The sequence below is a fragment of the Bufo gargarizans genome, chromosome 1 (genome assembly GCF_014858855.1).
Source record: "Bufo gargarizans isolate SCDJY-AF-19 chromosome 1, ASM1485885v1, whole genome shotgun sequence".
Classification (NCBI taxonomy): Eukaryota; Metazoa; Chordata; class Amphibia; order Anura; family Bufonidae; genus Bufo; species Bufo gargarizans.
In genome coordinates this window covers 646,101,400-646,173,488 of record NC_058080.1, presented here as the reverse complement: position 1 = coordinate 646,173,488, position 72,089 = coordinate 646,101,400, and positions in this window count along the sequence as shown.

Genomic DNA, 72,089 nt, shown 5'->3' with positions numbered 1-72,089 from the left:
TCTACGGGTCACACCAGTCTTCCTCTGTGTTAAGTGCTGGCCAATCCACTGTCCAAGCTAGCACATCCACTTCTGTGTCCCAGCGCAGCGTACAGATGTTTATACCCCAGGCCTTTGAACAAAAGCGCAAATACCAAGCCACCCAACCACAGACTATAGCACTAAATGCACACCTTTCCAAAATGCTGGCCCTGGAAATGTTGCCATTTAGGCTTGTGGACGCCTGATGGCGGTGGCTGTCCCACGGTACTCTGTGCCCAGCAGCCAATATTTCTCACGGTGTGCAGTCCCAGCCTTACACCAGCATGTGTCCCGTAACATCACCCGTGCCCTGACCAACGCAGTCCACTTAATGACTGACACAGGGACAAGTGCTTTTGGCCAGGGACACTACATTTCCCTGACGGCAAACTGGGTTAACGTTGTGGAGGCCGGGAGCGAGTCATACCCTGGAATGGCACAGGTGTTACCGACACCAAGGATTGAGGGCCCTACTTGCATCAGGGTTTCCGTGGCCACCTACATTAGTGGCTGCAACCTTCTCCTCCTCCGCCTCCTCCTCCACTTCCACCTCTGAATTATCATTTTGAAGCACCAGTCAGCCATCAGTCAGTAGCTAGAAGCAGTGTAGCACTAAAGTGGGGAAGTAGCAACAGGCCGTGCTTAAACTGATCTGCTCAGGTGACAAACTGTACACCGCCGCAGAGCTGTAGCTCTCGCCAAGCTGCAGTGTCACAAATTTGACTAAGTTGACTATAGTGCTATATTCGTCAATTCTAGCAATACAACCATTAGGAACTCAGATCTAAGTTGTAATCGCAATGCGATTAATACAGGTTATATTAATCACATTGCGAATTCAACTTACCACACTCTGCGTCAACTAGGTAATTTTCCATGGGAGTTTTGCCATGGATCCCCCTCCGGCATGCCACAGTCCAAGTGTTAGTCCCCTTGAAACAACTTTTCCATCACTATTGTGGCCAGAAAGAGTCCCTGTGGGTTTTAAAATTCGCCTCCCTATTGAAGTCTATGGCGGTTCGCCCGGTTCGCCCGTTTGCGAACCGCCATAGACTGCCACTGGGAGCTCACATCCAAGGGAGGTTAATTGTTTGAAATTAAATGTGATCAAGCGGAAAAGTAGGAGATTATTCATGCGCAAATGTGGGACAAGATGTTAAAGTTTAAGCATTGAATGAAAGCAGGTGGCGCGTGTCAATTAAAGAAGAATTTTAGAAATTTAGTTCCCTGTCATCTATGCAGAGCAGGGGTTTGTATACGGCAAAATTGGTAAAATGTCACCTGACAATGTGACAGACGATTTTTTTGAAATTTATGTCCCTATCACCTATGCAGAGCAGGGGTTTAATCACTGCAAAAATGGTCAAATGTCACCCAAGAATGTAACAGACAAATTAGTGAAATTTGTTTACCTGTCTACTAGGTATAGCAGGGGTATATCACAGCCAAACATTGGTGAATTTCATCCGAATATGTAACAGACAAATTTGTGATTTTTTTTACCTGTCTAATGAATTTCACCTGAATATGTAACAGTCAAATTAGTGACATTTTTTAACCTGTCTACTAGGTATAGCAGTGGTATATCACACCCAAAAATTGGTAAATTTCACCCGAACATGTAACAGACAAATTAGTGAAATAACATAAAATAAAATACGTACAAATAAAAAAAAAAAAAAATCTTGATTTATGAGGTGGAGGTCCATATGGAGTAGGAGTTTGAGGAGGCAGTGGACGTAGTGGTGTAGGTGGAAGCGGCGGTGGAGAAGGACGAGGTAGACAACACTGGGCACAGTCTGACGGTGGTGTGGTAAATATTTGGGTCAGTATGCTATGCTTTATGCTAACTATATTGATGTATGGCGGTGTGCTTTGTAATGTCCGTGATATTTAGGGTCGGAAGTTTGACTCTGTGACCTCCGCATACTGTGGACAGGACAGCACTTTTTGCATGCACTGATTATACTATTCTATATGTATTTTTTGCACTAGCACTTTATATGTATGAATTGTAATTACCATACACCCTAAGGCCTCCTGCACACGACAGTATTTTTTAACGTCCCGCAAAACGTGGTTCCGTTGTACCGTGATCCGTGCCCGTTTTTTCTTCCGTGGGTCTTCCGTGATTTTTGGAGGATCCACGGACATGAAAAATGAAAAAAAAAAGTCAAGTTTGCCATTGAAATGATAGGAAAAAACGGACATGGATCACGGACACAGATCACGGACGCGGATGACAATCTTGTGTGCATCCGTGATTTTTCACCGACCCATTGACTTGAATGGGTCCGTGAACCGTTGGCCGTGAAAAAAATAGGACAGGTCATATTTTTTTCACGGCCAGGAAACACGGATCACGGATGCGGCTGCCAAACGGTGCAGTTTCCGATTTTTCCACGGACCCATTGAAAGTCAATGGGTCCGCGGAAAAAAACGGAACAACGGTCGTGTGCATGAAGCCTAAGTCTGAGAAAGATTTTAAATGTTCTTAACTTATGTGAGGCCAGATTTTTGTAACTCCAGAAGTACCTAATAAAATTGATGAATATTTAAATATATTTAGTGGTGGAGTTATGATTTGTGATTGTTTTTTATCTATATATAAAAAAAAATTGGTTCTAACAATGGTGATATCAGGTCATTGATATAGTTAGTAAAAGGGAAATATTTATTGGTTGTTTATGAACACAGTTTTTTGGTTTTAATTTTTTTTTATTAATTTTTTTATTAGGGTACACTCCAAAAGAGTGGGAAATATCCAAAATACAACAATGAGCAATAGCGCTGCAGTATAACAATGGTTGGGTAAGGCCGGTATACATGTCTATTCTGCACAAGGTACGGACAAGTCCTGTGTGATCCATGCCTGGTTCATTTTAATGAACGTGAGCTTGTCCACATTGGCTGTGGACAGGCAGCTGCACTTGTCTGTGATAACGCCCCCTTATGTGGTAAGCACACGTTCAGACAATACACTGGCTGCAGGGCAGGCCAGCACCTCCAAGGCGTAAAGGGCAAGCTCAGGCCATGTGCCCAATTTGGGGACCCAGAAGTTGAAGGGGGCAGACCCGTCATTCAGTATGTGTAGGCGTGTGCACACATACTGCTCCACCATGTTGCTGAAATGCTGCCTCCTGCTAAGACGTTCCATATCAGCTGGTGGTTGACAAAACTTTTCCACATTTCGGCCATGCTAACCCTGCCTTCTGAGGGGCTGGTGGTGCCCCAGCTGCATTGGCGACCTCTTCCTCCTCCTCTGCCTTTGCTTTGTGCTTCCATTGTGTCCCCGCTGTCAGGTGGGAATGCCACCAGCAGCGCGTCTACCAGTGTGCGCTTGTATTCATGCATCTTACGATCACGCTCCAGTGATGGAAGTAAGGACGGTACGTTGTCCTTGTAACGGGGATCCGGTAGCTTGGCCACCCAGTAATCAGCACAAGTTAGAATGTGGGCAACTCGGTGGTCGTTTCGGAGACACTGCAACATGTAATCGCTCATGTGTGCCAGGCTGCCCAGAGGCAATGACAAGCTGTCCTCTGTGGGAGGTGTATCATCTGTGTCCTCAGTGATGGCCATGAGCTGGTTTGGGTGCCACCCTGTTGTAAACATGGTTCCTCCTCATACTCCACCTCGTCATCCTCCAGAACTGTGCCCTGGCTGGGCAATTTGTACCTGCCGTTTGTGGGTGCAGGAACCCACCCTCGGAGCCACTTGTGAATGACTGGCCGGAAACCCTATGAAATGATCCCTCTTCCTCCTCCTCCTCCTGTGCGACATCCTCTTCCATCATCGCCAGAAGCATTTTTTCAAGGAGGCATAGAAGTGGTATAGTAACACTGAGAACGGCGTTATCGGCACTGGCCATGTTGGTGGAGTACTCTAAACAGCACAACAAGGAACACAGGACTTGCATGGAGGCCCAGTCATTGGTGGTGAAGTGGTGCTGTTCAGCAGAGTGACTCACCCGTGTGTGCTGCAGCTGAAACTCCACTATCACCTGCTGCTGCTCGCACAGTCTGGGCACATCGCATATGAGGCGGCGAGCTGGAAGGCTGAAGTTACGCAGCAGCGCTGACAGGGTAGCAGCAGCAGGGTGGGAAAGTCGAAAGCGCGCACCGATGGTGCACACTTTATGCAGCAGCTCTGACATATCGGGGTAATTTTTAAGGTACATCTGCACCACCAAATTTAGCACATGAGCCAGGAAAGAGATGTGCATCAAACCGGATAGTCCCAGAGCTGCTACGAGATTTTGCCCATTATCGCTCACCACCAGGCGGGGCTGGAGTCTCACTGGCACCAACCACTCATCGGTCTGTTGTTCAAGGCCCGTCCACAGCTCCTGCGCGGTGTGGGGTTTGTCCCCCAAACAGCTAAGTTTTAAAACTGCCTGCTGTCGTTTACCCCTGGCTGTGCTGAAGTTGGTGGTGAAGGTGTTAATGGACAGTAATTTTGAAATGCTGGCATTCAGCGCCAGGGATTGTGGGTGGGTAGGGGGGTACTTCCTCCTCCACTCCAGTGTTTGGGAGATGGAGAGCTGAACGCTTCTGTGGGACATTGTGGAGATGCTTGGTGACCCAGGTGGTGGTGTTGCTGGCAGATCCTCTGTTTGCAGGGTGGCAGGTGGCACTGCCACTCCAGAGGTGGATGAAGAGGCCAAAACTGCATCAGAAGAGGAAGCATTAGGAGCCAGAGACCTTTCTTGGTTTTTGAGGTGTCTACTCCCCTGCAGCTCGTACTTTGCACTTAGATGCCTGGTCATGCAGGTTGTGCTCAGGTTTAGAACGTTTATACCTCGCTTCAGGCTCAGATTGCACAGTGTGCAAACCACTCGTATCTTGTCATCAGCACATTGTCTGAAGAACTGCCACGCCAGGGAACTTCTTGGAGCTGGCTTTGGTGGGCTCGGTCCCTTGCTGCGGTGGGCAGTAGCAGGCGTACTGTCTAGAGGATGGCTGCTCCGCTTTTGCACCCTGCTCCCTCTTCTGCTGTGCTGGTGGCTCTGTGTGACCACCGCCTCTTCCTCTGAACTACACAGATCACTCGCATGACCTTGATTCCATGTGAGGTCGAGGACCTCATTGTCCTCCACATCATCCTCCAACCAGTCCTCACCCCTGCCCTCCTTGTCGGTCTTCACACTTTCGAAAGCCACAGCAGTTGGCACCTGTGTTTCGTCATCATCCGAGACATGCTGCAGTGGGCCTCCCATGTACTCATCTTGAAACATAAGTGGTTGGGCATCTGTGCACTCAATATCTTCCACTTCTTGGGCAGGGCTAGGTGGATGGCCCTGGGAAACTCTGCCATTGACTTGGGACTCAGACTGTTTGGCTGATTTGCAAGGGGCTGAGGTGAAAGACTAATAAATATCGGCTGCAGGTGCCAATTCTGTTCTTTCAGCATTAGACTGGGTGGGAGACAATGTGAAGGAACTGGAGGCACTGTCAGCAACCCAATCTATTATCGCCTGTACTTTTTCTGGCCTCACCATTCGTAGAGCCGCATTTGGCCCGAACACATAACGCTGAAGATTCTGTCGCCTACTCGCACCTGAGGAAGGTGTTTCACTTGTGCGTGTAGCTGGCAAAGATCGACCACATCCTCTCCCTGCAACAGGAGCTCCACTAGCAGCACCACGACCGGGGCCACATCCCTTACTTGACGCTCTCCTCATATTTCTCAAATTTGGGATCTTGCCCAAAATGGGTGTTTTTTAAATAACCAAATAGAACACCAGTATCTAACGCGTGTATCTCACACTGACAGATGCAGCAAAGGCCGCAAATTTAGTTTTTTGACCAAAATGGGTGTTTTTTTTAATAACAGAATGGAACACCAGTATCTAATGCGTGTATTTCACACTGACAGATGCAGCATATGCCACAGATTTATTATTTTGCACTTAATTGGGTGTTTTTTAATAACAGAATAGACTACAAATTACATTTTTTGTCCAAAATAGTTTTTTTTTTAAACCCAGAAAATTATTGATGTATTTCAAGCTTGTCTTTGACAATGACAAATGCTGCAAATACACCAGATGTAGGGTATTGCCAAAAATGGGTGTTTTTTTAAACCGGAAAAATTATTGAAGTATTTCAAGCTTGTCTTACACATTTATAAATGCTACAAAGGCACCAGATGTAGGATATTGCCAAAAACGTGTTGTCTTTTTAAACCCAGATTATTATTGCAGTATTTCTAGCTTGTATGTCACACTAACAAATGCAGCATAGGCTGCAAAATTAAGTATTTTGCCCAAAATGGGTGTTTTTTTTAATAACAGAATAGAACACCAGTATCTAATGCCTGTATCTAACACTGACAGATGCAGCAAAGGCTGCAAAATTCGTTTTTTGCCCAAAATGGGTGATTTTTTTAATAACAGAATAGAACACCAGTATCAAATGCATGTATCTCACACTGACATATGCAGCAAAGGCTGCAAAATTAGTTTTTTGCTCAAACTGTGTGATTTTTTAATAACAGAATAGAACACCAGTATCTAATACATGTATCTCACACTGACAGATGCAGCAAAGGCTGCAAAATTAGTTTTTTGCCCAAAATGGGTGATTTTTTAATAACAGAATAGAACACCAGTATCTAATGCATGTATCTCACACTGAAAGATGCAGCAAAGCCTGCAAAATTAGTTTGTTTTTTTTGCCCAAAATGGGTGTTTTTTTTTTATAACAGAATAGAACACCAGTATCTAATGCGTGTATTTCACAATGACAGATGCAGCAAAGGCCGCAGATTTATTATTTTGCCCAAAATGGGTGTTTTTTTTAATAACAGAATAGAACATCAGTATCTAATGGGTGTTTCTCACACTGACAGAAGAAGCATAGCCCCTGATGTAGGGTATTGCAAAAAATGGGTGTTTTATTAAACCCAGAATATTATTGTACTATTTCAAGCTTGTATGTCACACTAACAAATGCAGCATAGGCCCCAGATGTAGGGGATTGCCAAAAAATTGTGTTTTTTTAAACCCAGAATATTATTGCAGTATTTAAAGCTTGTATCTCACACTGACAGATGCAGCATAGGCTGCAAAATTAAGTATTTTGCCCAAAATGGATGTTTTCTTAATAACCAAATATAACACCATTATCTAACGCGTGTATCTCACACTGACAGATGCAGCAAAGGCTGCAAATTTAGTTTTTTGTCTAAAATGTGTGTTTTTTTAAACCCAGAAAATTATTGAAGTATTTCAAGCTTGTCTTTCACACTGACAAATGCTGCAAAGTCACCAGATGTATGGTATTGCCAAAAATTGGTGTTTTTTTAAACCCAGAATATTATTGCAGTATTTCAAGCTTGTTTTTCACACTAAAAAATGCAGCATAGGCCCCAGATGTAGGGTATTGCCAAAAATAGTTTTTTTTTAAACCCAGAAAATTATTGCAGTATTTCAAGCTTGGATTTGAATGTCATAAAAGCACAGATGCAGTGCTGGTGCATTGAGCTTGCATAAAATGGCCACCGCCGCCCACCTAACTAACAGACGGATAAAAGTTATTTTTCTGTGTCACTAGGCTCAGGGCAGGGTAAAAAGATTGTGCACTGCACCCACAAAACTAAATCTATGTCGATCACTGAGTTAACAAGCACTTCAGATTAAAGATTCTATCCTATTCTCTCCCTCACAGCAGCAGCATCCTATCCCTACACTAAGCACAGCAGAGTGACGTCCAGAGCTACATGACTCCAGGTTATATAGAGGCTGGGTTACATGCTGCACTGGCCAATCACAGCCATTCAATTAGTAGGCATGGCTTTGATGGCTTTTAAGGGCACAAGAGTAAAATGCTTGTTGATTGGCTGCTCTGTTATTTAGGTGATATATTAATAGAAATTATTTTTTAAGTTCAGGTCTTTCGGGTGACGACTATCGTATGTCATGCTTTTCTCCTAAGAAGTAATCTCCTGCAGTCTCACTGCCTTTAAAATTATGAACTAATTCAATCCATTTACCTTTCAGGTGTTCAATGCTACTGTGGTCTTCCTGAACAACGTGTTGCACTGCTCCAGAAATGTTCTTACCTCCTTGATTCGAAATTTGCTGATTCTGTTTTTAATTTTCTCAATGTGCAGCCTACATACTGTAGGATGCCCTTTGAACACTCAAGGGGATACACCCCATACAATTAAAGGGCTATTCCAGTTATATAAAGTTAACCCCTATCCATAGGAGAATGGGGGCCCGTACCCAATTAAGCCCCTAAAAAATGGAGTGGTCAAAATGTGTAAAAAAATTAACAGAAAATTTCCTAAAGTCTCCTCTTTTGGCCGGAAACCAACATTTCTTTTTAATACCTTTTTTGACTGAATCCTGATGTAGGATAGGTAAGTATTGTTGATAATATTTAATTATACCTACAATTTTGGAAAACTCCAAAGAATACTAAGTGGTAAATATCATATCAGATGTTCAATTTTCTATTTATTCTGATATTTATTTTTGGAGGAATGTAGAAGTTGATTAATGTTTTTTTTTGAGTGAATGATATATTGTTCGTCATCTATTATCCAGGGTCAGTAGACAGTTAAGTGGCCATACATAGTCAATAGTTGTTGTTCAGCAGATGACTATCTTTTCCAACTCCCTCCCTACTCCCCCATACACAATTAGGTTGGTTTTCCGAATTTTCCGAAAAGATTTAATTCGATCGATTCAGCTATTTCCTGGCATCAGAGAGCCTGTATAGCGGTGTAGTACACTGTGTCTTGCAGTAACATGCATAGGGAGTCTGCTGTGGTAGTGAAACAATACTGTGAGTCAGTATGACATGCAGATGACAGGAATCATTCTAAGAATCAATGCACGCTTCACTTATTTGGGCACTTACGGGGCCAAAACTGACCAAGTAACTCAAGTGTGAACTCAGCCTTATAGGTCGATATTAGGGTCAAGAAGAAGCGCACTCCTTTAACACAGTCGTCAGCTGATTCCACATAGATGTCTACAGAACTTGTTCTATTAAATCCTTTTACAAGTAGAGCCACCCTGACAGAGTGGGAAGGGTGACGTCACTTATTATTTTGCCCTTCCTCTGATCCGTCAGAACAATAACCCCCAAAAAACGAATTCTGTCTGTTGAGCAACCGCCTTCACTCGGTCAGCATTTGGTCAGTAATCCATTAGCATTGCTAAAGCCAGAGATGTGGATCTAAAACAGAGATGACACGTAAATTGAATATTTGCATGTCTTCTGTGTTTTGTACCCACTCCTGCTTTTGGATACCAAACCATAAGCCAATTCTGATGGGATCATACAGCTGCTACATAGACAGGATCCATTTTGCGTCTCATTTTTCCTTCCTTCTGACAGATCAGAAGAAGGGTCAAATAAAAGAAGATGTCAAACAGGCCAAAAATGCAAAATAGTTGCCCAGTTTCTTTAGTGGGGAGGGTTGGAACAGCATGAGAAGTCCACAGAGTGGCCCAATGACATCATGGTGAGGTGGAAGCAGCATGGCGAGGCCACAGAGTGGCACAGTGACATAGTGTTGAGGTAGCAGCAGCATGAGGAGACCACAGACTCGCCCAGTGACAAAGCTTTGAAGTAGCAGCAGCATGAGGAAACCACAGAGCGGCCCAGATGCAGAGTTTTGAGTTGGCAGCAGCATGAGGAGAACACAGAGTGGTAAGGTGACATAGTGTGGAGGTGGCAGCACCAGCAGCATGAGGAGGAAACAGAGTAGCACAATGACAGAGTGTGGAGGTGGTAGCAGCATGAGGAGGTCACAGAGTGGCCCAGAAATAGAGTTGGGAGTTGGCAGCAGCATGAAAAGACCACAGAATGGCACAATGACAGAGCATGGAGTTGGCAGCAACAGCATGAGGAGGCCACAGAGTGGCCCAGAGATAGAGTTGTGAGTTGGCAGAAGCATGAGGAGACCACAGAATGGCACAATGACAGAGTTGTGAGTTGGCAGCAGCATGAGGAGACCACAGAATGGCACAATGACAGAGTGTGAAAGTGACAGCAGCAGCATGAGGAGACCACAAAGTGGCCCAGAGACAGAGTTGTGAGTTGGCAGCAGCATGAGGAGGCCACAGAGTGGCACAGTGAGAGAGTGTGGAGGTGGCAGCAGCAGCAACATAAGGAGGCCACAGAGTGGCACAATTAAATAGTGTAGAGGTGGTAGCAGCAGCATGAGGAGACCGCAGAGTGGCCCAGAGACAGACTTGTGATCTGGCAGCAGCATGAGGAGACCACAGAATGGCACAATGACAGAGCATGGAGTTGGCAGCATGCCCAGAGATAGAGTTGTGAGTTGGCAGCAGCATGAGGAGACCACAGAGTGGCCCAGAGACAAAGTTGTGACTTAGCAGCAGCATGAGGAGGCCACAGAGTGGCACATTGACAGAGTGTGGAGTTGGCAGCAGCAGCAGCATGAGGAGACCACAGAGTGGCAAGGTGACATTAGCATGAGGAGACCACAGAGTGGAAAGTTACATCAGAATGAGGAGGCCACAGAGTGGCACAATGAAAGAGTGTGGAGGTGGCAGCAGCATCAGGAGACCACAGAGTGACGGAGTGGGGAGGTAAGGGGCAATAACAGTACCCGCTGACGATGGTGGGTGTAAGAAGGAGCACTTGGCATCAGATGTGTGGCATCAGGCAGGTGGCATCATCAGAATAGTAGCTGAGGCAGGTAGCCAGAAGAAACCGGTCTCTTTTGTCAAAGTGTTGGTGGGGCACCATGGATAATCAAGTCCGATGCATCGGGCATTGGTGTTTGAAAATCCTTGCTGATCCACACCTGATTCATCTTGCCAAAAGTCAGTCTCTCCACATTTTGGGTGGACAGGCGAGTTCTCCTTGAGGTAATTATGACCCCCACCACACTAAACACCCGCTCTGATGACATAATACTGACCGGACAGGACAGCTTTTTCAGGGCAAATTCGGCCAGTTGCGGCCACAAATCCAGTTTGGCTGCCCAGTAGTCCAGCGGATCTTCAATGATGGCTGGCAGGGAGCACTCCAAGTAAGTCACCACCTGCTGGTTCAGGTTCTGCTTTATGTCTATCTGCTGGTGAGTAGTTTCTTTACTATGCGGGTGAAGAAAGCTGCTCATCAGCGACTCTAGATTTAAGTTGCTGCTGATGGAGCTGGTATTGCTCCTACCCCCCACCCTGCCTCAGCAGCCGTGGCAGTGGAACGTGTGCGCAGAGGCCCCTCCTGGTCAGACCTGCGAGACGATAGAAGATGGCACAAATAGGCAGTGGCCAACTGACTACATAGGATGTCTCTATAGTAGTTCAGTTTTTCATCCCTCTCATCTGGTGTAAAAAAGGCCCCCATTTTGAAATAATAGCGAGGATCCAACAAGGTGGAGAGCCAGAAGTCATCCCTGTGCTGAATGGTGACAATTCGGCTGTCACTACCCAAGAATGTGAGCATGCAGTGGGCCATTTGTGCAGGTGACTCGGAGGGACCGCCTGTGCCTATCTGCACTGCATACTGCCACGGTGTGCCTGGGTCATCTGCCTCGTCTTCCTCCTCTACTATCACCTGTGTAGAAAAAACACCCATTTCGCTATACATTGCTTGTGCTGCAATGTCCTCCTCTTTCTCCAGTTCAGTCCCCACAGAGCTCATGTGGCCGTGAGATATAGGCACCAAGTCTCCAGTCCCCTGACCAGCCACATTTTCCAGCATCTGTTCCAGAATATAAAGCAGTGGAATGACGTTGTTAATCCCATAGTCCTGTTGACAAATAACGTGGCATCCTTAAAGGGCCTGAGCAAATGGCAGGTGTCACGCATAAGCTGCCAGTGGCTAACATTGAAGTTACACAGGGGAGTATTCCTGTCCGCCTGTATCATCAAGAAATCGTTTATTGCCTTTCTCTGTTGGTATAGTCGGTCCAACATATGGAGTGTGAAATTCAGGTGGAAACAGGTGGAAACGTCGCATATCAGCCTATGTTGGTGGATGCTGTTCTGCCACTGCAGCTCAAGGAGGGTGTGCTTGGTGGTGTATGAGTGGCTGAAGTGCATGCAAAGTTTCCTGGCCATTTATAGGATGGCTCAGCCTTCCTTGATGCAGCACTGACACCATGTTCTTACCATAGTCGGTTACCATGGTTTTGATTCTGAGTTGTCACAGAGAAAGCCAGGATTCGATTTCTTGATTAAGGACGCAGAGAATCTCCTTCCCTGTGTGACTCAGTTTACCCGGCAATTGTGAATTGTCCCTGAGGTGGAGGCTGAGAACACGGTGGAGGATGAGGAGGTGGACATTGTCGTTGGACCAATAGCGAGAGAACTTGGAGGCTGAAGCGGCGGCACCTGGCCAAGTTGCTGGTGTGGCTGGGCAGGAACCACATTTACCCAGTGAGCCGTAAAAGACATATATTTTCATTGACCGTAGTTACAGCTCCACAGATCAGCGCTGCTGTGCACTTTGACAGACACCAACAGGCTCAAGGACTAACCCACCCTCTGTTCTACATATGTGTGCAGGGCGGATAATGCCTTTTTGGCAAAGAAATGACGGCTTGGGACTCTTTACCTCGGCTCAGCACAAGCCATAAGTTCTCTGAAAGGTGCAGAGTCCACCACTTGGAAAGGGAGGAACTGCAGACCAAGCAACTTGGCCAGGAGCACGTTCTGCTTGTGCGCCGTAGGATGACCACACGAGGATTGCTGTCTCTTGTCAATCGCTTTGGTGATCAATGCTGATGAAATGCGTAATGAGGAGTAGGAGGACGAGGAGCAGGAGCATCCAGTAGATAATGGAAAGGACAGACAGTTCACTTCAGATGAGGCGGTGGAGCCTTGACTGCCTGAAATCGGGTGCGTGCCACAGGGTGATGCAGCGGTTGCTGAGGCAGGCTGGACCACCACATCGGATCCAAGGTTCTCCCAGGCCACTTTATGGTGATGCTGCATATGTTGACGCAGGGCCGTGGTGCTAACATTGGTACCCTTGCCATGCTACACCTTCTGAACACAGATTCCGCAAATGACCATGTTCACCTCCTCCGGGGGCTTAACAAAAAATATCCACAACGCTGAGTATGTGATTTTACCCCCCCGCTGCCTCATGCGCAAGCTGCCACCCTCTTCTCCTGCTAATGATAAAGCTCTTTCGTCACTCGGCTCTGAATTGTGATTGGCTACATCTATAACTGCACCGCTGAACAGCTAATACCACTTTTTTCCCCCAGTAATACACCCCAAAAAAGGCTGCAATTTTGCTAACAAGGCTTTCTTTTTCCCCCACTAATACATACCAAAAAAGGCTTTAGAACATATAACTGAACCGCTGAACAGCAAATAAGCCCCTTTTTCCACAAATACACCCCAAAAAAGGCTTTAGAAAATATAACTTCAAAACTGAACGGCTAATAAGCCCTTTTTTTCCCACTAATACACCTGAATGGCAAATATTACTTTTTTTCCACTAATACACTCCAAAAAAGGCTTTAATTTTGTCACTTCACTGCACAAAGGCTAATAAGCCCTTTTTTCCACTAATACACCCCACAAAAGGCTTCAAAACATATAACTGCACCGCTGAATGGCTAATAACACATTTTTTCCCACTAATACACTCCAAAAAAAGGCTGTAATTTTGTCACTTCTTCACACAATGGCTAACAAGCCTTTTTTTTCCCACTAATACACCACCAAAAAGGCTTTAGAACATATAACTGCACCACTGAACGGCAAATAATACTATGTTTCCCACTAATACACCCCCCAAAAAGGCTGTAATTTTTTCACTTCACCGCAAAAGGGCTAATAACCTTTTTTTTCCACTAATACACCTTAAAAAGTGCTTTAGAACATATAACTGCACTGCACAAGGGCTAATAAGACATACAAATATTTCCTAGTAATACACCCTGTATCACACATCACTTGCACGCCAATAATAAGCAAGGTTTGCTGGTATCATCTATTGCAAACATAAAAGCAGCAGAATAATTCCTCCCTATCCTTTCCCTACACCTAGACTAATGTTTCCCTGAACTTGTAAATCGTTTTTTCAGCACAATGAAGTCTTTCCTAGCACTGTGTCTAGCACCTGCTGACGTCTCCCCCTGCACTAAGCACACTGGAAAACGGCAGAATCCAAAGTGGCTGAGGCTATTTATAAGGCTGTGACAGACTGTCTGGCTACTGATTGGCTGCATGCATGGTATTGTGGGTGATCCCTTGTTCCCAGAGTTCTTTGCTCCATGTCCTAACATGTGCAGCAGCCATTTTAGGAAAAAATGCTATTCGTTAACATGAAGCGTGAGGAAATTCGGATTCGGTGTAAATCAAATTTCTCCTGAAATTCCGATCAAATTCCACTTCATTAACTTTGAAAACGCTCATCTCTAACTAACTTAAGTCTGGAATCAATGTTTAAAATGTCTTTGTTATAATATCAGCCATTGTATGCTTGCTTCAGGAATTTTGTCCAACTCATCCTTGCAGGATGCTTCTAGTTAAGAAATATTGCCTGTCTTCCATGTGTATCATGGCTGAAATCTATGCAAAGATAGATATTCAGCTTTGTAGGCCATTTTAACTATATTAATAGAAATTTGAGGGAACTGTATCAAAGGCAGTATGCCAGTATTCTGGAATACAAAACCTACACATTTTGATCAAGAGGCATTTTTATGCCATTCTCAACAGTACAGTAGTTTAAAAAAAGTGAGCAGAACGTATCTGCTGAACCTGATGTAAATTATGGCACCAATCTTGGCGGGCATATATTTCCTCTTCTGTTGTACAGACCAACAGAAAATGGACCAATTTTCTGAAGATACCTCTTTAAAAAATATGTGAATCTTACTTCAACTTACCTCTTATTAACACTGGAACATGAAACACCATTCTTAATAAATTCACCCCAATTTCTTTTATTATCCAAAGTCTTTTTCGCCTCAGTTACTTCACTGCCTGTGGAACATCCTGACTTCCAGGATTTTATTATTATTAAGCGCCAATCATTCCATGGCGCTGTACATATGAAAACAGATGCACATACATATGTTTAGTAGAATCTATTTTTGTTTCTATCCCCACAGTAATTCCAATGCCACTGGCTGCCAAAACCCTCTGATGAGTAGCAGAACTACTCCAATGCTTAAGCAAGCAGACAAGGTGTTCTTTTTATTAAAATTCATGTACTTCTTTTCTCCAAACAATTGGTGATAGTTGCCAGAGTTCAGTTGCTTCATTAAACCACAGCACATAATTCCAAAGTACTGAGCCTCTGCCTTATATAATTGTGGTTTGGCATACCAGAGGTATTGACGTTTATGATTTCTTCCAATGATTTGTATTTGTGCAGGAGAAGATTTACTGCTAAAGTCCTAAAACAACAAAATTAATGTAAAAAAGTTGTACAGTTGTCAGTACAATAGAGTTAAATTGTAATCATAAAGAACCCTGGGGCTGCCTGACCATATTACTTTTTGTTAGGGCAATACATAGAGAAATGTATTGGCAGATGCCAGTACAATTCAGTTTGCAATAATAAAGGTTGTCAATTAAAAAAGAAAAAAACACTTAATGTATAAAAATAATATGAGTGTTATTTATCAAAGGCCAGTGTTTTATGGCATTCTTTAATAGCCCCTGCTTTGCTGGATGGTGCACCTAATTTATGACTGGAGTAGTTTTCAATTGTCAATTAAGCTTGTTTCCAGGCGTAAATGTTAGTGAATTTGCCCCAACATGCCCATGTCACTTCCCAGAGGTGAGAATGGCATAAAAATATCCATGTGGCAAAATTATTCAGTGTGGCCACAGATGCTGCATCTCTCACCCTTCGGCTGATCCTAGGGTCCTGAGGCTCCTAACCTGCCAGTCCTCTGTTGCTTCCACTGTTGCCAGCATGTGCTGACATGGTCCCTCCACTCTCTATTCCTAACCACCTCAGCCCCTCTAGCTTAAACACCCTTAATGACCAGACCACTTTTTACAATTCTGCACTACACTACTTTCACCGTTTATTGCTCGGTTATGCAACTTACCACCCAAATGAATTTTACCTCCTTTTCTTCTCACTAATAGAGCTTTCATTTGGTGGTATTTCATTGCTGCTGACATTTTTACTTTTTTTGTTATTAATCGAAATTTAACAAAATTTTTGCCAAAAAATTACATTTTTTACTTTCAATTGTAATTTTTTTTTTTTAAACAAAAAAAAAAAAATGGTTTGGGTAAAAAAAATAATGGTTTGGGTAAAAGTTATAGCGTTTACAAACTATGGTACAAAAATGTGAATTTCCGCTTTTTGAAGCAGCTCTGACTTTCTGAGCACCTGTCATGTTTCCTGAGGTTCTACAATGCCCAGACAGTAGAAAAACCCATTTCGGAAAGTAGACACCCTAAGGCAATGATGGCGAACCTATGGCACGGGTGCCAGAGGCGGCACTCAGAGCCCTCTCTGTGGGCACCCGCACTCTGGAAAAAGTCTATGGTGTACAATATGCCTTAGACTATTCCTGACATTCATCAGCGCAGGGTGCACTATGAACAGCACAGGCAGTGCACTGAATGTAGGCAGGCTATTATAGCTAAATGATAAAGTACATAGAGGATATACTATATTGGACTGAAGTATTCAGATTAAATTGCTTTGTTGGCACTTTGCAATAAATAAGTGGGTTTTGGGTTGCAGTTTGGGCACTCAGCCTTTAAAAGGTTTGCCATCACTGCCCTAAGGTATTCGCTGATGGGCATAGTGAGTTCATAGAACTTTTTATTTTTTGTCACAAGTTAGCGGAAAACGATGATTTTTTATTTATGTTTTTTTTCCTTACAAAGTCTCATATTCCACTAACTTGTGACAAAAAATAAAAACTTCTATGAACTCACTATGCCCATCACGAAATACCTTGGGGTGTCTTCTTTCCAAAATGGGGTCACTTGTGGGGTAGTTATACTGCCCTGGCTTTTTAGGGGCCCTAATGTGTGAGAAGTAGTTTGAAATAAAAATGTGTAAAAAATGCCCTGTGAAATCCTAAAGGTGCTCTTTGGAATGTGGGCCCCTTTGCCCACCTTGGCTGCAAAAAAGTGTCACACATGTGGTATCGCCGTACTCAGGAGAAGTTGGGCAATGTGTTTTGGGGTGTCATTTTACATATACCCATGCTGGGTGATAGAAATATCTCGGTCAAATGCCAACTTTGCATAAAAAATTGGGAAAATGTTGTCTACACTTTTTTGCAGCCTAGGTGGGCAAAGGGGCCCACATTCCAAAGAGCACCTTTAGGATTTCACAGGGAATTTTTTACACATTTTGATTTCAAACTACTTCTCACGCTTTAGGGCTCCTAAAATGCCAGGGCAGTATAACTACCCCACAAGTGACCCTATTTTGGAAAGAAGACACCCCAAGGTATTCCATGAGGGGCATGGCGAGTTCCTAGAATTTTGTATTGATCACCCCCCTGTAAGGCTAATGGGCTAGTGGTGAAGACGGCCGCACAAAGGCCATCTACTGTCTGGAACTGTTGTCCATTTTTGTAAACTTCCTTTGCCATCCACCCCCAAAGGTTCTAAATTGGATTTAGATCAGGGGAACACGCAGGATAGGCCAAAAGAGTGATTTTATTCTCATTGAAGAAGTCCCTTGTCCTGCGGGCATTGTGTACTGTAGTGTTGTCCTATTAAAAATCCCAATCGTCACCACACAGACGAGGGCCCTCAGTAATGATGAATGCTCTCTGCAACATCTGGATATAGCCAGCGGCCGTTTGACGCCCCTGCACTTCCTGAAGCTCCATTGTTATACTGAAGGAAAAAGCACCCCAGACCATTATGGCGCCCCTCCACTGTGGCGCGTAGAAAACATCTCAGGTGGGATCTGCTTGTCATGCCAGTAACGTTGGAAACAATCTGGACCATCAAGGTTACAATTTTTCTCATCAGAGAATAAAACTTTCTTCCACCTTTGAATGTCCCATGTTTGGTGCTCTCTTGCAAAGTCCAAACGAGCAGTTCTGTGGCGTTCAAGGAGACGAGGTCTTTAAAGACGTCTTTTGTTTTTGAAGCCCTTCCATCTCAGATGCCGTCTGATGGTTAGGGGGCTGCAGTCAACACCAGTAAGGGCCTTAATTTGGGTCGACGATCGTCCAGTGTCTTGACGAACAGCCAATTGGATCCTCCGGATCAGTGCTGATGAAAATTTTTTGGGTCTTCCACTTGACTTTTTTGTCCCATAGCCCTCAGGATCTGGCGTGCTGTGAGATACCCTGCTTATGCAGCTCAACAACCCGACCACTTTCAAAAAGTGAGAGTTTTTTTGCCTTTGCCATCACAACGTGTGACTACCTGACAGAAGATGACAATGAATCCACATCTTTAAACAGATTTGGCCTTTTAAAAGGCATGTGGTCCTAAAATTTGGATCAGCTGAAAAACAGCCTGTTTCAGTTTAATCGCTATTTTCAATTAATTGAATGCTCAAAAAATGTTTTGTCTCACTCTCATTTCTTCTTGTTGCATGTTGAAGCACTACTTGGAACCTTGTTAAGATCCAACAATGTAAAATATGATTTTTTGCCATTTTTCAAGTGGTCTTAAACTTTTGATCAGGACTGTACCAGGGGACTCTTAAGTCAAGCCCAAAGTCAAATTGGTTGGTTGGTGCATTGGTTTCACACCCACTGTCCATGGCGACTTTATTCCTCCCCTTTAAAGAGAACCTATCACCAAGAAATGAATCTGTGGGCATCATGTTATAGAGCAGAAGAAGCTGAGATGATTAATACATAATTTTGCAGGAAAACATTCAGTAAAACTTGTAAGTAGAGTTGAGCGGACACCTGGATGTTCAGGTTCGACGGGTTCGGCCGAACTTCGGAAAAAAGTTTGAGTTCGGGACCCAAACTTGACCCGAACTTGACCCCGAACCCCATTGAAATCAATAGGGACCCGAACTTTTGAGCGCTAAAATGGCTGTTAAAAAGTCATGGAATGAGCTAGAGGGCTGCAAATGGCATCAAAATGTGGTTAAGAGCATGGTGAGTGCTCTGCAAACAAATGTGGATAGGGAAATGACTTTAAATAACATAAAATATGTAAAAACAAAAAATAATAATCTTGATCTAGGAGGACGAGGTCCATATGGAGTAGGAGGCTGAGGAGGCGGTGGATGTGGCGGTGTAGGTGGAAGCTGCGGTGGAGTAGGATGTAGCCTACACTGGTTTTTGGTTTTAAATTTTATTTTTAAAATTAGGGTACACCCCAAAAGATTGGGAAATATAACCCGTGATAACCCCCTCCAGTCATGCTAAACACACGTTCAGACAATACACTGGCTGCAGGGCAGGCCTGCACCTCCAAGGGGTAAAGGGCAAGCTCAGGCCATGTGCCCAATTTGGAGACCCAGAAGTTGCAGGGGCTGATCCCTGTTAGTCAGTTTGTGTATGCGTGTGCACACTTACTGCCCCACCATGTCGCACATCCCTGTAAAGTTCACGATCCAATTTGATATCTGCTCTATCAACTTTCGATGTTCTTTTATGCGCCTACCATGGTGATCACGGGTGGCGGGGGATCAGGGTTCCAGGCCAGAGAGGGAGCGAGAGAAAGAGAGACCACATCCAAGGGAGGATTAATTTTTTTCAAATTTAAAATTAGAGTTGAAATATGGGAGAAATTATTAAAGCATAAAAGTGTGACAACTTTTCAAAGTTTAAGCATTGAATGAAAGGATGTGGTGCGCATTAATTACTGAATAATTTATTACATTTTATTCCCTGTTACCTATGCATAGCAGGTGTTTATTCACGTCTAAAATTGTATAATGTCAACCCAAGAATGTAACAGAAAAATTATTGAAATTTATTAAGCTGTCAACTAGGTAGAGGAGAGATATATTACACCCAAAAATTTGTTAATTTCACCATAAAATGTAACTGACAATTTTTATGTTTATTTTTACTGGTCCACTAGGTATAGCAGTGGTACTATACACACCAAAATTGGTGAATTTCATCCTAAAATGGAAATGACAATAAAACATTTTTTTAACCGGCCTACTAGGTATAGCAGTGGTACTATACACCCAAAAATTGTTTAAATTCACCCGAAAAAGTAAATGACAATTATTATTTTTTGTTTAACCTTCTACTAGGTATAGCAGTGGTACTATAAACCCCAAAATTTGTTAATTTCACCATAAAATGTAACTGACATTTTTTTTTTTACCGGTCCGCTAGGTATAGCAGTGGTACTATACACACAAAAAATTTGTGAATTTCACCCTAAAATGTAAATGACAATTATTATAATTTTTTTTAAACGGCCAACTAGGTATAGCAGTGGTACTATAAACCCCAAAATTGGTTAATTTCACCATAAAATGTAACTGACAATTTTTTTATTTTTTTTTACCGGTCCATTAGGTATAGCAATGGTACTATACACAATAAATTGGTGAATTTCACCCTAAAATGTAAATGACAATTTATTTATTTTTTAACTGGCCTACTAGGTATAGCAGTGGTACTATACAGCCAAAAATTGGTTAATTTCACCCGAAAAAGTAAATGACAATTTTTTTTTTGTTTAACCTGTCTACTAGGTATAGCAGGTATAGCAGTGGTGTTATACACCTAATAATTGGTAAATTTCACCCAAAAAATATAAATGACAAAGCAGTGAAATGATATAAAATAAAACATGTACAAAAAAAATGGATTTATTAGGTGGAGTTCCATATGGAGTAGGAGTTTGAGGAGGCGGTGGACGTAGCCGAGTAGGTGGAAGCGGCGGTGGAGGAGGACGTGATAGCAAACACAGGTTTTTGGTTATAATTTAATTTTGTAAAATTAAGGTACACTCCAAAAGAGTGTGAAGTATCCAAAATACAAACATGAGCAATTGCGCTGCAGTATAACAATGGTTGGGTAGTGCCGGTATACATGTCTATTCTGTACAAGGTACGGACAAGTCCTGAGGGATCCATGCCTGGTTCATTTTAATGAACATCAGCTTGTCCACATTGGCTGTGGACAGGCGGCTGCGCTTGTCTGTGATGACGCCCCCTGCCGTGCTAAACATATGTTCAGATAATACACTGGCTGCAGGGCAGGCCAGCACTTCCAAGGCGCAAAGGGCAAGCTCAGGCCCTGTGCCCAATTTTGAGATTCAGAAGTTGAAGGGGGCAGACCCGTCATTCAGTACATGTAGGCGTGTGCACACATACTGCTCCACCATGTGGTGAAATGCTGCCTCCTGCTAAGACGTTCCATATCAGCTGGTGGTGCTGGTTGTTGTGGCGTGCTGACAAAGCTTTTCCACATTTCGGCCATGCTAACCCTGCCTTCTGAGGTGCTGGCGGTGCCCCAGCTGCGTTGGCAACCTCTTCCTCAAGTGATGGCCATGAGCTGGTCTGGGTGCCACCCTGCTGTGAACATGGTTCCTCTTCCTCCATCTCCTCCTCCTCATCCTCCACCTTGTCATCCTCCTGAAGTGTGCCCTGGCTGGACAATTTTGTACCTTGGGTTTGTGGGTGCAGGAACCCACCCTCTGAGCCACTTGAGAATGACTGTCCGGAAACCCTACGAAATGATCCCTTTTCCTCCTCTTTCTCCTGTGCCACATCCTATTCCATCATCGACAGGAGTGTTTTTTCAAGGAGGCATAGAAGTGGGATAGTAATGCTGAGGATGGCGTTATCGGCACTGGCCATGTTGGTGGAGTATTCGAAACAGCGCAACAAGGAACACAGGACACATGGAGGCCCAGTCATTAGTGGTGAAGTGGTGCTGTTCAGCCGAGCAACTCACCCGTGCGTGCTGCAGCTGAAACTCCACTATCGCCTGCTGATGCTCGCATAGTCTGGCCAGCATGTGCGAGGTGGAGTTCCACCTTGTAGGCATGTCGCATATGAGGCGGTAAGCGGGAAGGCCGAAGTTACGCTGCAGCGCTGACAGGTGAGCAGCAGCAGGGTGGGAACGCCGAAAGCGTACACAGACGACCCGCACTTTATGCCGCAGCTCTGTCGTGGTAATTTTTAAGGAATCTCTGCACCACCAAATTCAGCACATACGCCAGGCAAGGGATGTGCGTCAAACCGGCTAGTCCCAGAGCTGCTACGAGATTTCGCCCTCATTATCGCACACTACCAGGCCGGGCTTGATGCTGACTGGCACAAACCACTCATCGGTCTGTTGTTCAGCTCCTGCGCGGTGTGGGGTTTGTCCCCCAAACAGATAAGTTTTAAAACTGCCTGCTGTCGTTTACCCCTGGCTATGCTGAAGTTGGTAGTGAAGGTGTTACTCTGACCAGATGAGGAGCTGGTAGAGGATGAGGAAGCAGAGTAGGAGGAGGAAGCAACAGGAGGCAAACTGAAGAGCCCTGCAATCCTCGGTGGTGGAAGGACATGCGCCAAACTAATATCTGTTATGGAGATATAACGGCCCTGACCGTGCTTATTGGTCCACGTATTCGTAGTCAGGTGCACCTTGCCACAGATGGCGTTGCGCAGTGCACACCTGATTTTGTCCCCTACTTGGTTGTGCAGGGAAGGGATGGCTTGCCTTGAAAAGTAGTGGCGACTGGGCACAACGTACTGTGGGACAGCCACCGCCATAAGGCCTTTAAAACTATCCGTCTCCACCAGACGGAATGACAGCTTTACAAAGGCCAGTAATTTAGAAACGCTGGCATTCAGGGCTAGGGATCGCGGGTGGGTAGGGGGGTACTTCCTCTTCCTCTCCAGAGTTTGGGATATGGAGAACTGAACGCTTCCGTGGGACATTGTGGAGATGCTTGGTGACCCAGGTGTTGGTGTTGCTGGCAGATCCTCTGTTTGCGGGGTGCCAGGTGGCACTGTCACTCCAGAGGTGGATGAAGAGGCCGCAACTGCAGCAGAAGAGGAAGCAGGAGGAGCCAGAGACCTTTTTAGGTTTTTGAGGTATCTAATTCACTGCAGCTCGTGCTTTGCACTTAAATGCCTGGTCATGCAGGTTGTGCTCAGGTTGAGAACTTTTATGCCTCGCTTCAGACTCTGATTGCACAGCGTGCAAACCACTCGTGTCTTGTCGTCAGCACATTGTCTGAAGAACTGCCACACCAGGGAACTCCTTGGAGCTGGCGTTGGTGTGCTCAGTCCCTTGATGCGATGGGCAGTAGGAGGCGCACTGTCTAGAGGACGGCCGCTCCGCTTTTGCACCCTGCTCCCTCTTCTGCTGTGCTGGTAGCTCTGTGCGACCACCGCCTCTTCCTCCGAACTACATAGGTCAATCGCATGACCTTGATTCCATGTGGGGTCGACGAGCTCATCGTCCTCCGCATTATCTTCCACCCAGTCTTCACCCCTGCCTTCCTTGTCAGTCTGCACACTTTTGCAAGCCCCAGCAGTTGGCACCTGTGTTTCGTCATCATCCAAGACGCGCTGCGATGGTCCTCCCATGTACTCATCTTGAAAGATAAGTGATTGGGCATCGGTGCACTCAATCTCTTCCACTTCTGGGACAGGGCTAGGGGGATGGCCCTGGGAAACCCTGCTAACAGAGTCATCAAAAAGCAGAAGAGACTTCTGCATGACTTTGGGCTCAGACTGCTTGGCTGATTTGCAAAGGGGTGAGGTGAAAGACTGATGGACATCGGCTGCAGGTGCCAACTGTTTTCTTTCAGCAGGAGACTGGGTGGGAGACAATGTGAAGGAACTGGGTCCACTGTCAGCAACCCAATCTATTATCGCCTGTACTTGTTCAGGCCTCATCATTCGTAGAGCAGCATTAGGCCCGACCAATTACCGCTGCAGGTTTTGTCGCCTACTCGCACCTGAGGAAGGGGTTTCACTTGTGCGTGTAGCTGGCACAGATTGACCACGTACTCTCCCTGCAACAGGAGCTCCACCAGCAGCACCATGACCTGGGCCACGTCCCTTATTTGACACTCTCCTCATATTTTTCAAATTTAGGATCTTGCCCTAAATGGGTGTTTAATTAATAGTAGAATAGAATGACAGTATGTAAAGGGAGTATCTCACAGGGCTTGAACCAGTGTCGGCCTGAAGTAAATATTTCTTTGCCCAAAATGGCTGTATTACAAATTGGCTGTATTTCAAATGCCTGATTCAAACCCCTGTATGTAGAGGGGGTATCTCACAGGGCCGGAACCAGTGTAGGCCTGAAGTAAATATATCTTTGCACAAAATGGCTGCACCACCTATTAAATCATCCAAAGGATGAGATTATGTGTGCCAAAGAGTTATAACACAACCAATTGAAACAAAAGACACACATGTACAATTATAACACAAATATTTTATTAAATAATAAATATAACAACATACCATAGACAATGATAAAATGAGTAGCAGCAGTGCAGACAAGCGCTGCGATAAGCAGCTCAGCCGCCTGACTCTGGGTAAATAAATCCAAAAGGGGAATAGGGAAACAGTATATGCTGCACTGAGCAGGCAATATAAACCCTACCCCCAATACACGTACAAGCCTCCAACCCCCACAGATAAACATACAACTGAAAAATAGGAGCCAGAAAAAAGGGTGAAATAACAGCACCTATAGCTAGCCCATAGGCAGTATGGAGGGACAACAATAGTAGTAATAAACGTTAAATAAGAAAATAATATATACTATAACATATTACCTAGAGTTGATAGGAGGCACAGATGGAACAAACCCTGGTCTGGCAGAGAGCGCACCCCGACGCACGTTTTGCTCCTTCGCTTTTTCAGGGGGCGTATACATTAGCACCTGCTACCACCCAATATATAGCCTGGGTGATTGACAATCAGGTGAAATGCACCTGACAAATAGCCAATGATACTGCAGCACAGAGAACTGACATGAAACAAACCAATCATTGCTGACTGCATGATCTGACAGAAACAGTGTAGTGTCAGCATCACCGGTCACATGACCAGCCATAGTAAGACCAGGAAGTGGGGGGAAAAAAACAAAAAATACTTTACAAATGTTCGAAATTAAGAAAAAGCGCATGCGGATGTTACCCAATCACGCGAGAAGTCCGCAGCCGAGGTCAGCTACAGGTCACCTCCTCAAGTCGGATGCAGAGAAACTCGCGCAAGACCGGAAGCAACGAGATCTAAATTTTATCGCGATCAGAGATCGCATACCCCTTCCTGTCGCACCATGGCAACTGGATGCAAATTTTATCGCGATCACATGATCGCATACCACTTCCTATCGCACCATAGCAACTGGATGCAAATGCAAGAACCATCCCGCCTGAACAGAGCCACCGGAACTTAGGTAAATAGCGATCACATGATAGCATCTTACTCACTGTGTTACCGGTAAGCCTGCGCTCACCCAGGCCAAAAAGCCTGTTTGTCCAGATCAAATCCCGTGCTGCACTAAGTATTTCAAACATGGAGCAGGTTTAGACAGACATGGCATTTCAGCAACAGACCACCCCAATAAAATAAGGGACTCCTGCACATAATGTCATCATACAAAACTTATCAGGAGGCACCGCCAAAAGAAGTTATACCTATACAGGGCGAATATAGGATGTCTGCAGAGCAAAGATAATATATAAAATCTATGTAAAATTTGCTAAATAGATACCTACAAACAATATATACATATAATTAGATATAAAATGTGACATGAGTACTGATTACAGTCATGCTATGCAAGCTCACACCATACATAGCAAGACCAAATCCTCTATAATAGTAATGAAACAAGTGTATAAAATTATGTATAAATATAAACATTATGCGCTATACACATTCCACTTCCATAGAGGGTACCAAACATGGCACTCCATAGTATTTCTAGTAAAACATAGTACATGTGAGCATATATTAAAGAACAAGTAGAAGAAAGTACTTACTATATTCATAAAAGTACTTATATAATGCATATAATAACAAGTGCTTCGTGATAAAAAAAAAAGTACACAAAAGAAGAAATTGTGATGGTGCAGTGCAGTGCAAGTGAAACATGCAGGTGACATGCAGTGATCCGCAGGTACCAAATCCCATATGTGTAATCGTATTAAAAATACAGAAACAACGATGTTAATATAAAATGACAGTTAAAAACACATAGCGAGTGACTGGTTCGGAACCCGGGCCATAAGCAACAATGTCATATCAGTGCACAGAAGGCAACAGAGAAAGAACACACTCAAAAATGAGACATATTTTAAAGGAATGGGGCAAAACTGTTGCCCTAATTCAAACCAAAAGGTGTAGTGGTGCCAAGAAGAAAAATCCATTTGGTTTCTCTTTGGGCCAGTGTTTTTTCCAATTGCCACTTCGTGTATCTATGAGAATCCGGTCGATACCTCTGACCCGTAATAGAGACCCATCTGATTCATGTTTTTCCTTGAAGTGTCTTGCTAAGGTCTTCAACTGTGTCTCATCTTCCTCATCTTTAGCTGCTATAATGGATAGCACATGTTCTCTGACTCTTCTCCTTAGTTGTCGGGATGTCACCCCCACATAAATCAAATTGCATGGGCAAATGGCCCAGTATATGACCCCCATTGTCATGCAATTAATGGAATGTGTAATCCTGAAGGTTTTGTTATTAGCAGAATTGTGGAACTGTGTTGCTCTCTCCATGTTAGCACAGGCAACACACTTACCACAAGGTTTGCTCTAACACGGGGTCCCCTTTGTCCCAAAGAGGCCCACCTCTTTGCAGGTATAGTGGCTGCGGACCAGACGGTCACGCAAATTTTTTGCCCTCCTAAACGTGATCGAAGGGTATGGGGTAATGGCCCCCTGTAGTTGTGGGTCCTGTAATAGAATATCCCAATATTTCGTTAGGGCTTTATTTACCTCCTTCCACTTGTTGTTATATCCTGTGATGAATCTCAGTTGTTGTGAGTCTTCCCACGCACTTTTCTTGTGTAAGAGATCTCTTTTCCTTGATGATCTGGCCCTCCAATAGGCCTTTTCGATACAACGCCTGCCATAGCATCTCTGCTCAAACCTTTCCCTCAGGTCCCTTGCCTGGACCTCAAACATCTCATTGGAGAAACAAACTCTGCGAACTCGCAGGAATTGTCCGACTGGAATATTTTTAATTAGGTTGCTTGGGTGTGACGAATCTGCATGCAAGAGAGCATTTACTGATGTTTCTTTTCTAAACAGATTGGTATTTCAAATCCCTGAATCAAACCCCTGTATATAGAGGGAGTATCTCACACGATCTGAACCACTGTAGGCCTAAAGCAAATATATCTTTGCTCAAAATGGCTGTATTTCAAATGGCTGTATTTCAAATGCCTGATTCAAACCCCTGTATGCAGAGGGGGTATCTCACACGGTCTGAACCAGTGTAGGCCTGAAGTAAATATTTCTTTGCACAAAATGGCTGTATTTCAAATGGCTGTATTTCAAATCCCTGAATCAAACCCCTGTATGTAGAGGGAGTATCTCACACGATCTGAACCACTGTAGGCCTAAAGCAAATATATTTTTGCTCAAAATGGCTATATTTCAAATGGCTGTATTTCAAATGCCTAATTCAAACCCCTGTATGTATAAGGGTATCTCACAGCGCCTGAACAAGTGTAGGCCTGAAGTAAATATATCTTTGCACAAAATGTCTGTAGTTCAAATGGCTGTATTTCAAATGCCTGATTCAAACCCCTGTATGCAGAGGGAGTATCTCATAGGGCCTGAACCACTGTAGGCCTGAAGTAAATATATCTTTGCACAAAATGTCTGTATTTCAAATGGCTGTATTTCAAATGCCTGATTCAAACCCCTGTATGTAGAGGGGGTATCTCACAGCGCCTGAACCAGTGTAGGCCTGAGGTAAATATATCTTTGCACAAAATGGCTGCATTTCAAATGGCTGTATTTCAAATGGCTGTATTTCAGATCCCTGAATCAAACCCCTGTATGTAGAGGGAGTATCTCACACGGTCTAAACCACTGTAGGCCTGAATTCAATATTTATTTGCCCATAATGGCTGTATTTCAAATGGCTGTATTTCAAATGCCCGATTCAAACCCCTGTATGTAGACCTAAATTCAATATTGGTGCAACAAATTTAAAATCTTTGAATGTAACCCAAATGTATTAAGGGTGTATCTCACAATGACATCTGCATCAAAGGCTGCCAAATAAATTTTTGTGCCCAAACGAGTGTTTAACAACTGAATTTGACAAAGTATATAAGCCTTCAATTTCACACTTGCTGATGCTGAAAGGCCTGAAAATAGTTTTTTTTTTTGTCAAAACAGTGTGTTTTTCAATCCCCAGAAATTGCTGGGTATATTTCTAGCTTAAATTGCACACTGACTAATCCAGATGTTGTAGATTGCCAAAAGCGTCTTTTTTTGGTAACGGAATATGAAAGCTGTATATATTAAACTTGAATTTAACACTTGCAGATCTGGGAAATACTGTTTTTTGAAAAAAATGGTGTGTTTTTCAAACCACAGAAAATGATGGGTGTATTTCTACCTTAAATTGCACACTGACTAATCCAGATGTTGTAGATTGCCCAAAAAGTATTTTTGGTAACAGAATATGAAAGCTGTATATATTAAACTTGAATTTAACACTTGAAGATATGGAAAATACTGTTTTTTGAAAAAAAATGTGTGTTTTTCAAACCACAGAAAATGATGGGTGTATTTCTACCTTAAATTGCACCATGACTAATACAGATGTTGTAGATTGCTAAAAAAGTCTTTTTTTGGTAACAGAATATAAAAGCTGTATATATTAAACTTGAATTTAACACTTGCAGATCTGGAAAATACAGTTTTTTGAAAAAAATGGTGTGTTTTTCAAACCACAGAAAATGATGGGTGTATTTCTACATTAAATTGCACACTGACTAATCCAGATGTTGTAGATTGCCCAAAAAGTATTTTTTGTAACAGAATATGAAAGCTGTATATATTAAACTTGAATTTAACACTTGTAGATCTGGAAAATACAGTTTTTTGGGGGGAAAAAGTGTGTTTTTCAAACCACAGGAAAAGATTGGTGTATTTCTACCTTAATTTGCACACTGACTAATACAGATGTTGTAGATTGCCAAACAAGTCTTTTTGGTAACAGAATATGAAAGCTGTTTTATATTAAACTTTAATTTAACACTTGCAGATCTGGAAAATACTGTTTTTTGAAAACAAATGTGTGTTTTTCAAACCACAGAAAATAATGGGTGTATTTCTAGCTTAAATTGCACACTGACTAATGCAGATGTTGTAGATTGCCAAAAAAGTCTTTTTTTGGTAACAGAATATGAAAGCTATATATATTAAACTTGAATTTAACACTTGCAGATCTGGAAAATACTGTTTTTTAAAAAAAAATGGTGTGTTTTTCAAACCACAGAAAATGATGGGTGTATTTCTACCTTAAATTGCACACTGACTAATCCAGATGTTGTAGATTGCCAAAAAAGTATTTTTGGTAACAGGATATGAAAGTTGTATATATAAAACTTGAATTTAACACTTGTAGATCTGGAAAATACTGTTTTTTGGAAAAAATGTGTGTTTTTCAAACCACAGAAAATGATGGGTGTATTTCTACCTTAAATTGCACTATGACTAATCCAGATGTTGTAGTTTGCCCCAAAAAATTGTGATTTGCAATGTCCCAAAAGCGCAGAGATGCAGTGCTTGCTTGCATAAAATGGCCACCGCCACCCACCTAACTAACAGATTTATAAAAGTTTTTATTTTTTGGTCAATGGCCTCAGGGCAGGGTAAAACGATTGTGCCCTGCACCCACACAACTATTTCTACGTAGATCGCTGAGTTAGATTCTCTCCTATTCTCTCCTTGAAATCACAAGTCCAGCAGCATCCTGTCCCTACACTTGTAACAGCAGAGTGATGTTGTCACGGAATGTGTACAGGTAACAAGGCAAAGCAACATGTATAAACGACTCGCTGGATCCAAAAACTAAGGAACCAAGGGAGACCCCTGCAGAAGACCTGGCACTTTCCCTGGCTGCTCAGCCTATGCAAAGATCCTAATGGTGGAGGTTTGCATATCCACGAACCTTGACTATAAAGCCCTGAGCAGTGGCACCCTACAATAGTGAGGGGACACGACCACCGGCTCCCTACACAAGACACGGAGGGAGTCAGGGTCATCTGGGATCCAGCAAACAGATATAAACATATAAAAGTACACTTAGCTTTGAAGCAAAGAGGAGGACAGATCAGCGTGCACACACACTCCAGGAGGAAATATAAGCCGCTCAGAAAAGCATTCTGAGGAGGCATTTAAAGGGAAGCAATTAAGACATGACAGCTGAGAGAGGCTGACGAGAGGAGGAGCTGAATACCACAACACAGAAATTCAAGGAGGAGGTTCTGAAAGGCCTCTGTCAGAGCTTCTCAGCTGTCTGGTTGTGACAGTACCCCTCCCTCTACGAGTGGACTCCGGACACTCAGAGCCCACCTTCTCAGGATGGGACCTATGGAATGCCCTGATGAGACGAGAGGCCTTAATGTCCGTCACTGGGACCCACATCCTCTCCTCAGGACCATACCCCTCCCACTGAACAAGGTACTGAAGAGAACCGCGGACAAGACGAGAATCCACAATCCTAGAGACCTGGAATTCAAGATTCCCATCAACCATAATCGGAGGAGGAGGCAAAGGCGAGGGTACAATGGGTTGAACATAAGGTTTCAATAAGGACTTATGAAAAACATTATGGATCTTCCAAGTCTGAGGAAGATCAAGACGGTATGCAACAGGATTGATGACAGACAGGATTTTGTAAGGCCCAATAAACCTAGGACCCAACTTCCAGGAGGGAACCTTCAATTTGATATTCTTGGTAGACAACCACACCAGATCACCAACATTCAGGTCCGGACCAAGCACACGTCTCTTATCAGCCACACGCTTATATCTCTCACTCATGCTCTTTAGATTCTCTTGAATCTTTTGCCAAATAGATGACAAAGACGAGGAGAATCTGTCCTCATCAGGTAAACCAGAAGACCCCTCTCCCGAGAAAGTCCCAAACTGTGGATGAAACCCATATGCACCAAAAAATGGTGACTTATCAGAGGACTCCTGACGACGGTTATTTAAAGCAAACTCAGCAAGGGACAAAAAAGAACACCAATCCTCTTGATTCTCCGCCACAAAACAACGCAGATATGTCTCCAGATTCTGATTGACGCGCTCTGTCTGGCCATTCGACTGCGGGTGGAAAGCAGAAGAGAATGACAACCGAACCCCCAAGCGAGAACAGAAAGCCTTCCAGAATCTGGAAACAAACTGCGTGCCCCTATCAGAGACTATGTCTGAAGGAATACCGTGCAACTTGACAATGTGATCAACAAATGCCTGCGCCAGCGTCTTAGCATTGGGCAAACCAGGAAAAGGGATGAAATGCACCATTTTGCTAAAACGGTCCACCACCACCAGAATCACAGTCTTCCCCGAGGAACGAGGCAGGTCCGTGATAAAGTCCATGGACAGATGTGTCCAAGGACGGGAAGGAATGGGTAAGGGAAGGAGAGGACCTGATGGCCGTGAATGAGGGACCTTGGCACGAGCGCAAGTCTCGCAGGCTGCCACAAAACCCTCAACCGACTTACGAAGCGCAGGCCACCAGAATCTCCGAGCGATGAGATCCAGTGTGGCTCTTACCCCCGGGTGCCCAGCAAGGACCGTATCGTGGTGTTCTTTAAAAATCTTGTGTCTTAAAGCGAGAGGCACAAACAACCTCCCAGGAGGACAAAGATCAGGAGCCTCTGACTGGGCTGCCTGCACCTCTGCCTCCAATTCAGGAAAAAGAGCAGAGACCACCACACCTTCAGCCAAAATGGGACCCGGGTCTTCAAAATTCCCGCCTCCCGGAAAACAACGTGACAGGGCATCTGCCTTCACATTCTTAACTCCAGGGCGGAACGTGACAACAAAATTAAACCTAGAAAAGAACAACGACCATCTGGCCTGTCTCGGGTTCAGACGCTTGGCTGACTCCAAGTAGGCCAGATTTTTATGGTCAGTAAATACGGTAATAGGGTGTCTGGCCCCCTCTAGCCAATGGCGCCATTCCTCAAAAGCCAACTTGATGGCCAACAATTCCCTATCTCCCACATCGTAATTTCTCTCTGCGGAGGAGAGTTTTCTTGAGAAAAAGGCACACGGTCGCCAATTGGCAGGAGAGGAACCCTGAGACAAGACCGCCCCCACACCCACCTCAGAAGCATCAACCTCAACTATGAAGGGTAATGAAACATCAGGTTGCACCAAGATGGGAGCGGAAGCAAAACTCTCCTTGATATCAGAAAAGGCCTTACGCGCCTCTACTGACCAAGAAGAAAAATCTACCCCCTTTCTGGTCATATCAGTGAGTGGTTTAACAATAGAAGAATAATTCAAAATGAACTTCCTGTAATAATTGGCAAAGCCCAAAAAACGCATCAGCGCCTTTTGATTCTCAGGAAGCTCCCACTCAAGCACAGCGCGGACCTTCTCGGGGTCCATGCGAAAACCAGAAGCGGAGAGAAGAAACCCCAGAAATTGAATTTCTGGAACCGCAAACACACATTTTTCCAGTTTCGCATATAGTTTATTCTCCCGCAGGATGAGCAAGACCTGACGTAAATGTTCCTTATGAGTTTTGAAATCGGGAGAAAAAATCAAAATGTCATCCAAATACACCAATACAAATTTTCCCATCAAATGATAAAAAATGCTGTTCACGAAATGCTGAAAAACGGCTGGGGCATTCATCAACCCAAAAGGCATAACCAAATTCTCAAAATGGCCCTCAGGGGTATTGAAGGCCGTCTTCCATTCGTCCCCTTCTCTGACCCTGACCAGGTTGTATGCCCCTCTTAAATCTAATTTGGAAAAGACTTTAGCCCCAACAACCTGGTTAAACAGGTCCGGGATCAGAGGAAGCGGATAAGGGTCACGAATTGTGATATTGTTCAGCTCCCTGAAATCCAGACAAGGTCTTAAAGAACCATCTTTTTTCTTAACAAAGAAAAAACCAGCGGCAACAGGTGACTTTGAGGGTCGTATGTGTCCCTTTCTCAGACTCTCAGAGATATAAGTACGCATAGCGATCCTCTCAGGTTGGGAAAGATTGTATAAACGAGATTTAGGCAGCTTGGCGTCTGGGATGAGATTAATAGGGCAATCGTACTCCCTGTGCGGGGGCAAATCCTGAACTCCACTCTCAGAGAAGACATCCGAAAATTCAGAGAGAAAAGATGGTACAGTCTTAGTAGCAACCTCAGAAACAGATGTCGTGAGGCAATTCTCTCTGCAAAAGTCACTCCAACCATTTATTTGCCTTGCTTGCCAATCAATGGTGGGGTTATGTTTAGTGAGCCAGGGTAGCCCCAACACTAGAGGAGTCGGCAAACCGCTAAGGACGAAACATGACACATCCTCAACATGAGCATCACTCACAATTAAACGGATATTGTGAACTATGCCCTTTAATGACTTCTGAGAAAGTGGAGCGGAATCGATAGAAAACACAGGAATATCCTTTCTCAAAGCGCACACCTGGAAACCATGAGTTATCGCAAAGTGATTATCAATGAGATTAACCGCTGCTCCACTATCCACAAAAATCTCACAAAAAATGTTCTTGCTCTCTAGCGCCACCCTAGCCGGCAGGACAAAACGGGAACTACAAGCAAACGGAAAATCTTCAATTTCCGCCTCAATCCTGCCAATAGTAACAGACGGAACATTTTTCAAAGATTTTTTCCTCTTTGTTTCTTTATTATACCCAGAGAACTGCCTGAATCTCCTAGAGGGACAAATATTTGCCAAATGATTAATACCTCCACAACAAAAACAAACCCTCTCATGCGGGCTGAATCTTCTATTGTCAGAAGCAATCAACCCCAGCTGCATGGGCTCCTGCTCAGAAGGGGCTGACAGCGACTGAGACCCCTGCGCAGAGAATGGGACCGCTGCACAGTCCTGGGACCGAGTATGACAGGAAGGAGAGATCTCTCCTCTCTCTCTAAGACGCCTGTCAATACGAACGGCCTGAGACATAGCAGAGTCCAAAGAAATAGGCCTTTCATGAAAGGCAAATGCATCTTTCAATCCCTCTGAAAGACCATGGCAAAATTGACTTCGGAGTGCAGCATCATTCCAACCAGTATCAGCTGCCCAACTCCGAAATTCTGAGCAGTATATTTCTGCGGATTGTTTACCCTGGCATAGGAGACGTAGTCTAGACTCCGCCAGAGCAATACGATCCGGATCATCATATATCTGACCCAGGGCTAAAAAGAATTCATCCACTGAACGGAGGGGCCGTGCCCCCTCCGGCAGCGAAAAGGCCCAGGACTGAGCGTTACCCCTGAGCAGCGATATAATGATCCCCACCCTCCGTTCCTCATCACCAGAAGAATGGGGAAGAAGGCGAAAATGGAGTTTGCAAGCCTCTCTAAAACGCACAAAATTCTCACTACCCCCGGAGAACGTATCCGGGAGCGAGATCTTAGGCTCAGAACAAGCTCCATGAACGCAAGCTGAACCGGTCACTTGAAGCTGAGACAAAGTCTTACGGAGGTCAGCTACCTCCAATGAAAGACCCTGGAAGCGTTCAGCCAAAAGTGAAACCGGATCCATGCTTAAGACGGTTTTGGCGGCTTATAATGTCACGGAATGTGTACAGGTAACAAGGCAAAGCAACATGTATAAACGACTCGCTGGATCCAAAAACTAAGGAACCAAGGGAGACCCCTGCAGAAGACCTGGCACTTTCCCTGGCTGCTCAGCCTATGCAAAGATCCTAATGGTGGAGGTTTGCATATCCACGAACCTTGACTATAAAGCCCTGAGCAGTGGCACCCTACAATAGTGAGGGGACACGACCACCGGCTCCCTACACAAGACACGGAGGGAGTCAGGGTCATCTGGGATCCAGCAAACAGATATAAACATATAAAAGTACACTTAGCTTTGAAGCAAAGAGGAGGACAGATCAGCGTGCACACACACTCCAGGAGGAAATATAAGCCGCTCAGAAAAGCATTCTGAGGAGGCATTTAAAGGGAAGCAATTAAGACATGACAGCTGAGAGAGGCTGACGAGAGGAGGAGCTGAATACCACAACACAGAAATTCAAGGAGGAGGTTCTGAAAGGCCTCTGTCAGAGCTTCTCAGCTGTCTGGTTGTGACAGATGTGCAGCGCTACGTGACTCAAGCTTATATAGAGGCTGGGTCACATGGTGCTCTGGCCAATCACAGCCATGCCATTAGTAGGCATGGCTGTGATGGCCTCTTGGGGCAAGTAGTATGACGCTTGTTGATTGGCTGCTGTGCAGTCTTTCAAAAAGCGCCAAGAAAGCGCTGAACACCGAACCTGAACCCGAACTTTTACTTTTACAGAAATTTTCGGGTCCGGGGTCCAAAAAACCTAAAGTTCTGTACAAACCCGAACTTTACAGTTTAACTTGTAAGTTACACCTTATGCACACAGCCATTGCTGTTTTGTGGTCCACAAACCGCAGATCCACAAAAATATAGATACCGAACCTGTGCATCCCGCACGTTCTACAAACTCTATTGTAGAAATTCCTAGGATATACAATATTTTATAATTTGTGGAAGCACTGCACAGCGTGTGCTGTCCGCATTTTTTGCAGCCTCATGGAAATGAATCAGTCCACATGCGATCTGCAAAAAATGTGGGAAGGACACAGACCCAATACACAGTCATGTGCATGAGCCCTTATACATTTAAACCTCTTTTATTTCTGTGCTTAGGACCACCCCCATGTACAGTTATCAGTGACTGACAGCAATCTATGTATACACACATACAGAAAATCAAATACTGATAACCTCCCCAGTATACAAATGAGATCAGAAATAGCAGAGATATAAATGACAAGTTTTACTGAATCTTTTCAAACAAAACGCTACATCTGCTCAGCTCCTCTTGCTCCATAACATGCTGCATGCAGATTGCATTGTATGCTTAAAATCTGTATTATTTGGCATCACAGCATGTCCATTTTTTTTATTCTACAAAATATTTTTCACATTCACATGATAAATTGGGCAATGCGTTGGGAATTAATATCTGGGTATACATAACTAATTTTATTTCTGTAAAAGCAAAAATGTATAAACTTTTAGATTAAAATGTCCATGTGGTAATAATATGGTAGAACTCGTTTCTTTTAAACTTTGCTGGGAATAATGATGTCTAGCAATGTTTTACAACTTCCTATTCTCAAATATAAAATATTCAGACTGATAGTTCAATCCCAGGCGTTCATGAATAACTTTCATTTGGAATTACGTGAAAAATTGAACATTTTCCTCTTATCAAATATGACAGGTTTTGAAGATGTGGAACATGTCTTATTGTATTTTTATGTATAACTAAAAACTCTTTTTATCTAATACGGGTTGTTGCACACACAGATAAAAGAGATTGACTCCGAGGACTTGACTATGACTTATATTTACTTTATTTTCTTTTTTTTTTTTCCCTATGGTTTGTTCTTTATTAATTCTCTTTTTTTTACAGATATACCCTAGAGAAATCACATTTGTTTTCATGAACTGAGAACTAAGGTAATAGTAAAGTAATATATTGGGGCATTTGTTATATACAAGGAGAAATTTGTAATACACAGTATACTATATCAACATACTACACATTTAGCCTGATTGCTTGTTTCTTACAATGACTACAAAGACAATTTGGGGAAACATGATACAAAACCAAAAAGATGCCAAATGTGCACTATTCACTTGATAAATGGGAGCTGAGCTGCAGTAACACAGCACGGCCACTGTACTTTGAGCTGTGTTACTGCAGCTCAGCTGTGCTTATGGCCCAGTTCAAAGTGGTAGTTCTGAAGCCGGAAGCTGCAGGGAACAACTGATCAGCTGTGTACCAGCTATTGTTGACCAATCTTGAGGATAGATAATCAATATGTGGAGCATGGAAACCTTTGCATAGGGCTTATGCTGTAGTAGGGGACAGATTCCCTTTAAAAAACAGGTCCAACCTATATTCCATTTTGGACTTCCAAAAAACAGCACAACTTTAGCTCTTCGATTGGAATACTCTTTGGCAAAATGACAAATTTTCAATTTTAACAATATTTTGGGGAACTACATAAGTCAATATTGGAATGTGGAACATTTGAAATGCTAAATTGTACAAAACAACATGTGACTTCTGTGTGTGCAATGTCACTAACATCAAATGATGCCCTTATTGTCTGCCTCTGTCATTCAAAAAACATCACTTCCTGTTTTAGTGACCACAAACCAATAGACCATCAAACTAATAGACCTAACTGTTTTGGTCACAGATAATAAGACAGATAAAAGCCTGCAGAGAAAAGGGCATCAAGGCTCCAATCAGAACTCAAAAGCAAAGCAGGTGTGGAAGATGGCCCTCAGTGCTGGGATATGCTAGCTGAGAGAATATGTTCTTGAACGGATGGATAGGAAATTGATAATAAAAAAAAAATGGTAATGCACATAGAAATGCAACTTTCGAGAACATCGTAAAGAGTACTTTATATGGAAAAGGCCACTTTCACATAGTATTTATTTATTTTCAGTATTTTGCATCAGTATTTATAAATCAAAACCAGCAGTAAAGCCTACATGGAAAACATACAATGGAAAGAGTAGCACCTCTTCCATGTTCTTGAGTCACTCCTTACCAATATTGATGCAAAATACTGATCATATGGTGAAAGTGAAAGTGGCCTAAATTTGACTTTAAACCCAAAAAATAATTAAAAAAACTACTCAACATATAACACTAAGTTTTCAAGTACATGCAGTTTCTTCCTTTTTTTTTTTTTTTTTTTTATATGTCTTACGTTTAACCAATGGCTAACACAGTTATAAAAAGACTTTGAAAATACAGAAGGACAGATTAATTTATAGTAATAAAATGAACATATGGTTCAGTGGCAGAACCTTAAATAATCTCTGGAAGATAAAAAGGTAAGTGTAATATCACCAACATTTATTAAAAATAAACAAAAGAGCTATAATAGTGCCTACACCAGTTAAATCTGAGATATAGCTGCAGGCAGTGCAAACTGTCAGAGCAAATAAGTACATGTGTGGAATTAAATGTAAAGGCTATTTAATTCTAAAGACAAAATTGGCATGAGCTTATATTATTGATGTACAGTATGCTGCCCAAAACAGCAGCATCCAATTTTATTTTGGCTTGTTATATATTTTAGATAAGAAAAAGGCATATACTCTTTAATGTCTATATGAAATAATAGGAGAACTCTTTATTTTTTAAAGCTTTTCTGTCTTTTATGATATTTTTTTTATATCCATCTTGTCAAGTGTTTATGATCTCCTTGTTGGAAGACTGACATAGGTCAGGGACAACAAGACTTAATGGTTGAACTGAAAGCTTGGATCCTTCAATGTAAAGACCATTGAAGAATGTTTATTCCAAGCTTAGGAATTATTAAAATGATCGTGCAATGTAGGATTTATTTTCTATTAAAGTTCATAAGTTTAGAACCAGTTTTCCACAACTTCCTTGGATAAAATGAAATCAGAATTCACATTTACTTATCTAGCCAAAGGGAAGTAGACCTTGCATTCAACAAGATCTGCCAAGCAACAGAACACAATGCAAACATAAGACAGTAGAACTATAGCAACAGTTCAGTTTTCATTTTTCCATAATGTACTGTACTAAAACATATGGCCAATAATAAGAATAAGAATGTTCTGAAGCCGAATTGGAACTATATGTGGGGACTGAATGGGGAGATTCTAAGGGTTCCTTAAGCAGATATTTTTTGAATTATGCAAACAGTATTTTTGTCCTACATGTTAGCAAGGCTGTTTGAAAAATGTCCTGCCATTTATAGAAAATCAAAGGATCTCAAAAATCTAAAAATGAGAAACTTTTTGTTAAGCATTGTTTTTGAGGCCCTTCCCCAGTCATGACATGGTGGCCATGTAATATGTAGCTATTTCATAATACTAGATTCATTTTTTATATTTCCATATCTTTAGAAGAATGATCAAAGTTAAAGATATGACATTTGGATTTTTTTCTGGTTAACATAACATTACACTAGAAGTTTGTTCACAAGGGAGAAATAATTGTGTGCATGTGTTTGAGAGCAAACATTTAGCAAATTATCTTATAAGTTTAACTGTAATTTCCAGTAATTTTTCGGAATAAACCGCTGTGTATGTAAATGAGGAATAACACTATTCCTGGCCAATATTTTGCATTTCTTTCAATGTTTTACCTGAACAATCTGTCTCTAATTCTATTTTTTTCTCAGATGGTGATTAGAGACTAGCTGGTTTAATTTCTGCCCATACTCAGTATCTCTGTAGCCCACCTTCATAAGCAGCAGCAGTAAAGGAGGACATTACACAGCAGTTTAGATGTAAATCCATTAGTTAAGTAAGACAGTAAATCACTTACAAATTAGCAGCAGTCTCTCTGTGTCTTTATGTGTCTCCAACAGTCCTTCCCTGTCCCCTTACCCTCTCCATATGTAATTTGATCATTCAGGGTGCAGGCAGGCAGTCTACTCTTCAATTGACCAGTGAATTGAGAGTTAGGGAGAAGGAAGGGGAGGTTCCTTATATTTGCCCCTATATTATTCATTTACAGAAAAAAGACAGCTACTCTTTAACTTAATACATGAACCCTCAAATAAACCTTTTGATGAACTGGAAATACAATGGCCATGAAATATTAAAGTCATAAGTAGAGATGAGTGAATCAAAGTTGACAAAGTGGAATTCAATCTGAATTTTAGGAAAAATTAGATTTGTATCGAATCCGAATTTCCTGACGCTTCATGGTAATGAATCACATTTTTTCCTAAAATAGCTGCTACACATGTTAGAACATGGAGCAAAGAACTCTGAAAACGAGGGATCATCCACAATGCCATGCATGGAGCCAATCAGCAGTCATCCAGCCCCTGTGATGTCACAGCCCTAAAAATAGCCTTAGCCATCTTGGATTCAGACATTTTCCAGTGTCCTTAGTGCAGGGAGAGACGTTAGCAGGTGCTAGGAAAAGTGGTAGAAAGACTTTATAACTAGAGATGAGTGAATTGAAGTTGATGAAGTGGAATTCGATCCGAATTTCAGGAAAAATTCGATTCACATCGAATCTGAATTTCCTCACTGTTTTTGGTAATGAATTATTTCCTAAAATGGCTACTGCACGTGTTAGGACATGGAGCAAAGAACTCTGGGAACGAGAGATCACCCACAATGCCATGCATGCAGCTAATCAGCAGCCAGCCAGCCCTTGTGATGTCACAGCCCTATAAAAAATGATTGGGCTGAATAGAAGTTAAGGGAAAGATCATTAGAAGTTTTGAGAAAGGATAGGGAGGAATTATTTGACACTATAAAAGCAGAACAGGGTCCAATAGGGATCAGCCTGGGTAATAGGAGCAATTCTATTAACACCTTGTTACACTGACTAGAGATTCAAATTTCCATTATACTGCTGCTTTCAGGTTTGCAATAGATGATACTTCTGTAATTCCAGCAAACCTTGCTTGTTATTGGGGTGAAAGTGCTGTGTGATACAGCCACTAACAGGGTGTATTACTAGGAAATATTTGTATGTCTTATTACCCCTTGCACGGTGCAGGTATATGTTCTAAAGCATTTTTTTGGGTGTATCAGTGGAAAAAAAGGGCTTATTAGCTGTTCAGTGGCGCAGTTATGTTCTAAAGCCTTTTTTGGTGTGTATTAGTGGAAAAAAGGCTTATTAGCCGTTGTAAGGTGAAGTGACAAAATTACAGCCTTTTTTGGGGTGTATTAATTTTCTGTTAATTTTTTTATTAGAGCTAACAGTTTTTCAGACAGAGAAGTGACAGGCCCTGCACAGGGGAGTGGCAGAGGCCAAAATGTTTCTGGTGCAGGCACAGGTCACAGCATAGTAAGGGGGCATGCCAGCAGAGGTCACTTTGAGAGTCCTGTGCTCCCGGTTTTATCTAGCAGTCGTGTCTTGACCAGCAACCCAGTGGTTCTTGAATGGTTGACTCGGTCATCCACTTTGACATCAGACACCCCCAGCCAAGAGTCAGTGGGTTCGTTAGACACAACTCTTAGTTGGCATGGCCCAGGAGCAGACTCTGTGCCCTCACCGGTCCTCAACTTGCCTCTGTCCTTTTCTGTTTTCTCAGCCAGACAAGAATTATATGCTGTGGCTCAGATCCACTATACAGCAAGGACGAGCTACTAGAGGACAGTCAGCAGCTACTGGCCAGCCAAGATCTGTAGGAGACATTCGCCTCTTCCACCGGTGGCTGGGTATGTAGTGATGAGGAGACTGGCGTGGGAGCTGGTGTTGCGAGCGGTCAGGCTCCTGGCTCAGAGACCATTGGGAAGGACATCAGTGACATGCAGACAGTACTCCATGATGATGTAGTCGATTGCAATTGAAAGCCGGGTGACGAAGGGGCTTCATCATCAGCATCGGGAGAATAGGGTGGCAGCTTGCACTTGAGGCAGTGGCAGAGCCAGCGAGTCGGTAGCGTGGGCAGGAGTCAGCAGGGTGGCAGCAGTGGGAGGTCAGGAGCCAAACATGCACAGGGTAGACCACTCACATTGTAGTAAACCTAGCTGCCTGGAAAGTAGTGGTGCAGGGGTTCACGGAGGCAGCGGCAGTAGCAGTCAGTCAGTGTGGAGTAATGGGGGTAAAATCACCTACTCGACACTGTGGCAGTTTTTTGTTAAGCCAGCGGAGGAGGTGAACATAGCCATTTGCCGAATCTGTAGGCAGAAGGTGAAGTGTGGCCAGGGTGCCAATGTTGGCACCACGGCCCTGCATTAACATATGCTGCGTCACCATGAAGTAGCCAGGGAGAACTGTGGCTCCGATGTGGTGGTCCAACCTGCGGCACCAACTGCTGCATCACCCAGTGGCACACACCCGATTTCAGGCAGTCAAAGCTCTACCACCTCAGCCGAAAGGAGCTGTCTGTCTTTCCCATCATCTACCGGTCCTGATGCTCCTGCTGCTCGTCCTCCTACTTCTTGTCACTAGTGTTGGTCGAGAACCAAAATGCTAGGGTGCTCGAGTAGAACACCTTGGGATGCTCAGGTGCTCTATTGAGCTCCAGAGCACAATGGAAGTCAATGGGAGAACCAAAGCATTAAACCAGGCACCCCCTGCTCTGAAGAGGGGAGGGTGTCTGGTTGATAGGAAAAGGTCAGAAATTGATGGAAACACTGAAATGGTTCTGGAACAGCATGGGGAGGATGTCTGGATGCATCTTGGACTCCGAGGTGGCTGCTGGGAACGACAATGTCCGAGTAGTATGCCACTTTTACAGACTGACAATAATACGCACCAAACCGAAGATAAAATCGATTTTACAATGAGGAAAAAATGTTAGGAAACATTTGTTCCTGTATATTTACTTGCATATAAAGTGCAAGTGCTGCCAAAAATTACAAGGAAGAGGGACTCCGATACAACCTGTATATCACATAAAGGAGGGCCTCATTCACATTGTGGTACAATTGTTCAAGTAGTGGGACTCCTACACTCATAAAGCCTATGCACTAAGGGAAAGGGCTGCCAAAAATTACAAGGAACCGTCACTCCAATACACCCTTTATTACACATAAAGGAGGGCATCATACACACCCTTAAAAAATTATGATTGATGGCCGGCTGGTGACCCTCAAAAACATTAGGAGCAAGATCCTGCTGGTGACCCTCTAAAACATTAGGGGTGAGGGCCTGCTGCTGATCTGACCATCTAAAACATTAGGGGTGAGGGTCTGCTGCTGAGCTGACCCACTAAAACATTAGGGGTGTGGGTCTGCTGCCGAGCTGACAATCTAAAAATTTAGGGGTGTGGGTCTGCTGCTAAGTTGACTCTCTAAAACATTATGGTTAAGAGCCTGCTGGTGACACTCAAAAACATTATGGGTAGAGGGCCTGCTGGTGACCTTCAAAAACATTATGGGTGAGGGCCTGCTGGTGACCCTCTAAAACATTATGGGTGAGGGCCCGCTACTGAGCTGACCCTCTAAAACATTATGGTTGAGGGCCTGCTGGTGATCCTCTAAAACATTATTGGTGAGGGCCTGATGCTGAGCTGACCTTCTAAAACATTATGGTTGAGGGCCTGCTGGTGACCCTCAAAAACATTATGGGTGAGGGCCTGCTGGTGACCCTCTAAAACATTATGGGTGAGGGCCCGCTGCTGAGCTGACCCTCTCAAACATTAGGAGCGAGGGCAGCCTAATAAGCATGTTGATATGATGGAGGAAGTGGTGCATGGGAATAAAGTGTATTCAATACACCATAAAAGCCTCATTTAGAGTATCTTTATGTTCAGCCGCTTTCCTCTGGTGTAGTAGAGAAGTCAGGGTCAATCCAGGCCTTGTTCATTTTTATAAGAGTCAACTGGTCAGCATTTTCAATTGACAGGCGGATGCGCTTGTCAGTTATTATGCCCCCAGCAGCACTAAATACATGCTCTGACATAATGCTGGCGTAGAGCGCCAGTTCGTGCCACGTATCCAGCTTGGACACCCATAGTTGTAAGGCACACAGGGATCACCGAGAATGCTGACACGGTCTGCTACGTACTCCTTCACCATCTTCCAAAATGTTCCCCTCCTTAGGCCGCGCATCAGGTTGAGGGTGCTGGCGGGGGGTCATGAAACTGTCCCAGACCTTGGAGAGTGTTGCCCTTCCTCTTTTGGAACTGCTGTGTGTTCCCCTCGTCTTCCCTCCTGTGTTGGCCAAGGGACTATTTACTCTGCAGCCAGTGTTGTCAGTTTATGAGCAATTTTTCCAGAAGGACTTTCTGGTATTGCACCATTTTGCTCATCCACTCCACCACAGGAATGAGAAATGAGAAGTTCTCTTTGTAGCGGGGGTCAAGAAGGGTGAACAACCAGTAATCGGTGTTGGCCAAAATGCATACAACACTAGTCACGGGAAAGGCAGCCTAACATAAAGTCAGCCATGTGTGACAGAGTCCCAACAGACAAGACTTCACTGTCCTCATCAGGAGGATGACTCTCAATCTCCTCATCCTCTTTAACCCATCCACGCTGAACAGATGGAATAAAACTTCCATGGGTACTACACTTTGTAGTGGAGGCAACCATCTCCTGCTCCTCCTCCTCATTCAATTCGCACTGAGACGAACGGTGGGTGGTCTGGCTATCACCCTGTGTACTTTCTACCCCTATTTCCACCTCTTCCACATACAAAGCATCCGCCTTAATTGTGAGCAGCGAGCATTTGAGTAGACACAGAAGTGGGATGGCTACGTTGATAATAGCGTTATCGCAGCTCACAGTCTGTGTTGATTCCTCAAGGTTGTGTAGAACCTCTCAGAGGTCAGACATCAATGCCCACTCGTCGCTTGTGAAGAGTGAAAGCTGACTGGAAAGGCGACGACCATGTTGCAGCTGGCATTCCACTACTCGAAGTGTACTAATATTCAGTGGCTTACCCACCTTCTCCCCAAACGGACCCGGTGCTCACTCCACGGATTCACCCAAATCCGATAAAGAGAATGCAAAAAGAATAAGTAGTTGGAGGGCACTCAATTACCTGAAAACATCCAGCAGGATATCAATAAACCTACTTTTTGCACATAAAAATCGCAGCAATGATCACATGTATTATTCACATAAAATATTCACATAAAATATTTGCATAAAATACTCGCATATAATATTCACACACACACAATCTATAAAACCAGTTGGACCCTACTATACATCTCATGCAATAATCGATGTACTAATGTCCATATATCCAATGGGTGGACTAGATCCTGATGTAGGCAGTCCGAATGCAGCTAAAGTATTATGCAATCTATTTACCGCACTTGACCATGTGTGGCATATAACGTATGTAATCGCAAATTGTGACGTATGATAGAAATCACATACAAAGATGTATCAATATAGCCCCATGGGGCAAAGTACGTTACCACTCTTGTGTTCCCATAGGCAAGTCCTTATTCAGCCAATTCGACTCACACCGGCGTCCCGTGTGGTCTAAAGGTCTCAAACGCGGCGTCCCACGTGACCTAGGCTGCGTCCCACATGATGATCATGGCTGTTTCAGGGGACTGGTGAGAAGGTTTGGTCCTAAAGTCCGGACTGTATGCTTGTTATTCACACAAACGCACCACTCGACAGGGGTCCAGGGGGCTGCCTTTTAATATCGGCACCTTGAGATTCCGTTGAAAAAGACTTTAGCTGTCATGAACCGGACACGTTTCGGGGATCAAGACCCTTCCTCAGAGGTAATGACAGCCACTATGCTCTCTTTCCCTTATATACCATTCCTTTATTGCAACCGGGAATTCTGGGGCCTCAGCTACTTTGAAATCCCGATATGGATAATTTTACTTGGCATCATGTCCATTTTCTGTATATAACCGCACATGCAATATTTATTAAATCCAAAATGCGGTATTCATTGGGTCCAACTTACACATAACAACACATTCATACCTTATAAAAGCATACCTTATAAAAACACTTGTAGGCCTAAAACAATGACCCTGCTTCATATCTTTTGCATAAAGATAAGAAGTATTTCAAAATCCAAAGACAACGCACTAGCGTTATCCATGCGTTTTTTGTACCGCCAGTGCATTTTTTACGGCCTTCCTGCTGACAGTAGTATAAAAAACGCAGGTGCGTTATCTGTGCATTTTTGCGTTTGTTGGTATTCTTTTGCTTGATCACATGTTTGTGGCCTAAACCAATATAAAAAACTATATGCTAAACATTAAAATCGCTGGTAACTCATGATTATTAACCAGAACCATACTATGTTGCTCAGGAGATGGGTGCCTGGAGGGCTGGTTGAGCAGGGAGATGGGATCCAAGTGCTGGAAAAACAGCCTGACTTGTGTCCCATGTCCCCACAGGACAACCCCCCCCCCCCTGTGTCTGTCTATATTTGGCTCAAAGGAACTCAAATAACTCCAATTCTGCATTTAATCCTTTTGGGGCCAACGTATCGAACTCGAATGTCCTCCGAGATTCCAACTGGACATCCGAATAATCGGGTTCCCTCCTCTTTTTGGATTGTGTACCTTTTCTATAGCCATGAAACGAAGAGAGGTTGGATCACAGTTATGGAAGACCTTGAAGTGTTTGGAGAGTGAATGTAATTCATCTCCCTTCAAAATCTTCAAAACGTGCTCCCTCACTCTCTTCCTCAAAGGCATTTTAGTTCTGCCTACATATTGTTTACGGCACGGACATTCGACGAGATAAATAACATTTTGGGAATCGCATGTTAATGTTTCCCTAATCTCAATCTCAAAGTCATTTTGGGTAGATTTAACTTCTGTGGGTTTTTTGGGGAAGGAAGTATTTTTGCAGTTTAGACACCTCCCACATCTAAAGAACCCTTTCTTCTCTCAATTTCTTATATGTACCCTCATCGTTCAACTGCCTAAGACACTCGGCTCGGCACGCCTCTGTGTCCAGGATTACCACGGCTCCACCTTTGTCTGCAGGGCGTATAGTAATGTCGTGTGTCCTCTGCAGCTGTTGGATCGCCTCAATTTCCTTTCTACTGAGATTATTTCTGTTCCTGGGTTTCATTTGTCTCAATTCTCTCTCCACATTGACCCTAAAGGCCATCATTTTATCACTTATTTCTTGCCTGGGAAATTTCTTCGATCTCTCTCTTAGAGTAGTGTGGGGATATCTTATAGAAACAATGTCTACTGAATCATATGTAGATACGGGGTTCTTCAGAAAATATTTTTTCAGGCATAATTTCCTGATAAACTTCTCTATCCCAATGTACGTTGAAAATTTGTCAATTGACTTAGTGGGTGCAAATTTTAGTCCCTTATTTAACAGTGAAACCTGTGCTTCTGTGAGTTTTATTTTACTTATATTAATTATGTTTGATGTGTCCTGTGTGCATAAGGGTTGAGTCTTTTTCCATGAGTGTCTCCCTCTCCGTGTCTTTTTTGTGCATTGTAATGTTGGGACATTTGATTCAATTGTCATCTGTTCCAATAAGTGGTTGGACCCTGATAGTTGCCCTCCATTTTTTGTGGTGAGTGTCTCTTGTGTGTCACTTGTCGGTGTCTTAAATTGTAATCGTGCTGTCGTGTATTTTGGTACCTCTATGTTTGTCGACGTGGAGGGGAAGGGGTGCGTGATTTCCTGACCCTGTGGTGTGGGGGAGTCCCATCTAAAAAAAGGGGAGAAGCTAAAGCCTCAAATCTATTGGAGGTTGGGATATTGACATGATCCCTTATCCTTACACTTCCCCCATTTTCTATGCTCTCCACATTGGGATTGGTGTCTGTTGTTTTGCTATTTTCCTGTTTGTTTTTCCCCGTATATTTTAGTTTTTTTGATTTTCTATTCATGATCTCTCCCTCTAGATTGTCCAAATTATGGCAGATTCTCTCTTTCCATCTCTGCACATCCTCCATGTCTGGAAAGGGTTCTACCTCTTTCCTCAGGGTGGAAATCTGGTCCGAAAACTGTTCTGTCATTTGGGATCTCCTAGTGATCACCATTTGGATCAGAACTTGAGATTGTTTTTAGGAACAGATCCCACTCCTTTTGGAAATTCTCATCCACCAGGTCAGAGGCTGGATTTTTTTAAAGACTCAGTCCTCTGGGGACAATACCCTTACTCAAATACTGATTCAACGCCATAATTTCCCATTTATTGCGCAACCGTTTTTGCAATATCTTTTCCAATTCTCTGAAGGTATAATCTCTAGTTTTGCCCACATGCATCGGATTTTCCTCAAATATATCAAAAGAAAATGATTGTATCTTTTTATATTTTGTGTCTAAATGTTCCCAGATATCCATTGGGAAGGAGAAGGGGAGCTCAGCTGGGGGTGAAGAAAATAACTTTAAGTGTACTAATATTCAGCAGCTCACCCACCTGCTCCCCAAACGGGTGAATCACTCCACGGATTCACCCAAATCCGATAAAGAGAATGCAAAAAGAATAAGTAGTTGGAGGGCACTCAATTACCTGAAAACATCCAGCAGGATATCAATAAACCTATTTATTGCACATAAAAATCGCAGCAATGATCACATGTTCTATTCACATAAAATATTCACAAAAAATATTCGCATAAAATACTCACATATAATATTCACACACACAAAATCTATAAAACCAGGCACCCATCTCCTGAGCAACATAGTATGGTTCTGGTTAATAATCATGAGTTACCAGCGATTTTAATGTTTAGCATATCGTTTTTTATATTGGTTTAGGCCACAAACATGTGATCAAGCAAAAGAATACCAATAAACGCAAAAACGCACAGATAACGCACCTGAGTTTTTTATAGTACTGTGCTTTTTTCAAAATATTCTATATAGATTCATTTATTAATTAAGATTCAGCAGGAAGGCCGTAAAAAAAACCGCACTGGCGGTACAAAAAACGCATTGATAACGCTAGTGCGTTGTCTTTGGATTTTAAAATACTTCTTGATGCAATAGATATGAAGCAGGCTCATTGTTTTAGGCCTCCAAGTGTTTTTATAAGGTATGCTTTTATAAGGTATGAATGTGTTGTTATGTGTAAGTTGGACCCAATGAATACCGCATTTTGGATTTAATAAATATTGCATGTGCGGTTATATACAGAAAATGGACATGATGCCAAGTAAAATTATCCATATCGGGATTTTAAAGTAGCTGAAGCCTCAGAATTCCCGGTTGCAATAAAGGAATGGTATATAAGGGAAAGAGAGCATAGTGGCTGTCATTATCGCTGAGGAAGGGGCTTGATCCCCGAAACGCATCTGGTTCATGACAGCTAAAGTCTTTTTCAATGGAATCTCAAGGTGCCGATATTAAAAGGCAGCCCCCTGGACGCCTGTCGAGTGGTGCGTTTGTGCGAATAACAAGCATACAGCCCGGACTTTAGGACCAAACCTAATCACCAGTCCCCTGAAACAGCCATGATCATCATGTGGGACGCAGCCTAGGTCACGTGGGACGCCGCGTTTGAGACCTTTAGACCACAAATTGGCTGAATAAGGACTTGCCTACGGGAACACAAGAGGGGTAACGTACTTTGCCCATTGGGGCTATATTGATACATCGTTGTATGTGATTTCTATCATACGTCACAATTTGCGATTACATACGTTATATGCCACACATGGTCAAGTGTGGTAAATAGATCACATAATACTTTAGCTGGATTCGGACTGCCTACATCAGGATCTAGTCCACCCATTGGATATATGGACATTAGTGCATCGATTATTGCATGAGATGTATAGTAGGGTCCAACTGGTTTTATAGATTGTGTTATTCTGAAAATTATATGGTGCTACACTGCTTCCAGCTATCCAGCTACTGACTGATTGCTGACTGGTGCTGCAAGAGGATAATTCTGAAGTGAAAGTGAAGGAGGAGGCGGAAGAGGAGAAGTGGGGGGTTGGGGCCACTAACGTAGGTGGTGGCGGAAACCTTGATGGAATTACGGCCCACAATCCTTGGCGTCGGTAGCACCTGTGCCATCCCAGAGTATGACTCTCTCCCGGCCTCCATAACGTTCATCCAGTGTGCCGTCAGGGAAATGTAGATTCCCTGGCTGAAATCACTTGTCCATGTGTCAGTGGTTAAGTGGACCTTCCCAGTAACTGATTTGGTCAGGGCACGGGTGATGTTACGGGACACATGCTGGTCTAAGGCTGGGACTTCACACCGTGAAAAATATTGGCAGCTGGGGACAGAGTACCGCGGGACAGCCACCGCCATCAGGCTGCAGAAAGCCTCAGTGTCTACAAGCCTAAATGGCAACATTTCCAGGGCCAGCAATTTGGAAAGGTGCACATTTAATGCTATGGTCTGTGTGTGGGTGGCTGGGTATTTGTTAGAAGGCCTGGGGTATAGACATTTGTATGCTGCAATGGGACGCAGAAGTGGATGTGGTAGCTGATGGTGGTTGCGAAGGTCCAGGTGCATGGCGGGAGGCATCCGGGCCTGCGTCTTGGACAGTGAATTGGCCAGCACGCAACACACGGGAAGAGGAGGCAGTGGTGTGACCCGCAGACACTGATTGTGGACCCAGGCGTTCAGCCCACCTATTAGGGTGCTTTGATGCCATGTGGCGGAATATGCTGGTGAGGTTTCTAATGTTCACACACCTGCTCATTTTGGTACGGCACAGGTTGCAAATAATAATTCTTTTATCGTCCGTCCGCGGAACACCTACGCCTTGGCAAAGGAGATTGCCGCAAGGGGGCGCTCTGGGGAACAGTTGCGGGCCTGTTTGGTATGGCCTGCCTTCTCCCTTTTGCCACACCACTGCCTCTTCCAAAATGTTGCGGTGCTGCGGATCCCTTCCCCTCTGTATTTCTGTCCTCGTTCGACTTGCCACCTTTCCAGGTTGGGTCAGTGATTTCATCATCCAGCACCTCGTCTTCCACTTCCTCACTCTGGTCATCCTCCTGACTTGTTGACCTAACAACCTCAGTTTAGACAACCATGTCTCATCCTTATCATGAACCTCTTGAGACACTAATTGCGGTTGACTTATTGGCAACTGTGTCTCATCATCATCATCCACCTCATGAAACACTAATTTCCATTCCCCACCGTCATCTTCTTCTGACTGTGGATGCTCCAGAGTTTGGGAATCAGGGCATAAGATCTCCTCATATCCCTCTTCAAGCGGGCTTGGCAAGAGGTCTGAATTAAGGAATGGCAATGAAAACAGCTCCTCAGAATATCCGAGTGTGGGATCACTTGTTTGACAAGACTCTCCATGGTGGGTGCAAGGAGTATCAGGGTGAGGATTCTGTTGACCAGACTCTTAGCTACTGAGACTGGACTTTGTGGAAGACAGGGTGGTGCTTAACGGACTGGAAGCATTATCTGCTGCAATCCAACCGACCACCTGATCGCACTGGTTTGACTTTGAGAGTGGTGTCATGTTGCGCCCTGCAAACTGGGACATGAAGCTAGGTATCGTGGATGAGTGTGTTTCTTGTGCTCTGGCAGCAACTATTATACAGGAGATGTAGTGCAGATAATGTGGCTGTCAACAGCGGCAAAAAAAAATTCACTGAATGTCACTGATATTTCGGATGCACTAACGTTGTACTGGAGATGTAGCACAGGTATTGACGCTGCCACCAGCAGCAAAAAAATTTGACTGAATGTCACTGATATTTCAGATATGCAAATGTTATACAGGAGATGTAACTGTCTGCAGCAGCCACCGTCTACAGAAAAAGTACACTGGATGTCACAGATATTTTTAGGCTACGCACGAGTTACACAGGAGATGTAGCGCAGATAATGTTGATGTCACCAAGTTTTAGCAATTCAGCGCAGGTTGCGCTAAAATATATATTGCTGCCACACACAAAGGACTTTTGGGTCTATAACAAGTATAAAAAGTAAAATTTTGCTATTTTAATCCCTACACTATCTCTCCCTTCTGCTCTCCCTGACTAATACCGAGTCATATAGCACCCGATGACGCATTCCGGCCAGCCAATCACTGTAATGCCAGCAGCCAACATGGCTATGGCATTACAGTGAACGGCAGTACTTACCTTCATATTTATTGGCAGCGTAGCAGCTAACAAATGTGCGGTGAGGAGACTCGAGCATCGCGCTCGAGCACACGCAGTATTCGGAAGGGGGGGATTGGAAGGGGGGGGATCCCTGAATATTATAGGTTCGGTTGTAGTCATCCTATGGCGCAGAAGCTGAACTTGCTCCTGGCCTGCTGGTATTATTGGTGAGTTCGTCAGACACTACCCTTAGTTCGCATGGCCCAGGAGCAGGCTCTGTGCCTTCACCTGTCCTCAACCTGCCTCTGTCCTCTTCTGCTCCCTCAGCCAGACAAGTATTAAATGCTGTGGGCTCAGCTCCACTATACAGCGAGGACAAGCTACTAGAGGATAGTCAGCAGCTACTGGCCAGCCAAGATGTGAAGGAAACATTTGCAGCTTTATCCAGTAGGCTGTCAAGTAGTGATGAGGAGAGTGGCATAAGAGCTGGTGTTGCGAGCGGTCAGGCTCCTGCTAAGAGACCGTTGAGGAGGACATCAGTGACGTGCAAACAGTACTCGATGATGATGTAGCTGATTGAAATTCGGAGCCGAGTGACGAAAAGTCTTTACAGCCCACTGGGTGAATGATTCCTGCCCAGCCACACCAGCAACTTGGCCAGGTGACGCTGGATCTGCATCCACATTCTCATGCCGTTGGTCCTGCGTCAATTTTCGCCTCTACCTCCTCATCCTCCACCATGTCCTCAGCCTCCACTGCAGGGACAATTCACAGTGCCCCTCCAGCATACCACATGTGCAGGGTATGGCGGTGTAACGCTTTTCTGCACCTAGTTTGCCTGGAAGAATGGGGTCACACAGGGGATGAACTGCTCCGCGTCCTTCATCAAGAAATCAAATCCTGGCTTTCTCTGCAACAATTCAAAATTGGAACCATGGTGACAGACAATGGGAAGAACATGGTGTCGACACTGCGTCAAGGAGAGCTGAGCCATGCACCCTGTATGGCCCACGTGTTTAATCTGGTTGTCAAGCGGTTCCTGAAATCTTCACCCCATCTGCAAAACATCCTGAAAATGGCCAGGAAACTTTGCATGCACTTCAGCCACTCGTAGACCGCAAAGCACACCCTCGTTGAGCTGCAGCAGCAGTACGGCGTCCCCAACATAGGCTGATATGCAACGTTTCCATCCGTTGGAATTCCACCATCCATATGTTGAACTAAACAGAGAAAGACCATAAACGATTTCTTGATGATACAGGCGTCAAAGGTACTCCTCTGTGTAACTTCGATGTTAGCCAGTTGCAGCTCATGCGTGACACCTGCCATTTGCTCGGTCCCTTTGAGGAGGCCACTTTATTTGTCAGTCGCCAGGACAACATGATGAACAATGTCATTCTGTTGCTTCATGTCCTGGAACATACCGTATTCTCGTTAATCTGACATGTCAGGGGACTGAAGATGTGGTGCCTACATCTCATGGCCACAATAGCCCTGTTGGGGCTGAACTGAAGGAGGAGGACATTGGAGCACAAGCAATGTGTAGCTAAATGGGTGGCTTTTCTACACAGGTAACAGGAGAGGAGGAACAAGAGCAGCCAGAGGAGCAAGAGGGAGAGAAGGAAGACGAAGCAGATGAGCCAGGCATACAGTGGCAGTATGCAGTGGAGATGGTGGCATGCTCACTTGCTTGTGTAGTGACAGCCGAATAGTCACCATTTGGCAGAGGGATGACTACTGGCACTCCACCATGTTATACCCTTGCTACCGGTCCAAAATCAGAGCCTTTTTTTACACCTGCTGAGAGGGAGGACAAACTAAACTACTATCGAGACATCCTATGTAGTCAGTTGGCCGCTGCCTATGTGCACAATGTTCCATCCTCTCGCAGGTCTGACCGGGGGGGCCCTCTGTGCTCACGTTCCGCTGCTATGGCTGCTGGCAGAGAAGCAGGAGCAGAACCAGCTCCATCAGCAACAGCTTGAGTCTAAGGTCACTGATGAGCAGCTTTCTTCACCTGCCTAGTGAACAAACTACTCACCAGTAGTGTTGAACGCGAATATTCGAATATCAATTTTTTTTCGCAAATATCGTCACTTCGCTAATTCGTGAATATTTTGAATATAGTGATATAAATTTGATATTTAGAATATTCGTTTTTTTGTTTTTTGTTTTGTTTTGTTTTTTAATTATTAATTAATATTTTTTTCATTCCCACTTCCCTAAAGTTATTCTTACCTGTCCTTTGGATTCCTGGCTTCCTGGCTGCTCCAGTCAGTGCCCGTTGCCGCTTCTGCCGACTTCCATGCTCATGGAGCGTCCCCATCACCATGAGAACGTCTCCATAGACTAGAATGTACTGTCGGATTTGAGAATTACGTTGAAATCGCAATTCGATTATTTCAAGTTATAATAATCGAATTTCGATTTTAACTTAAAGGCTACTCTCCTATTGAAATAGCAATGCGATTAATTCAAGTTATAATAATCGAATTTCGATTTTAACTTAGCACTGCTATATTCCATATTCGTTAATTCTAGCCTAATATGGAATATAGCAGTGCTAAGTTAAAATCGAAATTCGATTATTATAACTTGAATTAATCGAATTGCGATTTCAACTTGGACCTGGTTTACTATGGTTGGCTTGGTAGAATTAGCGAATATGACGAATATATTCCACAAAACAAAGATAACAAAGTATTCTGCATCTTCGTTTTAGCTACCTATTCGTCAACTTCGCTAATCCTAGCAATCATATAGGAAAGTTTACTATAGAGACAGCTAAGTTTAATTCGCTATGCGATTATATGACTGCTTTTAAAAAAAAAAATAGAATAATTATAATACCTGATAATTATTATAATTATTCTATTTATAAAAAAAAGCTAAGTAATATAATCGCATAGCGAATTAAACTTAGCTGTCTCTATAGTAAACTTTCCTATATGATTGCTAGAATTAGCGAAGTTGATGAATAGGTAGCTAAAACGAAGATTCAGAATACTTTGTTATCTTCGTTTTGTGGAATATGACCAATACATTTGTTATATTCGTTTTGTGGAATATGACAAATACATTTGTCATATTTGCTAATTCTACCAAGCCAACCATAGTAAACACAGGTCCAAGTTGAAATCGCAATTCGATTAATTCAAGTTATAATAATCGAATTTCGATTTTAACTTAGCACTGCTATATTCCATATTAGGCTAGAATTAACGAATATGGAATATAGCAGTGCTAAGTTAAAATCGAAATTTGATTATTATAACGAATTAATCGCATTGCTATTTCAATAGGAGAGTAGCCTTTAAGTTAAAATCGAAATTCAATTATTATAACTTGAATTAATCGCATTGCTATTTCAATAGGAGAGTAGCCTTTAAGTTACATTATTATTTAAATCGCATATTCGATTTCAACGAATATAAAACGAATGTTCTATAGAATGTTCGCGAATTTCGTCGAATTCGAATATGGCACCTGCCGCTCATCACTACTCACCAGCAGCAGCAGCTAGATATGGAGCAGAACCTGAACCAGCATGTGGTGGCATACTTGGACAGAACCCTGACACTCGACATTGAAGATCCGTTGGACTATTGGGCAGCCAAACTGGATTTGTGGCCGCAACTGGCCGAGTTTGCCCTAGAAAAGCTGTCCTGCCCAGCCAGTAGTGTGGCATCAGAGTGGGTGTTCAGTGGAGAGACTGGCCTTTGTCAAGATAAATCAGGTGTGGATCAGCCAGGATTTCAACCCACCAATGCCTGATGCATTATATTAGATCATCCCTGCTGCCTCACCCAAACCTTGACAAAAGAGACCGGTTTCTTCTGGCTACCTGTCTCAGCTACTCTGATGCTGCTACCCGCCTGATGGCACACATCTGATTCCAAGTGCTCCTTCTTAGACCCACCATATTCAGCGGGTAATGTTATTGCCACCCACCTCCCCACTCTGTCACCGGGTCACTCTGTGGTCTCCTGATATTCTGCCACCTTACCACTCAGGTCGCCTCATGCTGCTGCTACCTCAGCACTATGTAATTGTGCCACTCTGTGGTCTCCTCATGCTGCTGCTACCTCAACACTATGTCAATGGGCCACTCTTTGGCCTCCTAAAGCTGCTGCTGCCACCTCCACACTATATCACCTTGGCACTGTGTTTTCCTCATGCTGCTGCCGCATCAATACTCTGTGGTATCCTCATGTTGCTGCCACCTCAACACTATGTAAACTGTCCACTGTGTGGTCTCCTCATGCTGCTGCTGACACCGCCACACTATGTCACCTTGCTACTCTCTGGTCTACTCATGCTGTTGCTGCTACCACTTCCACACTATATCACCTTGTCACTCTGTGGTCTCCTTATGCTGCTGCCACATCACTACTCTGTGGTCTCCTCATGCTTCTGCCACCTCAGCACTATGTAAATGGGCCACTCTGTGGTCTCCTCATGCTGCTGCTGCCACCTTTCTACTATGTCACTGGGCCACTATGCGGTCTCCCCTTGCTGCTGCTACCTCCACACTATGTCATTGGGCCACTCTGTGGACTTATTATACTGTTTCCCCACTATCCCCACTCCATGACTGGGCCACAATGTTGCCATTTTGGCCTGGTTGACATCATAATTTATTTGACCCTTCTTCTGATCTGTCAGAAGGAAGGAAAAATTAGACGCACAATGGATTCTGTCGGTGTAGCAGCTGTAAGGTCTGTATGATCCCATCAGAATTGGCTTATGGTTTGGTAGCCAAAAACAGGAGTGGGTACAAAAGACAGAAGACATGCAAATATTCTATTCATGTGTCACTCCTGTTTTTTTGGGCTTTAGCAATACTGAAGGGCAAAATAATCAGTGACGTCAACACAAACTTTTTGCTAACACCCTCTTCACTCTGTCAGGGGGGCTCTACTTTTATAAGCATTTAACAGAACAGGTTCTGTAGACATCTATGTGGAATCAGCTGACGACAGTGTAAAAGGAGTACACTATTTCATGCTACAGTAGGATCTTGGGCCTCTGCACAGTTTTTTTATACCTGGCACTAACATTGACCTGTAAGGTTGAGTTCACACTAGAGTTATTTGGTCAGTTTTGGTCCCGTAACTGCCCAAATAAGTAAAGTGTGCAGTGAATCTAAGAGTGACTCCTGTTATCTACGTGTCATAGTGACTCACGGTATTCTTTCACTACCAAAGCAGACTCTCTATGCGTGATACTCCAAGGCACAGTGTTCTACACCATTATACAGGCTCTCTGCAGGCCAGGAAGCTGGAGCTGTTTTTTTATTGCGATTCGCCACAAATAAATTTGGATTTGAATTTAATCTTTTTCGAAAATTCTAATTATTTTTAAATTTCCTCATCTCTAGTTATAACTAATGTTCATTAAAGCTTTATCTAAAAATGAAACAAAATACAAGCTGAGCTATCCTGTTCATAAAATGTTCTAGCTATAGCAATATCTATTGCTATCACAGCTCTATTGAAGGCCAATGTCTTTGTAGGCATTTATTCTAGTCATTTATACACCTAAAGAATTATTAGGAACACCTGTTCTATTTCTCATTAATGCGATTATCTAGTCAACCAATCACATGGCAGTTGCTTCAATGCATGTGAGTTGTGGCCCTTGTCAAGACAATCTCCTGAACTACAAACTGAATGTCAGAATGGGAAAGAAAGGTGATTTAAGCAATTTTGAGCGTGGCATGGTTGTTGGTGCCAGACGGGCCGGTCTGAGTATTTCACAATCTGCTCAGTTACTGGGATTTTTACGCACAACCATTTCTAGGGTTTACAAAGAATGGTGTGAAAAGGGAAAAACATCCAGTATGCAGCAGTCCTGTGGGCAAAAATGCCTTGTTGATGCTAGAGGTCAGAGGAGAATGGGCCGACTGATTCAAGCTGATAGAAGAGCAACGTTGACTGAAATGACCACTCGTTACAGCTGAGTATGCAGCAAAGCATTTGTGAAGCCACAACATGCACAACCTTGAGGCGGATGGGCTACACCAGCAGAAGACCCCACCGGGTACCACTCATCTCCACTACAAATAGGAAAAAGAGGCTACAATTTGCATGAGCTCATCAAAATTGGACTGTTGAAGACTGGAAAAATGTTGCCTGGTCTGATGAGTCTCGATTTCTGTTGAGACATTCAAATGGTTGAGTCCGAATTTGGCGTAAACAGAATGAGAACATGTATCCATCATGCCTTGTTACCACTGTGCAGGCTGGTGGTGGTGGTGTAATGGTGTGGGGGATGTTTTATGGGCACACTTTAGGCCCCTTAGTGCCAATTGGTCATTGTTTAAATGCCACAGACTACCTGAGCATTGTTTATGACCATGTCCATCCCTTCATGACCACCATGTACCCATCCTCTGATGGCTACTTCCAGCAGGATAATGCACCATGTCACAAAGCTCGAATCACTTCAAATTGGTTTCTTGAACATGACAATGAGTTCATTGTACTAAAATGGCCCCCACAGTGACCAGATCTCAACCCAATAGAGCATCTTTGGGATGTGGTGGAACAGGATCTTCGTGCCCTGGATGTGCATCCCTCAAATCTCCATCAACTGCAAGATGCTATCCTATCAATATGGGCCAACATTTCTAAAGAATGCTATCAGTACCTTGTTGAATCAATGCCACGTAGAATTAAATTTGCTAGTGTGGTTTTGAAGGAAACCCACATACAGTCAGGTCCAGAAATATTGGGACATCGACACAATTCTAACATTTGTGGCTCTATACACCACCACAATGGATTTGAAATGACATGAACAAGATGTACTTTAACTACAGACTGTCAGCTTTAATTTGAGGGTATTTACATCCAAATCAGGTGAACGGTGTAGGAATTACAACAGTTTGCATATGTGCCTCCCACTTGTTAAGGGACCAAAAGTAATGAGACTATTGGCTTCTCATGGCCAGGTGTGTGTTATTCCCTCATTATCCCAATTACAATTAGCATTTTGAATTTGTTGCTGTCAACTCTCTAGATGAAATCCAAAGAGCTGTCACTAACAATGAAGCAAGCCATCATCAGGCTGAAAAAACAAAACAAACCCATCAGAGAGATAGCAAAAACATTAGGCGTGGCCAAAACAACTGTTTGGAACATTCTTAAAAAGAAGGAATGCAGCGGTGAGCTCAGCAACACCAAAAGACCCGGAAGACAACGGAAAACAACTGTGGTGGATGACCGAAGAATTCTTTCCCTGGTGAAGAAAACACCCTTCACAACAATTGACCAGATCAAGAACACTCTCCGGAATGTAGCTGTATGTGTGTCAAAGTCAAGAATCAAGAGAAGACTTCACCAGAGTGAATACAGAGGGTTCACCACAAGATGTAAACCATTGGTGAGCCTCAAAAACAGGGAGGCCAGATTAGAGTTTGCCAAACGACATCTAAAAGAGCCTTCACAGTTCTGGAACAACATCCTATGGACAGATGAGACCAAGATCAACTTGTACCAGAGTGATGGGAAGAGAAGAGTATAGAGAAGGAAAGGAACTGCTCATGATTCTAAGCATACCACCTCATCAGTGAAGCATGGTGGTGGTAGTGTCATGGCGTGGGCATGTATGGCTGCCAATGGAACTGGTTCTCTTGTATTTATTGATGATGTGACTGCTGACAAAAGGATGAATTCTGAAGTGTTTTGGGCAATATTATCTGCTCATATTCAGCCAAATGCTTCAGAACTCTCTGGACGGCGCTTCACAGTGCAGATGGACAATGACCCAAAGCATACTGCAAAAGCAACCAAAGAGCTTTTTAAGGGAAAGAATTGGAATGTTATGCAATGGCCAAGTCACTCACCTGACCTGAATCTGATTGAGCATGCATTTCACTTGCTGAAGACAAAACTGAAGGGAAAATGCCCCAAGAACAAGCAGGAACTGAAGACAGTTGCAGTAGAGGCCTGGCAGAGCATCACCAGGGATGAAACCGAGCGTCTGGTGATGTCTGGTGATGTATATTGACTGCAAAGGATTTGCAACCAAGTATTAAAAAGTGAAAGTTTGTTTTATGATTATTATTCTGTCCCATTACTTTTGGTCCTGAAACAAGTGGGAGGCACATATGCAAACTGTTGTAAATCCTACACCGTTCACCTGATTTGGATGTACATACCCTCAAATTAAAGCTGACAGTTTGCAATTAAAGCAGATCTTGTTTGTTTCATTTCAAATCCATTGTGGTGTATAAAGCCAAAAATTTTAGAATTGTGTCGATGTCCCAATATTTATGGACCTGACTGTATACATGAGGAGAACATACAATCTCCATGTAAATGTTGTTTTTTGTCAGATTTGAACCCAGGGCTCAGATTCTACATGGAATCAGTGCTAAGATTTTTTTTTCTTAACTATAGTAGATTTGATGCCAGAATCTCGTGTAAAATACATTGTTTCCCTTTATGCTATATTGATGCCAGATTCTCGTTGTTTGCACATACAGTAAATATAAAAATACACAGGTTACCTTTATGCTATGTTGAATGTTCTGCAGAACAGTTAAACACTAAGACGACAGTTTGACTTTCAGAAGCAGTGGGTTATATTACTTAAAGGTCACTAAACTTTTTCTGTTTGAGAAATGGCAAAATTTCTTGAAATGTTGATGTAAGTCTTAAAGAAGAAAAAAAAAAAGAAAAAAAAAAAAACAAACCTAGGGGTTCAATTTATTTAGACCGCTGTTTTCCATGGCATACTTAAGTCTCTCTGTGCTGCTGCTTACTGGTGTAGATTGATGTGTTTTTATTCATATGCAAATGAACATGTTTGGGTAAAAGGAGATATGGTTATTGGTTAAACTCTTGGAGCACTGCCTTGTAACAGCCCCTGTGCTCTACACACTCCCCCTCCTCTTGATTGACAGGGCTAAACATCAGCATGCTGAGAACAGAGATGTGCCCTAGAATTGTCTCCTAACATGTACATATTACATGCACTACTTACTGTAGCATTATCAAATTGAGATATACTTAGAAACCAGATATACATATTACCGCTTTATTCACTGGCACAATATATGATTATAAAGACACCAGTAAAACGTGTTAACTTTCTGAGCACAGATAAACCATTCTTCTCTATGTGGGAATGCTAGTGGTCAGTTTTGTATGTAGCAACCACCAGGTTTGAATCTTGGGAGAGACTTTCAGATATTTTTTATCCCTCATTTAATCCCAAATATTTTTTTTTATGTTTGTTTTTAAGAAAGATTAGAAAACGAATATGTATTGTTGGTTTCTTTATAATCAGATGTTGTGTCTGTGAATAAACCAGTGATAGGTTTTAGGTTTCTAATCATAGAAAACACCATTCTCAATATAGTAAGGTCTTTTATTATTATTTGGTTATTATATTATTAACCCGTAGCATACCAGCGCCGTACATGTACGGCGCTGGAAACAGGGTCACAACGCCCAGCGCTGTATAGCTGCAATGCTCTGATCACTGATAGCCGGACCCCTGCTATATCCGCCGGTATTGGTGAAAACACTGATGCCAGCGCATTAACCCTTGCACTGCCCGATGGCTTACACTTACACTTTCACAGTAGTATTGTAATGCATTGGAAAGGGGATCAGACCCCCAAAAGTGGGAAAAAAGTTAACTTAAAAAAGAAGTAATAAAAATAAAGTTTGACCCAAAAATTGAAAGTTTCAAGTAAAAAAAGTGTCCTTTTTCCAAAATAATGTAAAAAAAAGGGAAAAAGAGAAAAGTAGACATATAGGCATATCGGCATCACCAGTCTGTATCGCTCTATAACAATATCACATGATACACCCCGTCAGGTGATGCTGTAAAAAAAAATATATATAAAAACAATGCCAAAACAGCCATTTTCTTGTCACCTTGCCTCACAAAAGTGTAATACCAAGTGATCAAAAAGGTGTAATGAGGTCAAAATGGTACCAATAAAACCATCATCTCATCCCACAAAAAATGACCTAAGACAATCGCCCAAAAAATAAAAAGAATATGGCTCTAAAAAATGGCAACACAAAAAGAAGATTTTATTCTGTTCAAAAAGGCTTTCACTGCGTAAAACATAACAAAAATAAAAATGATAGACATATTAGGTATTGCCTTGTCCGCAACAACCTGCTCTATAAAAATTTCACATTATAGTCCCCCTCAGGTGAAAGCTTTAAAAAAATAAATAAAAAATGGTGCCAAAACAGCCATTTTTTTATATTACCTCACAAAAAATGTAATACCAAGTGATCAAAAAATCTTATGTACCCCAAAATGGTACCCATGGAAATATCACCTCATCCTGCAAAAAATGAGCCCCTACATAAGATAATTACTTAAAAAAAAAAAACAATGGCAGCCGTAAACCAATCCTGCCCCACAGCAGTTTACCACCACATATGGGGTGTTGCTGTATTCAGGAAAACTAACAAATTATGTGGTGTCTTTTTCTCCTGTTACGCTTTGTCAAAATGAAAAATTTGGGGCTAAAGCTAAATTTTCTTGGAAGAATTTAGACTTTTAATTTTCACAGCGTTTCCAAATTCTGTGAAATGCTTAGGGATCAAAGTACTCAGCACCGCCCTTAATATATTCTTTAAGGGGTGTAGTGTCTAAAATCGTGACAATTTTTGAGGGTTTCCACTGCAGGGGTACATCAGGGTCTCTTCAAATACAAAATCATGCCTAAAAATCATTCTAGAAAAATCTGCCTCCAAAGTCCTTATGGCGCTCTTTTCCTTCTGACCACTGCCACGTGCCCATAGGGAAGTTTACCGACACATATGTGGTATTTCTGTAAACTGCAGAATCAGAGTAATATATATTGAGCAAATATGAATATTTAGAGAGGGCTCACCTACTGATTAGGAAGGGTGTGGGTGCACCTACTGAGAAGATTCACCCAATCTTCTAAAATTAATGCAATCCAAAGTAAAAATTAGTAGGGCACACCTTCACTTAGTTGCACAGAGAGGGTTAATTGTATCAATATATTTATTTATTCAGACATAGTATTATAAAAGTACATAATAATCGGTATAACTATAGTAAAAATTTATAAAAAATACATAAAATTTAAAACATAAGAAGCATAAGAAGCATAATATATCGCTACTATGTCTCTCTATATTTAACCATGCACCAAAGTTCGTATATAATAGGTACTGTGTTTTACTTCAACAGGTTAAATGGCGTAGCTGATATCTCGATCAGCAATGTTTAAATAGCACAGAGCAGTCTGGTGTAATAGGATCCTGAGTATAGTTACTAGATGATTTTCGCTTTATACACTCTATACAATATTGTTGCGTATCACAACCATGCACCAAAGCTCGGATATAATAGGTACTGTGTTTTACTTCAACAGGTTAAATGGCGTAGCTGATATCTCGATCAGCAATGTTTAAATAGCACAGAGCAATCTGATGTAATAGGATCCTGAGTATAGTTACTAGATGATTTTCGCTTTATACACTCTATACAATATTGTTAAATATAGAGAGACATAGTAGCGATATATTATGCTTCTTATGTTTTAAATTTTATGTATTTTTTATAAATTTTTACTATAGGTATACCGATATTATTATGTACTTTTATAATACTATGTCTGAATAAATAAATATATTGATACAATTAACCCTCCCTGTGCAACTAAGTGAAGGGGTGCCCTACAAATTTTTACTTTGGATAATATATATTGAGGTTTATTCTTCTGTTAACCCTTTCTATGTTGCAAGTAAAATTTGATTAACATAAAAAAAATCTAACAAAAATTTGAAATTTTGAAATTTCACCTCCATTTTCCTTTAATTCTTGAGGAACAACTCAAGAGTTAACAAAGTTTTTATCAGTTTTGAATAATTTTAGGGGTGTAGTTTCTAAAACGGGGTCAATAATGGATGGTTTCCATTACGTAAGCCCCTTAAAATCAATTTATAACTGAATTGGTGCTTAAAAAAATGGTTTTGGAAATTTTGTTGAAAATTAGAAAAATGGCTTCTAAACTTCTAAGGCTTCTTTCACACGGGCGTCACATTTTGGCTCAGAATGCGTCTCGGGTAGAGTTGAGCGGACACCTGGATGTTCGGGTTCGAGAAGTTCGGCCGAACTTCCCGGAAATGTTCGGGTTCGGGATCCGAACCGGATCCGAACTTCGTCCCGAACACGAACCCCATTGAAGTCAATGGGGACCCGAACTTTTCGGCACTAAAAAGGCTGTAAAACAGCCCAGGAAAGAGCTAGAAGGCTGCAAAAGGCAGCAACATGTAGGTAAATCCCCTGCAAACAAATGTGGATAGGGAAATGAATAAAAATAAAATAAATAAAATTAACCAATATCAATTGGAGAGAGGTCCCATAGCAGAGAATCTGGCTTCACGTCACCCACCACTGTAACAGTCCATTGTCATATATTTAGGCCCAGGCACCCAGGCAGAGGAGAGAGGTCCCGTAACAGAGAATCTGGCTTCATGTCAGCAGAGAATCAGTCTGCATGTCATAGAAGAGAATCAGGCTTCACGTCAACCACCACAGTAACAGTCCATTGTCAGATATTTAGGCCCAGGCACCCAGGCAGAGCAGAGAGGTCCCGTAACAGAGAATCTGGCTTCATGTCAGCAGAGAATCAGTCTGCATGTCATAGAAGAGAATCAGGCTTCACGTCAGCCACCACTGCAACAGTCCATTGGCATGTATTTAGGCCCAGGCACCCAGGCAAAGGAGAGAGGTCCCGTAACAGAGAATCTGGCTTTATGTCAGCAGAGAATCAGTCTGCATGTCATAGAAGAGAATCAGGCTTCACGTCAACCACCACAGTAACAGTCCATTGTCAGATATTTAGGCCCAGGCACCCAGGCAGAGCAGAGAGGTCCCGTAACAGAGAATCTGGCTTCATGTCAGCAGAGAATCAGTCTGCATGTCATAGAAGAGAATCAGGCTTCACGTCAGCCACCACTGCAACAGTCCATTGGCATGTATTTAGGCCCAGGCACCCAGGCAAAGGAGAGAGGTCCCGTAACAGAGAATCTGGCTTTATGTCAGCAGAGAATCAGTCTGCATGTCATAGAAGAGAATCAGGCTTCACGTCAGCCACCACTGCAACAGTCCATTGGCATATATTTAGGCCCAGGCACCCAGGCAGAGGAGAGAGGTCCCGTAACAGAGAATCTGGCTTCATGTCAGCAGAGAATCAGTCTGCATGTCATAGAAGAGAATCAGGCTTCACGTCAGCCACCACTGCAACAGTCCATTGGCATATATTTAGGCCCAGGCACCCAGGCAGAGGAGAGAGGTCCCGTAACAGAGAATCTGGCTTCATGTCAGCAGAGAATCAGTCTGCATGTCATAGCAGAGAATCAGGCTTCACGTCACCCAACATTGGAACAGTCTATTGGCATATATTTAGGCCCCAGCACCCAGACAGAGGAGATGTTCATTCAACTTTGGGTTGCCCCGCAATACAATGGTAAAATGAAAATAAAAAGAGGTTTGAATGAGGAAGTGCCCTGGAGTACAATAATATATGGTTAAGGGGAGGTAGTTAATGTCTAATCTGCACAAGGGATGGACAGGTCCTGTGGGATCCATGCCTGGTTAATTTTTATGAACGTCAGCTTGTCCACATTGGCTGTAGACAGGCGGCTGCGTTTGTCTGTAATGACGCCTCCTGCCGTGCTGAATACACGTTCAGACAAAACGCTGGCCGCCGAGCAGGCCAGCACCTCCAAGGCATAAAAGGCTAGCTCTGGCCACGTGGACAATTTAGAGACCCAGAAGTTGAATGGGGCCGAACCATCAGTCAGTACGTGGAGGGGTGTGCACACGTACTGTTCCACCATGTTAATGAAATGTTGCCTCCTGCTAACACGTTGCGTATCAGGTGGTGGTGCAGTTAGCTGTGGCGTGTTGACAAAACTTTTCCACATCTCTGCCATGCTAACCCTGCCCTCAGAGGAGCTGGCCGTGACACAGCTGCCTTGGCGACCTCTTGCTCCTCCTCTGCCTTGCCCTTGGGCTTCCACTTGTTCCCCTGTGACATTTGGGAATGCTCTCAGTAGCGCGTCTACCAACGTGCGCTTGTACTCGCGCATCTTCCTATCACGCTCCAGTGAAGGAAGTAAAGTGGGCACATTGTCTTTGTAACGTGGATCCAGCAGGGTGGCAACCCAGTAGTCCGCACACGTTAAAATATGGGCAACTCTGCTGTCGTTGCGCAGGCACTGCAGCATGTAGTCGCTCATGTGTGCCAGGCTGCACAGAGGTAAGGAAAGCTGTCCTCTGTGGGAGGCGTATGGTCATCGTCCTGCCTTTCCCCCCAGCCTTGCACCAGTGATGGGCCCGAGCTGCGTTGGGTGCCACCCCGCTGTGACCATGCTTCATCCTCATCCTCCTCCACCTCCTCCTCATCCTCGTCCTCCTCGTCCTCCAGTAGTGGGCCCTGTCTGGCCACATTTGTACCTGGCCTCTGCTGTTGCAAAAAACCTCCCTCTGAGTCACTTCGAAGAGACTGGCCTGAAAGTGCTAAAAATGACCCCTCTTCATCCTCCTCCTCCTCCTGGGCCACCTCCTCTTCCATCATCGCCCTAAGTGTTTTCTCAAGGAGACATAGAAGTGGTATTGTAACGCTGATAACGGCGTCATCGCCACTGGCCATGTTGGTGGAGTACTCGAAACAGCGCAACAGGGCACACAGGTCTCGCATGGAGGCCCAGTCATTGGTGGTGAAGTGGTGCTGTTCCTTAGTGCGACTGACCCGTGCGTGCTGCAGCTGAAACTCCACTATGGCCTGCTGCTGCTCGCACAGTCTGTCCAGCATGTGCAAGGTGGAGTTCCACCTGGTGGGCACGTCGCATATGAGGCGGTGAGCGGGAAGGCCGAAGTTACGCTGTAGCGCAGACAGGCGAGCAGCGGCAGGATGTGAACGCCGGAAGCGCGAACAGACGGCCCGCACTTTATGCAGCAGCTCTGACATGTCGGGGTAGTTGTGAATGAACTTCTGCACCACCAAATTCAGCACATGCGCCAAGCAAGGGATGTGTGTCAAACCGGCTAGTCCCAGAGCTGCAATGAGATTTTTCCCATTATCGCACACCACCAGGCCGGGATTGAGGCTCACCGGCAGCAACCACTCGTGGGTCTGTTGTTCTATACTCCGCCACAACTCCTGTGCGGTGTGGGGCCTGTCCCCCAAACATATGAGTTTCAGAATGGCCTGCTGACGTTTACCCCGGGCTGTGCTGAAGTTGGTGGTGAAGGTGTGTGGCTGACTGCATGAGCAGGTGGAAGAAGAGGAGGAGAAAGCTGAGTAGGAGGAGGTGGCAACAGGAGGCAAAGAATGTTGCCCTGCGATCCTTGGCGGCGGAAGGACGTGCGCCAAACAGCTCTCCGCCTGGGGCCCAGCTGCCACTACATTTACCCAGTGTGCAGTTAGGGAGATATAGCGTCCCTGGCCATGCTTACTGGTCCACGTATCTGTGGTTAGGTGGACCTTGCCACAGATGGCGTTGCGCAGTGCACACTTGATTTTATCGGATACTTGGTTGTGCAGGGAAGGCACGGCTCTCTTGGAGAAGTAGTGCCGGCTAGGAACAACATACTGTGGGACAGCAAGCGACATGAGCTGTTTGAAGCTGTCTGTGTCCACCAGCCTAAATATACAGCATTTCATAGGCCAGTAGTTTAGAAATGCTGGCATTCAGGGCCAGGGATCGAGGGTGGCTAGGTGGGAATTTACGCTTTCTCTCAAATGTTTGTGAGATGGAGAGCTGAACGCTGCCGTGTGACATGGTTGAGATGCTTGGTGACGGAGGTGGTGGTGTTGGTGGTACATCCCCTGTTTGTGGGGTGGCAGGTGCCAACGTTCCTCCAGAGGCGGAGGAAGAGGCCGAGGCGGCAGCAGCAGAATAGGCCGAGGCGGCAGCAGCAGAAGAGGTAGCAGGGGGAGCCTGAGTGACTTCCTTGGTTTTAAGGTGTTTACTCCACTGCAGTTCATGCTTTGCATGCAGGTGCCTGGTCATGCAGGTTGTGCTAAGGTTCAGAACGTTAATGCCTCGCTTCAGGCTCTGATGGCACAGCGTGCAAACCACTCGGGTCTTGTCGTCAGCACATTGTTTGAAGAAGTGCCATGCCAGGGAACTCCCTGAAGCTGCCTTTGGAGTGCTCGGTCCAAGATGGCGGCGGTCAGTAGCAGGCGGAGTCTCTTGACGGCGGGTGTTCTGCTTTTGCCCACTGCTCCCTCTTTTGCTACGCTGTTGGCTAGGTCTCACCACTGCCTCTTCCTCCGAACTGTAAAAAGTCAGTGGCACGACCTTCATTCCATGAGGGGTCTAGGACCTCATCGTCCCCTGCATCGTCTTCCACCCAGTCTTGATCCCTGACCTCCTGTTCAGTCTGCACACTGCAGAAAGACGCAGCAGTTGGCACCTGTGTTTCGTCATCATCAGAGACATGCTGAGGTGGTATTCCCATATCCTCATCATCAGGAAACATAAGTGGTTGTGCGTCAGTGCATTCTATGTCTTCCACCGCAGGGGAAGGGCTGGGTGGATGCCCTTGGGAAACCCTGCCAGCGGAGTATTCAAACAGCATAAGAGACTGCTGCATAACTTGAGGCTCAGACAGTTTCCCTGGTATGCATGGGGGTGATGTGACAGACTGATGGGGTTGGTTTTCAGGCGCCATCTGTGCGCTTTCTGCAGAAGACTGGGTGGGAGATAATGTGAACGTGCTGGATCCACTGTCGGCCACCCAATTGACTAATGCCTGTACCTGCTCAGGCCTTACCATCCTTAGAACGGCATTGGGCCCCACCAAATATAGCTGTAAATTATGGCGGCTACTGGGACCTGAGGTAGTTGGTACACTAGGACGTGTGGCTGTGGCAGAACGGCCACGTCCTCTCCCAGCACCAGAGGGTCCACTAACACCACCACGACCATGTCCACGTCCGCGTCCTTTACTAGATGTTTTCCTCATTGTTATCGTTCACCACAACAACAAAAATATTATTTGACCCAATGTATTGAATAAAAATTCAGGCCTTTTTTTAAAGACAACTAACACTATCTGGCTATCTATTTAGGTACTGCATTACACTAATACAGGCACAGCAGTAACCACAGATTTAGCTGACTATAAATTTGAGGCCTATTATTTAGGCGCTGGGTGACAGGTATACGTTTACAGACAGAATTAGACTGGGATATGCAGAGTAGCGTGTGTGTGAAGTTATTGAGAATGACCCTATGTGCACCTTGAATCTGATATACCCTTTTAGGGATAGATTTAAAATAGCTCTGATACAGCAGAAACCACTAAATTAGGAAATTGCTAAATTGGGAATTGTATTTCAACCCAGAACAAAAACTGTGCTTTGACGGACACTAAATAACTTGACCAGCCACAGCAGTAACGACAGATTTAGCTGGATATAAATTTGAGGCCTAGTACTTAGGCGCTGGGTGACAGGTATAGGTTTACTGACAGAATTAGACTTGGAAATGCACAGTAGCGTGTGTGTGAAGTTATTCAGAATGACCCTATGTGCACCTTGAATCTAATATACCCTTTTAGGGATATATTTAAAATAGCTCTGATACAGCAGAAACCACTAAATTATGAAATTGCTAAATTGGGAATTGTATTTCAACCCAGAACAAAAAATGTGCTTTGACGGACACTAAATAACTTGACCAGCCACAGCAGTAACGACAGATTTAGCTGGATATAAATTTGAGGCCTAGTACTTAGGCGCTGGGTGACAGGTATAGGTTTACTGACAGAATTAGACTTGGAAATGCACAGTAGCGTGTGTGTGAAGTTATTCAGAATGACCCTATGTGCACCTTGAATCTAATATACCCTTTTAGGGATAGATTTAAAATAGCTCTGATACAGCAGAAACCACTAAATTAGGAAATTGCTAAATTGGGAATTGTATTTCAACCCAGAACAAAAACTGTGCTTTGACGGACACAGCAGTAACGACAGATTTAGCTGGATATAAATTTGAGGCCTATTATTTAGGCGCTGGGTGACAGGTATACGTTTACTGACAGAATTAGACTGGGATATGGCCAAAAAATAACCAGACTATTGATGGTTAAATGCACTTGGTGTGACAGCTTGACCCTGATGTAGGATTTAGCCAAAAAAGTACCACACCATTGAGGGTTAAATGCACTTGGTGACAGCTTGCCCCTGATGTAGTGTATGGCCAAAAAATAACCAGACTATTGATGGTTAAATGCACTTGGTGTGACAGCTTGACCCTGATGTAGGATTTAGCCAAAAAACAACCACACCATTGAGGGTTAAATGCACTTGGTGACAGCTTGCCCCTGATGTAGTATATGGCCAAAAAATAACCACACTATTGCTGGTTAAATGCACTTGGTGTGACAGCTTGACCCTGATGTAGGATTTAGCCAAAAAACAACCACACCATTGAGGGTTAAATGCACTTGGTGGCAGCTTGTGCTGGCACACCACAATACACAAAATGGCCGCCGATCACCCCAGAAAAAAGTGACAGAAAAACGCTCTGGGCAGCCTAAAAACAGTGAGCAATTCAATAGCAGCAGTTCAATCATCCACAGCTGCAGATCGATCTCTGAATGAAGTCTTTTGGAGGAGTTAATCACTGCCTAATCTCGCCCTAACGTCGCAGCTGCAACCTCTCCCTATGCTGATCAGAGCAGAGTGACGGGCGGCGCTATGTGACTCCAGCTTAAATAGAGGCTGGGTCACATGGTGCTCTGGCCAATCACAGCCATGCCAATAGTAGGCATGGCTGTGACGGCCTCTTGGGGCAAGTAGTATGACGCTTGTTGATTGGCTGCTTTGCAGCCTTTCAAAAAGCGCCAAGAAAGCGACAAACACCGAACCCGAACCCGGACTTTTACGAAAATGTCCGGGTTCGGGTCCGTGCCACGGACACCCCAAAATTCGGTACGAACCCAAACTATACAGTTCGGGTTCGCTCATCCCTAGTCTCGGGTGCATTGCGGTAAACCCGCACGAGTACGTACGCAATTTCAGTCAGTTTTGACTGCGATTGCATTCTGTTGTTCAGTTTTTATCGCGCGGGTTCAATGTATTTTTTTTCATGTACGTGATAAAAAACTGAATGTGGTACCCAGACCCGAACTTCTTCACTGAAGTTCAGGTTTGGGTTAAAGGTTGTGTAGATGAAACCGTTCTGCGCAAACAAGTGGATTAAGGTGAATTAAATTTTATTTTATTTTTTTAACCCCTCCAACCCTATTTTGCTAAGCATTCTGTATTTTATAACCATGTTATAAGGGAAAATAATATAATGGTGGGGTCCCCATCCTGATCATCTCCTAGCAACCATGCTTGAAAATCGCACCGCATTTGCACTTGCTTGCGGATGCTTGCGATATTCATGTAGCTCCATTCACTTCTATGGCGCCTGCGTTGCGTGAAAATCGCACAAAATAGAGCATGCTGCGATTTTCACACAACGCACAAGTGATACGTGAACATCACCGCTCATGTGCACAGCCCCATAGAAATGAATGGGTCTGGAATCAGTGCGTGTGCAATGCGTTCACCTCATGCATTGCACCCGCGCTGAAATATCGCCCTTGTGAAAGAGGCCTAAGCCTTCTAACGTACTAAAAAAATAAAATTACATTTCCAAAATTATGCCAACATAAAGCAGACGTATGGGTAATGTTGAATGATAACTATTTCACGAGGAATAACTCTGTTTTCAAAATTATTATTTTTTTGATTATTTTATAAATAAAAGTGAATTATATTGACTCAAATTTACCACTGTCATGAAGTACAATGTAACATAGTAACTTGGTATATAAGGCTGAAAATACACATTTGTCCATCCAGTTTGGCCTGTTATTCTGCAAGTTGATCCAGAGGAAGGCAAAAAAAACTAAAAACTGTGAGGTAGAAAGGGGAAAAAATTCCTTCCCGACTCCTTTCAGGCAATCAAATAACTCCCTGGATCAACGATCCCTCTTTAGTAGCTATAGCCTGTAATATTATTACACTCCAGAAATACATCACCACCTCCTCAGGCAGAGAGTTCCATAGTATCACTGCTCTTACCATAAAGAATCCTCTTCTATGTTTGTGTACAAACCTTCTTTACTCCAGGCTCAGATGATGTCCCCTTGTCACAGTAACAGTCCTGGGGATAAATAGATGATGGGAGAGGTCTCTGTACTGACCCCTGATATATTTATACATAGTAATTAAATCTCCCCTCAGTCGTCTTTCTTCTAAAGTGAATAACCCTAATTTTGATAATCTTTCAGGGTACTGCAGGCTCCCTCATTCCAGTTATTACTTTAGTTGCCCACCTCTGAACCCTATCCAGCTCTATATCTGCCTTGTTCACAGGAGACCAGAACTGTACACAGTACTCCATGTGTGGTCTGACCAGTGATTTGTAAAGTAGTAGGACTATGTTCTCATCACGGGCATCTATGCCCCTTTTGATGCAACCCATTATCTTATTGGCCTGGCAGCAGCTACCTGATACTGGGTTTTACAGCTTAGTTTGCTATTCACAAAAATTCCAAGGTCT